Here is a 71,022-nt window from a genome sequence, read left to right on the forward strand (position 1 = left end):
ATTAATTGAAGTGAAAAATGTGCCTTGGCCTTGTTGAGTCTTGATTGATGGCACTTGCTTTTAATTAGAATTTATTGCGGCATACTTTCCATCCACTTCAAATTAAATTTGAAATTTTTCTGAAAAACCCCAGAAAGGGGAAAATCCCCGCCTCGGGGCCAAAGATATCGAGCGTAACAAGAGTTTCCTTTTCCGCCTTTTGTTTGCCATTTGCAATTTAGTTAAATGTTTTTCCGGCTTTGCCTTTCGGGCGTGTGTACGCCTTACTCGATTTTCATTTCGTTGGGCATTATTCTAAAAGCTTTTTTCGACCGAGGTCGGTCAGGAGGGGATTTTCTTTTGCATATGGCCGGGCAGGGCCGGCAAGTCATTCGTTCATTCACTCATTCAGTGACTCGTTCAATTGCAATGACAATGAGCTTTCCTGGCCGTTGCATTGTTGCCGCTTTTCTGGCAAATGTTACGCTGTCAAGCGCCTGTCGGCAGGCCATGGTTTTCCAGCCAGCCCCGCCCATTTTCCACCTGCCACATATCTCGGAGGCATCACCATCACCATCGGCATCGACATCGCCATCGCCAGCGGCCTCAGCTCATTCATGCCCATTATACACACATTCCGAATGGAGGAGCAGTGGCGGGCTGACAGCTCTGCACTTTTCCTTTATTTTCCCTCGACGCTTTCTTTTTTCCATTCACCCGCCTGACAATCACATTAAGATTCAACCACACGGGAGAAAAAATATTGAATAATATTCAAAAGGTTATTGGTTGTTATTAAGGGTGAAGAATGTAAGAAAAATAAAATATTTCCACACATCATAATACTTTTTGATATAAGAATTTTGAAAGACACAGACAAGATTCATCCAGACGAGAGAAAAAATATTAAATATTTTCCAAACATTGTACTCTTTAAGGGTAGGTACCTGATGTAAGAAAAAAACGAAATAATTTCACACATCATAACTCAATATTAAGGTCTTGAAAGGAGATAGATTTAAACACACGTTAGTAAAAGATATGAAATCTTTCCCAATGGGTATTGGTACTTTTATGAGGTATCGTATGGGTAAAAAAACTAAATGAGTCCAATATTGTGCAATACCTATGGGAATAACTTAAGGATATCTAATGTTAAAAACAATTAAGTAACTCCGCACTTTATACGATAGAATTTGAAATAATAATGGGCAATATGAATGGTATGCATAATAACTGATCCAGTATATTTTTCCGTGTAGAGTGGACCCGGCAGAGGACTCAACTAACCATGATTGCAACGACTGTGGGCAGGATCCGCCGCAGTCAAACTGTGGCACTAACCGTAATTGTTGACTACGAGTGCGACGTCTCCTGCTGTCGTCCTTTGTGCCCGCTGTCATTTGTACAATTGACAATTGTGATTGCATATGCTATAATGCAGTGGCTGAAGGTGCGGCGGGAATGGATGGGGTTCTGCAAGGATATGGATTGACATTGAGCTGGTGCGTAGTTGGTGCATTTCTATATCTGCTGATTACGGACTGCATCAAACGATGAACTGCGGATGAATGGGAATGTCAATCTAATGAACACGCGCGCTGATTTCAAGTTATTGCACACTGGGATTAATTTTCTCATTTATACACAAACTGTTTTTATATTAATCACGAATTGGTTGTCTTCCTGTTATTATCTGTTAATGGCGTTCGTCGTGGCCTTCTTGATATATCATCAAAATATCATATGACATGTGGAATTTATAACTGAAATCTAATCCCTCTGTATACTTTTTTTGGACACAACCGACAGTCAGTTCATTGAATTTCCTTTCACTATTGTAGAAGAGTATTAAGCATGTTATTGATTTATTCTCCGATATTCATTTCATTTTTAATAGTTAGAAAACATAGAAAGCTTACTACAGCCATACAAGTTTTTTAGTTACAACACTAAAATATTTTCCGTCCCTTTTTAAATAATCAAGTGGTTATTTCTAAGAACAAAATCAACTCAAATTAACCAATATAAAATTCCTTAAACTTTCCCTGAATTTGCATAGCTTTCCTAGCTTAAATTTAGTTTCCATTTTCTGGCCAATCCCTGGAGATGGCCATTGCACGTATTCCAGTTGCTGATTTTTCATTTTGGCAATATTCCGCTGCAATCCTTCGACTAGTTGTGAATGCGTTTGGCGTTCAGAGACCGGACTTTTCCAGAGCGGCCGCGCCCAGAAAACGGATTTTCCGAATTGGCTGAAATGGGCAAAAGCAAGGACCAAGCTGGAATCAGCAGGACGAAGTGGCCAAACTGCCGGTCCCTGTGAAAGGACGAGACACATGGAGGCCATAAACCAACTGCATTGTTTGCATACTTTTCGGCAGAACCGAACTTCTCCTCAAAGTGCAATTGGGTCCCCTGCGGACGAAAGCTCAATTTTAACCCATCGAAAATTGTCGTCGTCCTGTGTGCCCCATAAAGAGTCCCAGTGTGTAGCCACGTTTTCCAATCAGCCCGTTCACACTTTCAGGCGCAATTATGCGCAAAACTTTCGCTCGAATCGAAAGCGCTAACTAAGCGCATTCAAGTGGCCCAAAACTGGGCAATTGATTTTCTTTGTTTGGCTTTGATCTCGGTCATGTCATTGTTGCGATTGAGTTTCGTTTGAGCCACGTCCTGTTAGCCAAGCAGAGCTCTCAAATTATGAAAGTTCTTTAAAGAATCGTGACCAGAAGCCAAAAACATTAATATTATTAGGTGTACACTTAAAAAGTGAAGGTTCTGCAGAAAGGTGACTTTAATGGAACTACCAAAATAAAATCTAGCTAATAGGCAGAAATTTATTGTTTAAAAGGTTATTTTCAAACAAGGATTGTTTTTTTAATATCTCAAATTAGAGCTGTACAAAATACAAGCTGATTAAAAAAAAGGATTTTTTGAATGGTCTTATACATCATACTTTATAATGTAATTTAATGTTTTAAAGATTTTTAAATGGCTAAATGTTAAAATGTAAATATCTCATATTAGAGCTCTACTAAATAAAATATAATCGGATAAAACCCAATCTTTTAAAAAGTCTTATAGATATATCATATTTATTTATGTAATTGTTACTTCGAGATTTCCGATAAAAAAATAAATAAATGGAAATTGCGGAATAAAGTTAAATGAAATATAAATAGTTCTTGAAACTTTTAATCGCAATGCAAGCCCATAGTCAGTACCTTCATAGCCCACAAGCTAGTTTAGTTTATTTGTTCTGTCCTTAGTTTGGCCCCCGTCCCTTGCCCCTCTTATTATCCAGCCGGCCACCAGCAATTGAGCACAGAATTCTTGACACATTTTTGTTATGGTCATGTAAAAGTCAACGGCTATGGCCGAATAAAGGACGACACGCCGTCCCCCGCTCCCCAAATCCCTATCATGAGCTGGTGTCCGTAACAAGTGGGCCACACTGTGGCACAAATGCGATTACGTATACGCAACGTGTGAGCCTGACGCCGGCCATTTGCTGGATGAGAACGAATGGGACGCAGCAAAGGGCAAACTAAACGCCGCAGAAAGCTGAGGAGAATACGGAATGATGTGTGCGTGGAAATAAAGTATACGCCCCGTTTCCCAACATGGTTTTTTTGCGGGACACGCAGCGCATGTGAGCTGTCCTGTCTGCTCCAAGTTCGAGGATTCAAGGACGCGTGCCTTGCCGCGGGCAAGACTGCGGCGGACGACACGTGTTCGCCTTAAATATTTATTTGTGCGGCAGCAGGTTCGCCTCAACAACTGAGGCATAGTTGGCCAAAGATTTGCCAAACTTTTACCGCACTCAAAAATTCGTCAGCGGCTCAATCTTCTCTCTCTAAGCATATCGCATTACCGTCAGATGGCCACAATTCGAGTCTTAAATATCGCCGGAGTAGTACAAGTTATTTAAGTTAACAAAGAATGAAAAAGCCGGATTAAAGACGACTATTAAATCAATAGTGTGGCGAGGGAAAACAGACTGCGGAAGTCAGTAGATTGTAACAATTGCCGGCACTTTACTTAAAAGCAATCTATGGAATACGCAAACTCTATTGCCCTGCCTTTCTCTTTCTCGTTCGCCTTTAATCGGAACGGTCTTAAATTGTTGAACAAGTGGAGAGGTTATAATAGATACATGAATAGACTTGTAGGGAAGTTTTTGGATTCAAGTTCCCTAAATAATATAAATAGAAAAATTACCACACGAAATCCTTTAAGAAGTTTGGGAGTTTTCCGATACCCAAGTAACCCATCTATAGTCTGCCCTTAACCTCCGCGTAATCCCTTTGAATGCCCCACATACTTTCGCCTTATTCCGAAGATTCCCTCACCTTGGCATTAACTTTAAATCGCCGCCCATCAACCAATTTCTTATCGAGGGCACAAAAGAAAGCTGGCAATCCGGCTAGCACACACATTCGCAGGTAACCCATTGAACACATATGCCAAAATCAGGATGTGACGGAGAGGCGGCAAAGGATGTGGAAGCGAAAGGGAGCATAAATCGCCCTGAAATCTGTGTCAGCTCTGGGAGAGCGAGCCTCGAACGCAAAACGATTCCAAGCATTCGCACCCAGAACCGTGGGAATCCGGATTCCAACTGCCACGCCCTGTTTCTGGGTTCCACCTGCCGTAACCCCCCCGCAAAAGCCGTCAACTGCTTGTCAGTTTGACGTCTTGCAGCTGCTTTTGGCATATTCAAATGTGTCGGGGACACTCAAAAAACGCTGCATACCTTACAGCGCTCTTTGTGAGCTACAGGTGCGGGAAGTTGACACCAAAAACGGGGAATAATAGACTGACCGAAGTCAAAGCAGTCGTCGAACACGAAAATACCTATAATATCAGTTGCGGGTGCTCAGCAAAAATAATAGGGTTTCAAAAGCACCTAAAAAAGTGTCTAAAAGTATGCTATAATACAGGACCAAAACAATTTGTATTGCATACTTTTAGACACCATTAAAGGTACGATTCAAATTTATTTTGAGCCCAAATGTTAAATTCAGTTGCTCCTCAGTATTACTTTTGTTAAATTTTCTATTCTTTTAAATTATAACTAAACTAAAATTTGTATAGGGTCGCACTGAAATAATCTCTCTCTATTTTTGATATCCTTAATATTTGCAATTAAAGTCATAATACCCTTTGGTACCCTCTATGGTAATGCAGCTCACACACTCAGGTTCAGCCTCATGATGACGATGATGACAAAGCTCTGTAAAGCAGGCGAAGCGAAAGAAGAACCTATCTATATCGCAGATGCATTTCACGTGGGTGTTATGTTAAGTGAAATGGAAGGCTATGAAAATGGAATGGGGGATCAATTTTACATGGGGAGAAATCCAGTTGGATATCTAATAAAGGCGATATATTCCGTTCTGATGCTGACATAATATTGGCAGCTTGAGCATACCTCCACCACCAACCCACACAATTTGGGGCCCACTCATTTCACAGTTGAATGACACCAGACATTCCACGGCACCATTACAGTTTAATGTGGCTCATATGCGTTAAACTCGAGCTGGAGAAAGTGACAGTAGGTTAAGCCTTTAACATCTTAAATGGGTGTTACATTGGCCAACGGCTTACTAAATTAATAATAATACAAATTAGTATCAGATATGGTATTTTAAATTGATTACGAATGATTTTTTACCCTAAAAATAAGAAAATCAACGCGTTTCACAAAGTTTTGGTCGTAAAAATCTCGTTCCGTTTACTGCACAACTTGGTTAACCCGAACGGAAGGAGAATTGAATTAAAGTTTAAAATTTCATGGACGACGTTGAGTGGCGCATTTGAGTGCTGGCAAACGGCTGGCAATTTGCACGGGGAAAGTGAAGCCATTAATTGTCCCTCGACCCACTCCGATTCCCCAACCTCTGGCAATCAAGGTTACGCAGTGTATTTGAATGACTCCGCCCCTTTGCCAACACACCCATCGCCCATTGCCCACCGATGAAACTGCCAATTGGCGACGACATTGAGGATTGACCAGGACACGGACAACAACAGCAACAAGATGGGGGCAGGGACGACAACTACATCAAGGATCCGGATGTGGGGGCCTTGGCGTTCCATTTAATTGTTTTGCAGGACGCACGTGTTTTGCATGCCAAAGGGATTGTGGAGCAAAGCTTCTAATTTCTGTTTGTGGTTCCGTTTTCGGCATTGCATCCACGTCGACGCGACCGCCTTTTAATTAGCCGACTCAGTCCAATGAACTAGAACTAGCCATCGACACCGCTGTCGCCGTCGCCTCACTTAATTAGCCAGGTCCAGGTGTTCAGCTATGGGCGAAAATTGTGGCTTATACCGCTGCGCGGGGCGGCAATACAATTTGGGCCGCTGAACATGTCGAAAAACATGCGAAACTATGGCCTCCGGTTAGAGTGCACGTTGAACGGTAATTGTGCTGCTAGCTAAATGCAAACGAGGTACAGTCACGCCAAAATGCTAGCAGCGGCGGGGGGTGTGGAATACTTTTTCGAGGAAAAGCTTTCTGCATCACTTTCAGACCCAGCATAGTACAATAATATATCATGAGCAGACACATACCCTGAATTTTCTCTAAGACTCTTTATAAAATGAAAAAATAATACGCATACAAAATATATATATCTCCTTCTTCCAAAACTGCTTCATTTGCATTAAATGCATTTGGTCTAGCAAAAAGTCAGATCTTCCAGAATAACAAGAAAAATAATGGTCACACTATGACCTACTTCGTTGAACCAGTAATAAAATTCCCAAAAGATTGCCTTTTACACCTGGAAATTGGCATTCTACTACCATTTCAGCAAACTAAATAATTTTGGGACTTGTTTACTTTAAAGTTTCTAGAAAAATGAAGATGCTTTAATGTTTACTTGTATCTCATATCACACTGCTTATCAAAGCAGTGCAAGTTACAGAACAGCAGAGTGTGCCGACCAGAAAACTACAATGGGAGCAAAGTACAGTCCCGGCAAAAAATGGGCTTAAAACAAAGCAAAATAAATAAATTTGGGATTTTTAGCCTTAAAGTTTACAAAAATAACCATGTTTTTAGTGCCTATTTTTATTTCATATCACACCGTTTATCAAAGCAGTGCAAGTTACCTTCGCTTTCCAACTGGGTGTGCCGACCAGAAAACTACAATGGGAGCAAAGTACAGTCCCGGCAAAGAGTGGGCTTAAAACAAAGCCGTGTGGCAAGGGGCAGCCCTGCTTTTCGGGGGAGTGCTGGCTGGCAAATTGCATGCGCTTGACCTCGACGCGACTCTAGATGCTGTGAGGTGCTGCACCCTGGGTCGCGACCCCCCTATATTCTCTATTTTTTGGGGGCTGGAGCCAAGATGGCAGCGAGGGCAGGCCGAGCGGAGGAGCTGCGCTTGAAGGCATCTTTTGTGGCATGTGTACTCAAAACTGCGTGAAAAATTAGCTTCATTGCCAGTTGTGCAGCAACTGTTTCTGTGTGTGTGGCAGGCTGTTTGCCTCTCGCTCCGCTCCTGTCCCGAAAGTTTTTCACTTTTCCTGCAGTTTTTTCTATTCCTCTATTTTTTTGGCTGCGCTTTTGTCATGACTGCATGCAGCAGCTGGGAAAGCACTGGCAAAGCCTGGCAGTTGCCTCACATTTTGTGGCTTCGGCATTGCACGACAATGTGCTGCCTCCCAGCGGCTGAGTGGCTAATAAAATGCCCCAAATTGCAAGTGCGTGCTGTTTTTCAAGTTTTCCCTGATGGTGGTGAAGGCTGCAATTTCACTCGCACTTTTTTATGGTATTGAGAAGTTTCCTTCGGCACGAAAGCACACATCTTACGGTCACTGCCTGCATTTTTGGAACATATTCGTTATGACCATTAAAGCGATTCAGGCATTTAAAATTTCTCAGTTTTAATGGCTGCATAAAACGAAGTATGCAATCCAACCAACAATTACAAATAAAAATTCTTGTTAAAAAGTATTTATATTATTTGTACCTTTCAGCTTTTTTGAGATTTATTGCAACCCTTGTAAATAAATATCTCAAAACTTTATTGTATTGTCTCAGCAATTTAAAAACAGAGAACAGCACCAGAAACTTTTTCTGGATTTTGTAAATCCCACACACGCAAACGAGGAGAAAACGTACAAAAAATCAAGAAAATCGTCAAGAAAAATTTCACCGTCTTTCGTTAGAGTTCATCCCTTTTGCTAACCTCCTTGGCAGAATTTCCTTGCCAAAGAAGAAGATTTAGCAGGAAACCCTCGGTTCCTTCTCCCAAGAATCTAAAGAATTTCCCGTGAAATCTGTTATCTGTCTGAGTGTGCAATGCACCCTCTGAGTGTGTGTGTGTGTGCGTGTGTTGTTTTTGCATTTGTCATCGCAAACTGCTTTACTGCTTACGAAGCAGCCAATTTGAAAGTACCACACCCCACCCTCCCCCATTTTCCACGCCCCATTCCCGACAGAGTTTCCCGTCTACAATGTGCGTACACTGTGAAAAACCTATTTATTTGCTTATAAAATCAGTATTTTAGAGTAGGTATCAATACTTTTTTATCGATCATATTACTTATTGTTTATTTATTTTTACAGACCAAAATTCATATATCATATGCGAAACGCATACGAAAGTATATGCTTTTTTAAATCCTAAATATTTCATAAGAGATAGATTAAAACCATTTTAAAACTGAATTTATTTTCCACAAATTTATTTGTTTAGGTATTTTTTCCTTTTTTGTGAGTATCGCTGTCAATAGAAATAACGCCTAGAAAAAAATAGCAGTGGCAAAAACACGGAATCGTAACTGAAAATTTATTGTAAGCCACGTGCGATTTGAAAATGGCAAACAAAGTGCACCCGGCATCAGTGTGTGCGGTTGTTGAATGAGGTTGGGGGCATTTTAGGAAGGTAAAGGACAGGTGAGCCAGGGGAAAACCATGAAAGAGCGTTTTTGGTAGAGAGTACAGACAGAGAGAGTGGGAGGGACATCTTTCCCTTGGGTAAATCCAATTAAATTGTACTGAAACAAAATTTCGGACACCAACATTGTGTTTGTTTGGGCACAAAACCCAAAAAACTTAAGCTCTTGAAATGTGGTTTTAAAATAAAGGCAACTTTTGATATTAAGCCCTCAAAGGTAAGAAATGTGTTTTAATTGCAAGTTATTAAATCCAAACTCAAATGAAAATATTATATTTTATTTTGGAATTTATTTTCATTTTCTTATATTTTTAAAGCCATTTTCTGTCTATCCTGTGAATGTCCTTGTTTCCACCGTCCTTATTGCCATAATTTTTCCCATTTTGTACAAAGCTCCTCTAATGTCAATGGCTTTTTTGCGAGACATAAAATGGATTGCTAAATTTGAAACAAAACCTGCAAAAAATTGCTCTTGCTCTTGCTCTTCACTTTAGTTCCTGGCCCTTTGTCCCAGTTCGATTTGGTGTTCAAATTGGAAACGGTGTTATGTGAACTAGATGGGGCATAGACGGTGTCCAGGAGGGGTCAGGGGGAACAGGAGGGCCAACAGACACATGGCCAAGTGAGACAGAAAGCCGCCGTAGGCACAAATACAAACACACACACAGGACGAACGAGAAGGACATGGCAGTCAGTCAAGTGTAAGAACAAAGTACTCGAGGGCATATCCCAGGCCGAGCTTAAAGAGGGCCAAAATGGTTCTGGCACCTGGTTTGGGCCCGAATGGTTGGGTTTTGGGTTGGGCTAGGGGTATAAGGCCCATCAAACAGCATCCCCCCTTCCCTTACCCTTCCGTATTGACACACATAAAGTAGCTTAGTGATTGACAAATAACAAATAGACACGTAACTAAGCTAAGCTGGCTGGCAGGGCAGCAAACATTGATTTGATTAACTTTTGACAATGGACCTGAGAGGCCCGAAAAGGATTGTCCGGGCTGAAATTAGATTAAAATAGGTTACGAATCAGGCTGCATATCTTGATATGTTGTGTTCAGGTGAGGCGCAATCGATTTACGAATCAAGTAGTATATCTTGCCAGATGATGTTCGGGGGAGGCCTAATCGATTTTGATTTTAACACATATGATTTCGATTTTTGGCAACCATTTCTGAGGATATCATTTAATAATCTAATAAAAAAGTGTCATGTATTTGGATCATACATGAAAAAATTCATGGATTTTCGAAAATATATATGTAGGGAAGATACCTCAATTGATTTGATTAACTTTTGACAATAGACCTGAATGGCCCAAAAACCATTGTCCGGCCTGAAATTAAATTAAAATAGGTAACGAAACAGCCAGCACACCTTGGTGTACGATGTTTCCGGAAAACCAAATCGATCTTAGCGGAGGTGCCCATTTTAACAGTACTTGTTAGAATATGGATATCGATATTTGGAAACTATTTTCAAATCTAAGATACTTTTCTATTGATTCTTATTAAGAAACCCATAGAAAAGAGTCAAGGATTCCGGCCATCTTTCAATGCGGACTAACAAAATTACCAAAAATATTCCTGTATGATAGATAGTATCTACTAGAATCCTTACTCCATTCAGGATTTTCTAATCTTACACTTTCCCATCACGCACAATGGAAAGTTTCTGCTTGTGAAAATTTGCAATTTTCGTTATTGTTTTGCTTTTGTGTTTTTCTTTTTATTCAGTTGTATGGTGAGGGGGAATCCCTGCGGCGGAGTGAAGAACGTGCGTGAGTGTGTGTAAGTCCGGTTCTGATTTCAATTCCGAGTGAGTGTGTGTGCCTCCTTGATTGTGTTTGTATGCCGGGGTGTGTGTTTACTTGGTATTGGCCACTTGGGTATAAATATAATTAAAAGCGGGATTTCATTTTGGATTTTCTTGCCGGTCTCTCCGTTGAAAGGGGTAAAAAAGATGATTGGCAAGAGGCGTGGCGAGGGGGCCCCGAAAAGTAAGGGGAAATCCTCTGTGTGTGTGTGTGTTTGTGAGTGTCTGCAGGGGCATGCGATAGAGCCAAGGATAAGCATCTTATGAGCGTGGGTCCCAGTGTGACTCGAATCTGCCCTGAATGGCTTCCGCAGTAATAAAGTGGCAGCAGTTGAGGCAGTTCAGCACAAGCAGTTCGCCTGAAAAGTTCCGCCCAGCCAGAAGAGAGAGATAAAACCGAAAGGGGAATTGGACGGATGAAAGAGCTCAAAGATTGAAATCGCTTCAGAGTGAAATTATCAACTCTAGCACTCCAGACTACTTTAAAACACAGTCGTCAAAGAAAAAATTGAATAAAGTTAAACCTTGGGGGACGCGTTTATGATTTTAATAAATTTATTCCCACTGAACCATTTTTATCAAGCTTAAAGTGTTTAAAATGTGATTTCTAGACTACATAGATTTTTATTTTTATTCCCAGTTTAATTTGTTTCAAATAGGATTCATATGCTGTAGAATGCACAGACTAAATTTAATTAGTAACTCCTCAATACTTTACCATACTTTCCACATAGCACAGTCCTTTCCTTAATCAGAGTTCATAAATCCCTCTAGCCTATAACTTAAGTTTTACCAATTTTTTCATTTGATTCATCAGCATTTTCATTTAACCAAATATCTGAGAAAACTTGGGATATCGTACATTGTCCTACGGCTGCAAAAAAATCCGGGTCAACTGGTCTAATCTGGAACAGCTCGCTTCCGTAGAAATGTCAGACATAAATCATTGAAACGCACATTGAAACTCCTGCAGCTCAGCTCCTCGCCCACAAAATCAGAAAGCGAAGTGGAAATTGAAATTCAAAGAGCATTCCACATATTTAATGTTTTGCACACGCCATTCAAATGCTAGCCAGGACGTTAAAGAGGCCCAGGACGCAGAGGTGGCCGAGGATGAGGACGAGGACGAGGACGAGAACGAGGACTTTCAGGACCAGGCCCAAAAACCGAACTGAACTAACAATTTATGCGCTCAGTGTGCGTTATTTATGATGCGAGCAATTTTAAGGGGGCGCTGCAAGATTCGAATTTCGGGCGATGAGCGGTGCTGGCACACAAAAAATGGCACAAACTTGCTATAAAATAAATTAATCTGCCGCACAACACTTGTCAAGTGGGCGTGTCCCGCCCCTACTTTCCCGCCCCCTTTTGTACAGTCTGGCTCATTTGGAGCGCCGTCATCATCATCATCCGGAGCATCTGGCGGGGCATTGTCGTCCTTGGTCCCTGTTTGTCCGCTCTTCTTCCATCCGTCCTCGCATCCTCTCTGTTTTTGGATCCGTTGGTACTATTTCCTTGTTTTTGCAGAAGGTATGCTGTATGTAATCTCTACCAACATGGATTTCGATAACGTTTAAAGAACTTTAAATAACGAGCTTCAACTTTTACAAGATATATTCTTGGCGTACCAAAGGACTTCGAGTTCCTTTAAAGGAACTATAAGTTAGGAACATTATTTTGATATGATTCTGTACTACAACTTATTATAGCGACTTGGAATCTTAAATATAAAACCAATGAAAAAAATAGCAATTCCAGAAACGTCATTTTTTATTTAATCAAGAACCTTTTGTTCTTAAATTAAGTCCAAATTTTCCTTAAAATGTCTTTATTCGATCGATAACCAATCCTAAGGAACGAAGCTTTCATGAATTGTCCCCATATGAACGTTTCGAATGCCTTACAATTTATATCTTTACTACAATCACAGGGTACTTAACAGTTTTGAAAAACATTACAGATCTTTGCTTCCCGGGTTTCTTCTTCAAGGGGACTTTCCTTCAGTGTCAATGCGACCATTGTTTCGCTTGTTTCGACTGCTGCTCGTGATTTTTCTTGGCTTTCCCTGGCGACTCCGCTTTCCCCACTTTCCCTATTTCTCCGCTTTCCGCAACTCTTCACACCAAATGTGTTTACTTCTGCGCCATTTATCTTGCTTTGGCGCCTTGCTACTACAATATCCAAATGGAAGCGAGAGGGAAGCGGTGTCGGATAGAGACGGCTTGAGGCCTGGCCTTGCCGGAGCTTTCTTTCCGTTTCCTTTCTGCCGGGCTCTGTGAATGGAAAAGTCAGCGAGGAAATTCCAAAATGCCGCCATTGCTGTCCCTGTCTTTCCCGTCTTGGTAACAATTTCATTTTCCCCGCATAGTTTTCCCAGCGCTGGCTGCGTTTAATGGCAGCCAAGTGTTCAGCAGACGGATTATACTTTTTGGCCTGGCGAATTAAATATGCAAACGAGACAAGATTTCTGCTGATTACTGGAGCGAATTTGGGTGGCCTACTTTTTGGGAAAGTTATGTAATCGCAGGAAGAGCAAGAAAAACTTCTGCGTGGCTTTACTCCAATGTTCTTCATTAATAATTCATTATTTAAGTGATCAGAGTCACGTGGACCACGTGTAATCCCCTTCCTCTGGTCGAAAGTTTACCGCTGAAATCCTCCGGCACACAACTTGATGGCTGAGCAAAGACTTTGCTTGTTTAATAGCTGCCACTAAATCGCTAGTTAAACACAACACAGCAAACTGGCGATTACTTCGACACAAGGCCAGCGGCAAAATGGATCAACCAGAAGCCACTGAACGGCCAGCACTCGCGGCATTGTCGCTGAGTCCACACAATAAATACCAAAGTGCACCGGAAGAAATAGGGATGATGTTTAAGATTTACTACATACTACCGGCAAAATCAGTTCTAAGAAAAGACCATACAAAATAATTTGAGTATTGAGAACAAATGTGGTTGCTGTAGCTTTAGAATGGTTCGCTCAACTTCTCAAGCGAGTTATTTTTATAGATTTTATAGTATAACATTGTTAATATCGTGTCTGAAAAGCCATCCTAAAAGAAGAGTATGAATTAAATAAAATATTTATCTTGCAGACATAACATACATCAAAATATAATTTTGGTGTGGCTGTGTAAATTCCGAATATCGATACAAAGAACTAATATAGACCTTTTAATCATGTTTTACCAATAAAATTCCAATAACCATTAGCCGCACTATTCTGTTTTTACTGCGAGTGTAATCAATACATGTTAGTTATTGAACTGTACACATTGCCGAATAGGAATTGATTCTGTACCCTGAGCTGTATTGATTCACATTCTGACCTTTCCATAACTAATCTATTTCCAGTGTAGGTTGCAGAAACAATTGGAGTTTTACTCAAGGCTTTTGTTAGGAACCCCTTACAGAAACCCATTGACAGTCGGCCATCGAAAGACCATTACTGAGCCGAGTTCAGCGCATACCCTTTTATTTTTCCATCAATCAGGTTGGGGCAAAACAATTTGTTAGCCAATCAGACCCCCTACCATTTTTCTAAAAATCTGTGTAAAATTTGGAAGCGCAAAATTCGGAAAATTCAGCAAAGTGGTTGATATAATGTTTTTGGCCGCTGTACGGCACGGGCAGCTGGCGCTGACAGTGATGCACTGTCTATGAAGTCGGCGGAAAAAGTGCTGGCGAAAATTCTGCACCTAATGGCGGGGGCCGCATTCATATTTATTAACTTGGCCAGCGCAGAGACCCTGACCCGTGGCGTATGGGGCAAGTCAGCAACTAGGGCTGACCTTGCTGACAAATCTCACTTCAATCAACTGGGCGGGGCCGAGGGACCTCCGAGGATTCGGACCAAATGCGGAACGGGTATCAATCAATAGCCATTGATTCGAACCAGTGGGCGGGACTTGGTCTCGTTGGCGCCAATTAAGTGCCCATAAAAAACGAGCTCCATGCGCTGCCAGTTTGCCGCTTGTTGCCCGATTGTCTCAAAAGGCAGTGCACGTGTATGTGGGGATTAGTGCTTTTTCCATCATTTTCCTTCTCTTGAATTTGTTGGGTCTCCAAGTGGCCTTTAGGGCGATTCAAGCCTTGCAGATTCAGAGGGGACACTCTCAATTTCCGATTCCCATTGATTTTAACTCAAAAGTGGTGTTTTTGTAGAGTCCCTTAGTCAAGACATATGAAAAGCTTGAGAGGAAAGTAATTGTCCATTCCATCTTAAACTTAATGCGATGGTTATACATTTATATTTATTTGGGATAGTTATAGGTTGTTTAAATAAAGTTAAATGAACGATTATTATTCGAAACCCTGACTTCTCTTCGAAATATTATTGGAATCGTTGTTTTTAATATATCTGAAGTTTTCTTAAAAATAACTGGATACTACAAAATGTCCTCGATAAGTAGTATTGTAAACTAAAAAGGTTTTACTTTTTTAAAGTAAGAAAAGGATTCTAGTTGAGCAAAGTTAAAGTTAGCATTTACTGTTAAAGCTACTAGGGTTGACTTTCATGAAATTCCCCACTTTCATGGTTTTGTATTTTGTATCAGGTCTTGTAGGTTACATCAAAAACTTACAAAAACTCACTATACAGTGTAAACGTCTTGTTGTTATATGAAGTTAGCGAAACCTAATATGTTTCCTGTTCAGCAACTGAAAAGTTGTTCCTTTATCAGAGAAGTCATCTCTGGGAACATCCGCAGATTAACAGTACCCATCGCTCCCTAGCAGTGTAGTGCAAAATGTTTGCCCAAGGAGCCAGCCACTCGCAAGTACTTCACATGCCCCACAATTCTGCGAGAAGGGGAAGGAAAAGTACTGGGAAAAGTGGGGGAAAGGAGAAAGTAGAAAGCCGAAGGGACGAGGATAGTGTTGGGGAAGTGTGTCAACTGAACCCACGGCAGTCAACATGGACTCATGTTGTGTAGTGTTGCATACTTTTTGGCGCCTCAAATGTTTGCTCGGTTTGGGCGGGGCGGGGGCGTGGCCTGTCGGGGTGAACAGTCCTACATTAAAGCTATTTTGCATATCTGTTGCACTTTCCCTCCGAGCTGCGGCAGCCAGGCCAAAACCCAAATGTAATTAGCAAATGGATGTGCCAGTTCGTTCTTGGAAAACCAAGATTAATTAACTGGTTGTGGACTTTGGAGGCAACTCCAGCATTTTTAATTATTAAATGTTCTGCAGGCTAGAGTTTTTTACAAGATTGCACCTTGGGGAGACATTGCGAAAATATTTGCCAAATTTTCTTTACAGTGGCAATATTTTCCGTCTGTTTTTGCGGAAATGATTTACCTTTCTCATTAAACCAATTAAATTACTGTAGATTATACCAGTATGCATATAATGAGGCAGTGCCTTACTATTTTTGGCTCTATTATTGGTAATCACATAGATGTGTAGGAACAACGTATATTTTTACTGAGAAAAGCTCAGATAAAATCGTTAAGTACTAAATCCAAGTATGAATATGCCATAAATCAAAGGTACTTGAAAGCTGAATACATTAGGTGTCTGTTTATAATTGATTAAATTTAATTAAATATTTCGTAGGATCATTTATATGTTTTGTTTATTCGCAATAAAGATAATCACAATCAAGAGTTTTAGAAATACAATTTAAACGCTTTGCATCGCTTAAGTTATAATCGTTAAATATATTTTGCCTTAAAAAACAGAGAATAACAGAAATGAAAATGGCCAATAATCTAATTCAACAATGCCAAGGATTTCTACCCTCTACCTTGTGCAATTTCCCTTTTTGTCTGTTTAGAGAAAAATCAAAAAAGGTATGGCCACTTCGATTATGTACGTTTATTTTTAGATTCCGTCTTAAGCCTGCCCCAAGGGTCCTGAGGCTCGTTTCCCTCCTGGCACATTGACCTTTTCCGCAAACAGGAGAAAGCTCTTCTTACACGGTTAGTGGGGAAGGGAAAGTAGGCAGGAAATGGACAGAAACAGGACGGGATGGTCAAGAGTTGCCCTTGGGCAGACGTAATTCGCAAATTGACTGACAATCATGGGGCATGAAACACCTACTGGAGCTCTCGAGCGGTTTGCATTTTGATTGGGTCGAGTGGAAATTCGGAGCTTCCTAAGCAGATTTGACTGTTTGTTAGGTTGCTCAGGGCGTTTGGCTTCCCTCCAGGTTACGATTCTCGTTATCTTTCCATCCGGGAGCCCGTTTTTATGTCTGTAATTTTGAGTTCTTTTTTATTTTTCGCACCGCCTTTCCTGCATTTGTCTTACTGCCTCGTTCTGAATTGCACACTTTATGGCTGACTCTAAAAAAAAGGGGACCAGCTCGCTTATTACTTTAAGTAGCTTCTAAGCTAACAAAAACGAGCGAATGGAAGGCTAGACAACAAAGAAGCTGCGGGGAGAAAGCAGAGAAAGCGGGGAGCGGAATTCAGAAAACAGAGAACATTTAAAGCCGCCGCTAAGTCGCCCGGAAAAGCAGAGGAAAAACGTGCCCGGATTTAACATTTTTATGGCAGAGAGAGCTCTGTTTGCCGCGCTCTGCAGGCTCTCTCATATTTTGATTTTGCTCTGTTACCCGGTAATTTCTTGGCCTCACCTTGTTATGATACAATAATAAATAAACAAATAGGAGCCTCCGTTAAAATAAACCCAATTACAACAACCTTAATCATGAAAACACGATTGGAGTTAAAAAGTAATAAATATGGTTGAGTTAGAGTGTTTTTAAGGACCTTAACAGTGCCTAACGGTTTCTGTTAGTTAACATTAGCAAAGACACTTACCATGAGATAACTAAAAATTCGCATGAGAGAAAAAAAATGAAGAACTTACATACAATATGAACATATCACATGACTTTTTAAAATTATAAATAATTTTATGTGTAAAATATACTTTAAAGTAATTCATAGCTAGAAAAAAAAAACGCCGGATAACTGGCATTTCGTTCTTTTTTGGATGCCTTTTGCCCCATTTAAATAATATCATATTATTAATGCCGTTCTGTTTTGGATGCCTTTTTCCCCATTTAAATAATATCATATTATTAATACCGCTCAACCTCGTTTTTCAAGGCAGCTACAATTTGCAGCCACCATCAAGGGGAGGAAATATTCAAAACGCCGGTCCCAAAATGTAATTTCCTCCTACATAATAATTATAAATATTATTCCAATTTTTCAAGCCCCCGTTCCGCACTCGAGCGGTTCTCGGGGAAAAGTTATCCACTCATCTCGCATGTCTAACGAGCATAAACGAGCCACCAACTCAGGCAGACAAGGCCAAGGAAAGTGGCTAATGCGTGTTGCTGAAAGGAGGATGGGTGGAGAAGGTGGGAAACAGGGCGTATGAGTGATATGAATTCGCATGTGGGCGTGGGGGCGGAGTTCAACCCATCAGCTGACAGCTGTTGCTGCCACCCAACCACCAAATCTGAGGAGTCATTCGGGTGGCTGATTGCGCCATCTTCTGGTTTATATTTTTACGGTATTTTAATTTAATGCCTGTTGACATTTTGGTTACACCACCGACAACAATGGCCTGGTCGGCACCTTGCTCCCGTCCCAATTACGAAACTTCCAGGCATTTCGTTTGCCTCGACAGATGTTGCGCCAAATTTACTTGCAGATAAATTGTTTGGTTTCCTTTTCCCAGCGCTCATGACTAGCTGTTGGGACACTTGTGGTCGAGTGGAGCGGTGGTTCGGTCCTTCAGTGGCTCAGTGCTTTCGGGGGACCCTACTCTTAATAATGTTTTTCGTATGCATGACAACGTTTGTGAACTGAGTTGTGCAGGGAAGGAGGGTGGCCAAGAGTTTGCTCATTAGTACCATTTTTTTAGACCGTCACGCAAATTGTTTTGATATGAAGGTAACCAAATGGAAACACTTGTCCGGTCTAATTAACGGCTGGAGATGCGAAACATTTATTTGCAGGCTAATCTCTAATGATGAAGTGGAAGATAGTAACATAACTTAAGGAAACTTTGGTAAAATACTTTAAACAGGTTACTGTTTTTGAACGTTTCCTGCACAAAAAGCATTATATGTTCATCATTTTAAGTCGGCTTAAAAAATATTCAAAATTGAATATCGAATTTTAAAAGTATCTCAGATGTTGAACGCTCTGCCTTACACCCACATTTCAATGGATTGAAAATTTACCCTTTATTCTGTCAGCGCCAAGATTGTGCAACAAAATCCATTCACCTAAATCTGCTGCACTTCCTGGCATTAAAACTCAATTTGCATTTTGAGAACGAATTTTTAGGTTTATCTGAAAGGAGCACAAGTCAAGCAAATGTAAATTTTCAGAACGACCATGATGGCGCTGCTGGCAGGGAAAATTGCATTATTGTTTGGCCAGGTCAAAGGTCGAAATGGTCGTAATTAATCACTTTAGGGGCGGAGAATGCCTTCGGCCCTGCGGTCACACCCACACACATGGCCGAGGTAAGTCTTAAGCTTAATGCCTTTTGGCCATAAAAATCATAAGCCAGGTTATGGCTGGAATGCGGCAATGGGCAACGGTGTGTTGCACATGAAAGTTAAGCTCATAATCCATTTAATTGATTTATACACGTTTTAATGAAGCTGCAAAACAGGAAACCAGTTTAGTCACGTCCCTGCGCCCCAAAGCGTGTAAAATGCATTAGTTGCGCTTAATTAATACCAAAATGATTGCCTTAAGGACAATTCTCACCTCACCGTCGAGGGAAACGCTCTGCTAAAATCTAATCCCCGACAATTATGCACCGAAATTTGGGAAATTTCGCCACAGTTTTAATTAATATTTCCGCTACACTTACAGCCCCACTACGAAATACACAAAATGCCGGTATGCTATAATTACAGTCGTAACAAGGAAATAAATTAGCTTCTGACCACGGGAAACCGACCGAATTATGTTGATTTGTTTGCCATTTTGCGAAATATTTCAAATATGCCATCGGTTTTGTGGGTGGCAGGGAAAGTTGATGGGGATTTGTGTCGGTTGTGGCATGCAATGTCCTGATAACGTTGTTGCTTTTACTCATTAACATGCCAAATGGGACGGGATATGGAAATGAGTTAGTTGGATTAAACTGATCCTGAACAGGGGATTAAAAGATGCACAAGTCGACAAACTTTAGTCTGCAACAACAATGTAGATGGAAAACAAACATAGCTACTAAGTTTATTTCTTGTATGTAACGCTTAATATTTCAGCAACAGTTTACATTATATTACTTTACACGTACATTAGTTTGTGCCCAAATGGAAATCTATTTTATTATAACCCTTTCATGACAGGTAAAATTTGTATAGGAGTAAATCGAAAAATCCTTTTTATATGCATGCAACATTGATAGAATCAACGACGAAGGCAAAAACCACAATGACAAAATCAGAAACCACAGAATTTGCATATCAATATGGCAAGCCCATCCCAAAAATAAGTTAAGCTAAAAAGCCCACAAACTCGTACAGAGCAAAAAAAAAGATACACAGACGTCGGCACTGCCAAAAAAGGGAAAATAACTGAGGAATTTGTATTTATACAGTTGCCAGGTTTTGGGTGTAAAAAGACAAACAACAGCGGAGATGGTAGGGAAAAAAGAACAACAAGACAACAAGTTCCAGGAGCCCAAAGAAACGCAAACAACAAACTGGCAAACTAAAAGCGCATTTCGAAAATCGAAAAGACCCCAAAGAGCCACAAATATGCAACCGCAACAAACCAGCTCAAAAGCCACGCCCACTATGTGTGTGTGTGTGGGTAGGTGTGTGTGTGTGTATGGGTACATGTGCGAGTGTGTGTGTGCGTGTGGCAAGCGAGATAAATGCATGGAACGCGCACAATTAAATATTCAGAGCGAATATTTTTTGTCGGTTTTCGCCAGTTGCATTTCAGTTGAGTACCAACCACGCAACCAACTAACCAAAGATAAATAAGAACAGCAAATGGAGCTTTAGATACTCTTCTATTAAAAAAAAAATCTACTTTCCCTGGGTAAGCCTACTGTATAACTCAATTTTCAGATTGTCAATATAATTCCGCCAAGAAAAGATTTTTAAATATTTCCATTAATACCTTTTTAGAGGTATGCCTGCTTTATAACTTACTTCTTTAAAGTTTAATTTATATTTCATCATAAATATATTAATATAAATATTAATAATAATATTTAAATATATCTATCCTTTTTTACTCTTTTGAGGTATCAACGCATTCGTATTGAACGAATCTGGTTGAATGTAAAATCCCCGAAGTAAAAAGTTTCTTTTCAGAATGTTGTTTAAACACGTCGGGAAGAATATGCTCTCACCAGAAGCAATGCAGCCGTTTCATCAGTATTTTGGATGTGTTACAAAAAGGTCTGCCATTATTTATTCAGCAAGCGAAAGTTCAGGTACTTTTAAAACTTAAACTCTGAATTTAACAAGTGGTTATCAACAAGAATAACTGGTATCTGCGTTATCTGAACTAAGCAATACTATGCACTATGCTTTAAGGATCCCTGTTTGTGCAACACCAATTACTTCTTTGTAAACGATTTTCAATCCCAAAAGCTTAAAAAGACTTGCAATGAATATCCTTTTCGCGGGCTTTGTGGCCAATCGACTGCGAGAGGGGAAAAAAGGGACCAACAAAGCTGCTTGCGGTGCATGTGAAAAGAGTTGGAAAAGCGGAAAAGCAAGCAGGCCCAGCTGTCAAAGGAACAGGTATGCCCGTGTGCGTCCGGGATCTGCATATAGGAAAAGGACTCCGAGCTGCTGTCAGAGGAAGGGCCTATCCCATGTCGATGGCGACAATGATGGCGGTGATGATGATGACAGCGATGGCGTGGCGGATGCGGTTTCCGCTTCCGGTTTGCGGTCCAAGGCTGGAGAAACGGACTTCTCCAGTCTAAGCTGTGTCCATTTGCCCTTATCAGTTGTTAGCATACACATTTCGGGTACATTTCTGGTATTTGTGTATCCATTTTGTGTGCTGAAGTTTTCCCATTTAAATGGTACAACTTCCTGGCCCTTGAATTGACACTGGCCCACCAGTTCCGCACAGCCCCCTCAGCTGCAAAAGGGAAAAGTTACTCGGCTGCATTTCCTGCTGCAAAATGTTGCATTTCCTGCGCTTCTCTGGACACTGGGCAAAGTTTTGGGGCTAAACTTATTTTCATGATTAAGTGGGCCAGACAGGGGCGTAAAGCCAATGAATCGACTTCGCAGCAAACAGGTTTAGCTGAAGGTCCTATGAGCGCACATGGATATGCAATTATCTTCCACACTACTTAATGTTTTAATTGCGTTTTGCTAAGAATCCTTGAACCGGCATCTCCATATCCACCTAGCCAGCTCAAAAGAGACTCATATTTTCATTATTATTACTTTTCCAGCTCTGACAATGAAAGAGGGTCAAAAATATGCACGCACACATGGGCACAAACAGAAATAACCGGGGGGGGTACGGCGGTGCCGGGAGGTTCGTCCAGTTTGCAGTTGCACCAGGGCGTATACGTAATTTGCATTACAATGAACTCAACAGACCCCCCTTCCCCCGCCGCCCGTCGTTCATTGCTGCAAGGTGTATAATTTTGATAGCAATTCTACAAAGGCCACAGGACTGCGGTTGGAAGGGGGCTGGAGATGGTAGATTGGGGGGGGCAGATGGAAAGTTGAGGGGCTTGGTGAACGCTGCATTTCAATTGGAATAACAATAATTGTTTGCAGCAGCCACAGCAACAGAAACGCCCCCTCTCCCCGTCCCAAAAATGCTTTGTTTTGTGGCCTGGCAATTCTTGCTCTTCTGGCGCTTTCTCCTCCTCAATTTCTCCAACCCCCCCATACCACTTTCCCCGGGCATTCACATGGAAATGGCAAGAGCGGATGTTGAGTGTCAGTGACTGCCACGCCCCCTCGAATGGCGCCTCCCCAGACGGGCTATCTAACCTTTTTTTGCTGGGAAAACCACTTGGATCCAGTCCAACTCATACGATTGCACAGAAAACTCTATGAGCAATTAAATACAAAACAAAACAAATACATTTAAGTAGCTAAGAGAAAGCATCTATTTAATTTAATATTTTAGAGATGCAAACAATATGGTTTAAGCCTCTGCACAAAATGTATTTTTTGGGGAAAAAGATTTCAGCCCCTTAATTTCACACAAACTAAATTGCAAAAATCAAATGAAGTACGAGTTTTCTACACGTAAATATTGTATACCAAACAAACCACCTATTTCCAACTCGCTTAAACTTTTCAACACATTGAGCTCAATAATTTAGTAGCTTTAAAAGAGATGTTAGGTTTCTTAAAAATGTCACTTAATCTTGGTTAAGCAGTTTATCGCTGCTCATCCCAAAAAGTTTTTCCAGTTCCTAACCCCTTTCGTACCTCTGGCTGAGAAAATGTTTTTCCCCACTTCACGCTCTAAGTGATTTTCAATTATGAAGCGCGACAGTTGAAGGTTGAAATGGGGGCTCGGTGGGTGGGACAACAATAGCAGCTGAATTTTCAAGGTATGGGGATAAAGTTTTACCTGGCGAAGGGGAATGTAAAAAATGTATTGCATAAAAAGTTTTTAATTGCCACGTGCTCTTAGCCAAAAAAAATCTACGACGAGAAAAAGGGGGAGTTTGTTGCAGTAATTAGTTGGGCCTGCTTCAAGCTGCAAATTAAGCCATAATTATGCACAGCCAGCGACACTTTGAAGAAGTTGACTGAGCCATCAAGGGGCCCAGTGCCACTGGTACTCCCCCCTAAACCCCCAACCAACAAAACCCCAACCCCAGGCATCGCAAAGTCTAACCACAACAATTGGCCAACAAGTTGTCGCTGGTCAACAGTTCATGCAACTTCAACACCAAAAAAAAAAGGATACAAAATATTTGCTTAAAACATAAAGTTGGTCCCCGGCGAGGAATTGAGCTGAAACGCGTGGGAAAGCAACGAGTTGAGTGAAATGCAACATGGGAACGAGTGGAACACTCCGACTTTCTCCCTGCAAAAAGGACTCGTCGAGGAGCAACAAGATGGAAAGGCGCCGACAATTGCAGCTGCCTTGTATTCTCGGATTCCTGGATTCCTGTATTCTGGTCATAGACCATTTTCCAGCATTGTTATGCCAGATTGCTGGTGATGGGTGGAGGGGGTCGGGTTGAATGGGTGACAAGTGGGCTGGATGGGGCGGACATGACTGATAAGCGTGGCAGCGACGCTGTCAAAGGTTGTGATTGATGCACACAGGTTGTAGCTGCTGTCAGGACAGTGGACATTAAGTGCGAAAAACGATCAACTGCAATTGAGCTGTGTCCTGGAAGTCAAAAAACAATGCAAGCAGGTTAATACTAAAAACCAGCCATTTGCTCGAATTTTTTAAAACATGCTATTGCATACATATCAATTTGATAAACTGCAAATCAGTCAATATGTGTATACCTTAACTTAAATTCATTTTCTCCATTGAAAGAAACCAAGAACAATAATGAATGGAGTCCATGAATGGAGTCCATAACAAGAAATAATTCAACTTATATGTTCTCGAGTGAAAAATAATTATATTTTTATGTTAAATTCCAGGTATATAAATGTAACTTTTTTTTATATTTAGGTACGGTTTGATTAAAGTTAAACACTAAAGCAACGTGAATAGGCAGCTAAAGCTACTTAAGCTTTGGGATGGCTTAAATATTAAATGTAAGTAAATAATATGTTATATAACATCATTAGTTAGCATACACTTTTTAAAAAGTAAAAATATCTTCTTAAAAAAAATTTTTAATATTAAAATAGGAGAAATAATTTTAAATGGCTTGTCATTTTGAAATTTTACGTAAAATTCATTTTCTAAAATATAACTATTGACATTTAAAAGATATAATTTAATCATAAAAGATTAGTTGTTATGGTACATACATACTTAAGTATGAGTTCCTTCAATTCTATCATAGAAGTTCTATGGTTCATTTTTCATGACTGAGTTGACAAGGCTCCACTGTACCATAATTGCTGTTGGTCTTTCACCTTTGCCACTGTCGGCGCACTAACTGTAAACGATGTTTTCTCGATGAAGCTCAACTGCAGGCAGTCACACATGCACACGTGCACGCGCACAGGTGCAAGGACACTCACCTGGACACATACCAGCGCACCCAAGGAAGTGTGCGTGTGTGGGACCTCGTTTCTCAGCAGGAGGTTTGTTTTCCACCTAGCCACTAATGTCTTTTTCTTGCTCTTTTTTTGCCGACCGCCCACTTGGCCTTTGGCACTTTGTCAATGCGCAAACAAAAACGAATTGCACACAGGATTATCGAGGAACACACATACGCACAGGTGCGCCCACTGTCCCACTCACCTTTTGCTTTGCATTTCATGGCTGCCCATGGCTTTTATTCCTTAATCAAACAGCAGGAGGCCCAACAAAGAGTGACTTCAAGGAAATAAAAGAAATCATTTTTGTGGTGCTATAAAAAACACCATAATAGTTTTTCAGAACACAAGTTACATCGCTGTTGTTGATTTACGGTCGATTTGTATTCTTAGAACTTAATGGAGTGGTTCCTGTGTATGTCTATAAAGTCAAACAATTTTTTATGACAGGCCTAAACTTCCTATAGTAAAAAGTAACTATTTGTGTAGAACTGTCTGGCGGCAATAGTATATATTTTCTAGTCCAAAATGGAAGAGGATCATGTGGTTAACATTGCGGTTCCGGAGAAGAAGCCATGTGGCGGAATCCAACCGCCGCCCATTTACCAGAAACTGATGGTGGAGAACCTGACCATGATCCGACCGCCCATCCTGAAGATCTACTACTGGGAGAGCTTTGACATCGCTGGGTGAGATAGATATTAAGTAGACTCGAAGCTATATCCTCACTACTTCTTTTTCCGCTTTATAGCCTGAATAGAAAGCTGCGCTCCAACCGCGTAGAGCACGAGCACACATTTTCGGTCCCCATCCGCCAGATCCACAGTCACCCCTTGAAAATGGTCTTTTGGCTGCGTAACCTCTCTCCAAAGAATGCCACTTTGACCCTTAAACGAATCCAGAACTGCCACTGCCAGCCTCTCCAGACCCAAGTTGGATTTAATCAGTTCCGCCAGCTATTCCACTGCCCGCATCGCAGACTGCTCCACATCAATCAGGAGATCCTAGCCATCAAGCCAGACGAGGTGGTAGCCTTAACAGTCACCGCCTTTTTCTTCCTCTATGGCGAACATCTGCTTACCTACGAAGTTCAGTAAGTCATCACAGATGAATAAAGATACATAATATTTCTAGTAACTAACTAACTAATTTTTTAATTCATTTCAGTACCGAAGACAAACGCAAGTTTCTTTGGCACTTTCACCTGGAGATCTCATCCTTCGACCCCGAGAAGTGTCTGCTTTCCAAAGAGCTGGTGCCAGTAAACATAAAAAACTATTACCATACAACGCAGCCTTTGTGGGTCCAGAATATCACGATGTCCCACTTGTCGTTCTCGTTCGCTTCAAGGGATCGGGGCCTCAAACTGCTCAATATGAATCTCACCGTTCCACGACAGAGTGTGTGGCCCCTCCTGGTGGACTATCGACCACTGGACTACGAAAATGAGGTATACTTTAGAATTTGTTATTTGTTAAATTGTGGTATTATGTCTTATGCATTTTTAACAGGCAGAAATTATCATGTCCTTTGATAATGTCAAGGCTCGCTACAAGATCAAGGCTCGAGGTGTCCTGGCAGACGAAAAGGAGCAAACGGATATGCCTTTGAAAGAACGCGAATGTGCGGACTTCCTTAATGTAATCTATCCCAATAGGTTGAGTTTTGAGGTCTGCCTGCGGGAAGATCGGACGCAACTGGTCAATGTCCACAACTACGGACAGAAGTGCATGGAGTTCCGCTGGCAGAGGTAAGATATACTTGAATTCATCAACTTAGTTAGGTTTAACTTATATCCGTTTCAGTTACATAATCAACGAGTTCTTCTCGGTAGTGTTCAATCCACCCATTTTCCGGCTCAAGGGCCATCACTCCAAGCTGTGCGAGATCAAGGTGTCCGTGTTCGAGCGACTGGTGCACTTCCGGCGCATTCCCATCGTGTTGGAGGTGCACCGCATCCTCGACCGCGCCACCCTCATCGCCAAGCAGGAACTAGAGGAGGTCGAATCCATCGACGACCCAAAGTGGAAGGAGGACAGCTATGTGGAGCACGTATATCTGCACCTGAACATCCGCAGCACTTTGAAGCCCGCTCTGGACACCTCCGAGGAACTGGAGCCCGGAGATAGAATTGATCCCACGGCAGGTCCTGAGCCATGCTCACAATTTGGTGCTGGAGCAGGCGGGGGAATAGGGTCGGGAGACGGTCCTGCGCCACCAGCTCCGCAATCCGAAGAGCAACGAAAGGAGGCCGAACGCAAGGAGCTGATCTCCCGACTGGTGGCCAAGAGCAAGCTCAACTCCAACGAGGTCATCGAACTGAGCATGGCCATCGACCAACGGATCACCATTTTCGAGAAGCTCTTCTGGAAGTATCTCAGCAAGTCCAAGTTCATGCGCATCAGCGCGGAACGCAAGCGGCAGAAGTTGGTGAAGACCTACGAGCAAGTAATAGCGCCCAATGACACAATTCCTCCGGAGACAACCACGGAAATTGATAGAAAGTAAGTAAATGGTTGGACCCTTTATAACCAACTGTACAGGCCAAATAACAAAGTATTTTATAAATAGTTTGGAATATGACTTAAGATTACTGTAAACTACGGTTAAAGTGCCCAAATTTACATTAACTATTTGTAATTTTATAAAATGAAGATGTATATATTTAGTCAACATTTTATCCAACAAGTTACCTAGCACATTACAAATTTACTAATGTCTTCCCTATTTTGCAGCCATATAATCGATATAATGTCCAGACTGATGCAGGAGGCCATCAACGACTTGGCCAAGAACTGGGTCTTCATCCCGTCCCAGTACTACGAACGCAACCATTAAGTGCTCACGCCTTTAACTAAACGCATTTTCCCACCACCGATTCGAATGCAATCCATACCCTTTCCCTTGGTTTTTCTGGTCGGTTAATGCGTTGCATTCCATTTTGGGTTGTCTGCACCGCAAAATTTATGTAAGATTTCGCATGAGTTGAGAGCCAACGCCTTTGCCTTCCGTTACAAACACGGCCCAATTTATGTGTCTGCATGCAGCCTTTTAAGGTTTTCCACGTAGACAGAGGGCGTGACAGGGGGTCATTTTATGCGAGAATGTGTTTTCGGCCCTTACTTTTAGTTTGTCAGGGTAGTTTTCCAAGTGGTCAAATGTTTACCTTTTTAGTTTCATATGCTCTTATGATGCCTTGAAATATTCGTAGGAATTCATTCTAGTTCCTGGGTTAGTTCTTTTAAAATTGATTGATCAATTAATCACTGAAAGCTGGGCTCAATACAATTGTTTCAATTTAAAATTATTAAACCATACTATTTTTGTTTGCACTCGTTACCTAAGGTTCTTTTGATCTCGCAATGACCCTCAAAATTAGCCTCGCAATGACCCCCGCAATTAGCCTGGCAAAGAGCTTTAAAGAAAGCTGTCAAAAGGCCTGGCAAAAGTGATCGCAGTAAGACTTAAATGATCTCAATTATCCCAGCAATTAGTCTGGCTAAAAGCATCGTAATAAGCCTACGAAAAGCATCGAAATAAGCCTGACATTAATGTACCTTATAATAAGCCCGGTAGTACGCCTGGCTATAAGTCTGGTAATAGTCCTGGAAACAAGCCTGACATTAAGCCCAGCGAAGCCAGTTAAAAACCGAGCAGTGTTCCAAGTAAACACATAAGTTTAAGGCTAGCAGATAAGCAAAACCAAATAACCAGTTTGATATATATATATATATACTCTGGATCAGGATCACTGAGGATCAGCCGAGTCGAACAAGCCAAGCCGTATAAACTATGCGATCTCGGAAAATAGAAAGGCTACCGGCACGACAAAAAGTTTTTAATATCATGATTAAATTTTTTACGCACGTATCTAGTATGCAGTAGATAAAATTGACAAGTGTAACATGTAAAAATGTAAAGTATTTTTAATTTGAAGTTGGATAGCTGAGTAACGGTATCTGCTAGTCGAGGGGCTCTCTATAGCATTCTCTCTTCTTTCGAGTTGTATTATTTTTACTTAGTTCTTTGCAAAATTAACCTTTCCTCGGCGTTAAATATGTTTAATGTTGCAATCAGTAACCGGTACCGGCCACTTTTATCCGCTTTTCTTATTGGTATTTATCCGATACACACTCGCCAGTTAGCGCAGTAACCTTTTTACCATAGCGGTGACAGCATCCTGAAAGCCGATACACGTACCTGACATTTCAGGGTGACCGTTTTGAATAGTTTTGGTATATTTGAAAATACGAAGTTGGTATGAAAAGTATATTTATTGGAGCCGGACGGCATAATTTATCGATAATTCCGCTGTCCATCTCTAACCGCGTCACTTTTTATTTTAAAAATTGCAAACCAAACGTAAATTTGAGCATTCAAACGTAACCCAATTGTGATAAAAACCAAGAAGCGCAGGCCAAAGAAGCATTTGCAGAGATTATCAAGAGAGCAGCATTCGTTGGCAATTGGAAGTTTCGAGATTCGAGGAAGCCGCCTTCGCCGGTCCAAAAAAGAGACGCCGAATTCCGCAGCGCGCACTCTACATTCGCAACCGCATTCCTGAGCAATTCCAGGAAACACCAGGTGCCGGCACGATGAGCAAGGATATTTACTACTCGGACAAGTACTACGACGAGCAGTTCGAGTACAGGTTAGTAGTGCCCTGGTAATTGGGTCAAGCGCGGCAACTGTAAATTACCCTCCTCCTCCCCACCCCGCAGACATGTGGTTTTGCCCAAGGAACTGGTCAAAATGGTGCCCAAGACCCATCTGATGACGGAGGCCGAGTGGCGATCCATTGGCGTACAGCAGTCGCGCGGCTGGATCCACTACATGATCCACAAACCGGAGCCCCACATCCTGCTCTTTCGGCGCCCCAAAACGGATTAGCCGCAGCAGATACTACGCATACACACTTCTATAGCACATAGCACATACCTATATATCCGGCAGCTGCTGCCGATATTTTGTATTTTGTATTGGCGGCGGTGGTGGTTGCTGCGGAACAACCAACTGTTGCACAAACATCAACAACAACAACATCATTATCATCATAGGTACTCATTACGTACGAATCCCTCTAGAAACTACTACTACTTCTTATGCCGTGTGCTTTGTAATACTCTTATTTTACCATGTTTGCCCCGCTATCAACATCCTTACCTCCTACCTATAGATATAGCACCTAGAGCTAAAGCTAAGATTGCCATTTTCATACACCTCAGGCCTGGGAGATAACACTGAGGTGGTATTCCTGAACCATTCCCTGAACTCCCACACATTTTACCATATTTTATGTTGCCATTTCGAAACGGAAGCGAAAATAAGAATTTTGCTCACTTTTTATAAGTTTTAATGAAATCTGATTTGTGATCTTGAAATTCTTAATCAATAATACATATGTTTACACATAATATAATGAACTTAAAATAAATATGTTTAATGTATGGAGAAGCTTGAGGCGTTGATTGCTTGAAGTTTTCCCAAATCGATCAAAATTACCTGTTTCACTTATTGAGTTGGGTACAGATGGTTTAAGCAAAATCGTCACAGAACTTGAGATGTACCATCGAAAACTACATGAATGGACTTATTTTATAGAGGAGTAAGTTGATTGTATGGTTTTAATCATCAGTAAGCTTTATACTTCATTTAATTTTAGGAAATCAATGAACCCGGTCTAAACACAGGTATCTGATAAATCGTTGGCGATTTAAGACCAGGCTACAATTTGTTATAACATTATAGGTAAGTAAGAAATGGAATTTCCTTATCAAAGTGGCCAAATTTTAAAAATATTACTGTGAAGCTATATTTTGTTAGTTTTTGTATATATACATATTTATCAACAGTTGTATCCTAGTTGCACAAGATGTTATTTTTGACATATAGCTCTAATTCCCAAGATGGAAGATGCCTGTATTTCTTCCTACTAAACTATAAACTTAAAACCCTACAGCTGATTTCAACTCGATTGTTTCTTAGGCCCCCTGGCAAAGGCTCATCCTCATTACAAGATACTTTCTGACTTAACTTGGGACCACAAACACCGACGAGTATCTAATTATTTAGTTATTTATATACCACAACATAGCAACACGATTGGCGTGCAATTTCCAACCACAACTTTGTGGGCTGGTGTGTGATTTCTGAAATTTCCAGTGTCAAAAATGAAGATCGACAGTTCCGGTCCGAATGTGTGTGTCGTGCCCAGGGCAGCACCTCACCTCTCCACATGAGAAAGCGGTGACCCATCCGAAGGGGCCGATCAAGTGGGCCGGGGAGACCGCATCCCCGGCTGCCACGTTTAGGGACTACGGCAATCGCTGTCAACTGAGGCCCGCCACTTAGCAGCATCCCATCCTCCGGCCTGCTCTTCCGCAGTTAGAGCATACCACACTCATTTCCCACCAGCATGGAACTGGCCCCCAAGGCAAATCGAATTGAAGCAGATCAAAGGCAGCTGCAGCTGTGATGATGCTGCTGCTGATTTTTATTGCTTTATTTCTGCTGCTGATATTTATTGTGGTACGAATATGAAACCGGAAACGCTCGACTAACATTCTTTCGGTCAGCCTAGGACCCGGACCCACTTTCTTGCTGGTTCCCTTGGATTCCTGGCCATTGTATTGCCGGCACACTCAATCAGGTTCAAGTAGTCCATGGTTATGGCCATTGTTCCCGCTTTTTCGGGGTGGTTTGTCACGATCATTTCAGCATTTATGAGGTGTAATCATAGCTGGGATTGGGTAATGCACAAACTTGACCCACTTATAGGGCGAGCATGTTGTGACATAATAACAAACCAGATCTAAACAGAATCTTGCTTTCTTTTATCCACCACAGAGCAAGACCTTGAAGCGGCCGGAAAATCCCCTGATTGCCATTCAACACAATGCGAGGATGATCATTGCAGTTACCGCACAATGCTGCAACTAATGGGAAGGAAGTAATCGAAAGTGGGTACGCCAAGATACTGAACTACTGTAATGAGTTCCTTTCACTGCACTCCTTGTAGCAAGGGAAAGCGAAACAAGGCGCTACAAATTACGCGGCCAACGCTGCGTATGCGTTACGTGGAATGCGATGAGCCGAAAGCAGCGCAGTCGGCAGAAGCAGCAGCTTTTGATGAATGAAAGTCAACCCTCGAGCACACACACCCGCAACTGTGATGCCAACGCCGACGTCGCTGCCACCGAGCAATTTGCGCGGTAGCTGGCTATATTTCGAATTTGATTTCGATTTAGTTTCTAGTACTGTTTTACAAACCGACGAGTCAGGTTCTACTGCCGCTGCTAGCAGAGCCGACCAGACCAGATCGGGATAAGAATCGGAATCGGTGTGTGGGATCATTGCCTGATCAGTAGTCAGTGTCTATACCGCCGCGTGCTCGGGACAACGCGCTCCTCCGATCCTCCGCCACTCGACTCGGGCTCGTGCCTGAAGGGTTCTTCAATCCGTCGGGAGTTTTACCCAGCCAGCGGCTCATGTGAATGCTTTTGATTGTAAGTGCTCGGATTATTGCTAGCAGATGAATACTATTAAACTATATATCCGCAATTGGAAAGAAAATAGACATGACAGACATTTTATCTGAAACAGAAACGTCCGAGCTTTAAATATTATATTGTGAAATCCTTCAATAGACTAATGGTCTTACATTTATGGTTCTTTTTTCAACATTTGCATTTGTTTCTAAGTGAGTGTCAAGCGGGAACAATTTGTTGACCGCATACAATGATGCAGCTGATTTACTACCCTGTAACTAGTAAATTGATGGTTTGATGGGACACTTACTAATTTTGAAAATAATATTGTGTTGAATGATGTTTGTTAGAAAACTACGACATTCAATTGATTTTTTTAAGCACTTGAATGTAAAACATGGTCAACATTAATAACATATTATTTCGGCCATTAAAATTCTAAATTTAAAGAGACATGTTGCCAATATTCTTACAAAGGATAAGATGCCTTCTGTTCATCCATCCATGTTATTTACATGTCATCGTATCGATTAACTCTTCTTAAGAGCCGAGAGAGAAGCGTGAATAATTTCCGATTTATAATGCTGATAAGACTCTTAATAACCTCGCAACCTTGGTAGACATCCCACCCAATTTGCATAGGCGGAGGCGTGTCAGACGGTTTTTGTATTTTTCGCTTTCTTTTTCTTATTTTTAGCGCACAATGAATATTTGCTCGATGCACCGAAAATAGTTTTATCTGTCCTCTCGCGATAATGATGAGAAAAGACTGCGACTAGTAAACACATAAGTTTAAGGAGATGCATTATTATTAAGCCGTAATATGGCCAAAATTTATGATCTTTCTTTGCGCCTCGCCAATTTTCTCACCTAAATAAAGCACGATTAAAAACTGGCTCGTGAAAAATAACTCAAAAAGTTCGCAAGAAATGAACATTCGAATAGTGAATGAATCAGTTTGATCTTAACTGTAGTTTATGATAACCCACGTGCTGCTTGCGCTTTTAACTCTTCGTTTTGCGGAACCATAGTCATTTTGATAAGGTAAAAATTGATGGAAATGCCGACCTACAGTTTTGAGATAGTCAGACATTCAGTCTATAGATTATGGCAACAATGACAGACGGATGAGTCGAGATTATAGCGTCATGTACCAATGCATATTTATGTATGAAGGTATGCATATACTATTTATAATATAATACATATAAATGTGTCGAAGTACATTTCTAATCATCTTAAACCAACTGAAGGTATTTGTTTATAAAGTAACAGATTTTGATTTCGCAATTCAGAATATTTTTCTTCCAGTTGGGCTTCCTTAAGAAACCGCATTAGAATTTGTTAGTTCATAATTTAAACTTTCCATTAACGTTTACTTCTGATTTTTGGTTGCCCAACGTTCAAAATCGAACAGTCATAAAATTGTTCTCATGTCATTTTGGTTTAGAAATAAATTAGTTGGAGTTAATTTCAGTTTTTACATTTTTCCACGGAAATGCATATAAATCCATAAAAACAAGCGTTGTCTGAACATCAACCCAATAAATAGTGATAATAGCTTTTATAACACAAATATATTAATGATTTTTAGTTGGGTTAAGATCAGCTTAAACTGGTTTTGCTCAGTCACTTTTTAATAAATTTCCTCACATCGAAGACAAGTGGGTGGGTGTATTTGTCTGACCCAACCCCCGCGAGATGCAAATCAATTTGCATATACAATGAATTTGCTGCCCTCTGAATTAAGTTTGCATTGCATTAATTAGCTGGCTAGTAAAAGTACTCCTATGTTATATAAGTCACAGTCTTGCGCGTTAATTAGTATTCATCTCTGGATATATATTTGTGTTTGACTATCAACAATAATAAACTTGTAGGTACGGAATTTGTGATCATGTAAACGGTCTGCCAATCAAATATGGCAAAAAAAATGGTTTCCGTAAATACCAAGAACAAATTTTGAAATAGAAAACAAAATGATTTATTCGAATCTCTGTATAATAGTTATAGTTAACGATCACAGGTCCAGTCATTTAGAGCTTCACGCTTTGGAACATCGCTAATAAAGACAAGTTCAAGTTCACCAAGGAGCACGCTAGGGTTAATGCTAAATTGGGTTTTAAATTTCCATTTAATTATGATGTTTATCAATCGACGGTCTAGTTTCCGTTTGGTGTGAAACCCATCCTTTTGTCAATGAACTTGAATGATCAATAAAACTTCCGCTGCAATTAAAATGCAAAGCAACTGCGACACCAATTTCTGCCTACGGCTATATGTAAACAGTCTCACTCACGGTCAAGTTCAAAATAGAAAAATGTGAATAAATAACTATACATAAATGTGCACAAAGACAATTCAATTAAAGTCAAACGCGGCTTAGTAAATAAATTAGTGCACGAGTGCAACTGCATTCCAAGTGAATTCCACTCAAGTTCCGCTATATCTGTTAAATTGAATTCTTATCTGTACAACCATCTTCTCACCCGATTCAATTACAAGTGGCGAAATTAAACGGTCCGCGAACTAAACGATTGAGATAAACACCTTTTAGTTTAAATGCTTTGATACAGTCCACTGCACCCACTAAATACAACCAAAAGTATCCCCATCAATGGAGAGCCCAACCACCTGTTCCACGATATCACACAACATACGACCTGGGCACATGCCAATCATCCATTCAGAATCGGTTTCAGTTTCGGTTTCTGGACTGTTCTGTAGTTACATCAATTAGGCGAACCGCAGATACAGATACCGACCACCGACCGAACAGAGAACGTCGGACACATAATGGTATTATCATCGCTTCGGTCTGCCAAAGGGTGTGGAGCACCCAGACAATTGTGATCGGTGATCTCATTGCCGAGGGTGAAGCTGCAAGAGCTCAAAAGCAGTCGATACGGGAAATACCCTACATACATTTTAAAAATGTGTTAAACCACAATATCCATAATATGTATTAAGGATAAGAAGGGCAATTTATTTCTTTATTTCGGAAATCTAGTATTTTTTAATAACATTTAAATTTTTTCAGTTATTAGTTAGTTTGAAGCTATTTTTAAGACTGTTGATTTTTTTTTAATTACCTGAACAAATTTATTCTTAAAATTGTAATGCCATCGCATGCCAATTGGTCAAATATTATAAAGTTGTAATTTAACAGATGTTAGTTAAACATGTACATAAGTGAATCACAAAGCAATGATAACTAAAGAATTTCGTTGAAATTATTTTGTCTTCCGACCCAAACCCTAGACCTTAATTCCATTAAAAGTAACTAAGTGATCACAGTCACTTTTTTAGTCACCTCTCCAATTTATTCCTACTAAACCTAAGTGTTTGTTGCCATCTCAATCTCTCACTGTCTCCTCTTCAATTGTTATACAATTGGCTGAACAATTTTGAAGTGCAAAGATTTCTTGATTAATCCCGAATCGCAAGTGGCAAATACCAATTGAGAGGATATTCTAACGACCATGATGTAAGCGGTTTCAACTTGGGGCAGTTTTTAAAGTCGAGATCGGAATCTATCGGATCTGTCTAGAATCCAGATCATTGATCGCCGTCTCCTCGCTTGTTACCCTTGCACCCAGTTAAGACATTAAATTTGTTTTCATTATTCGATCGTTTATGTAAATTTATTAGTTTGACACGTTTCCCAGCCACAATGCTTCGATTAATTGAGCTGCAGTCTTTTAGGAATCTGCTTCTGTTTATCTCTTATTGTTGTTGTCGCTTCTAGCACATTTGTGCATAATGGGAAAACGTGTCAATGCTAAATGAGTGCTAATAGCCAGCGCTAAATTCTTAATTGCTCTGCAATGTTTGAGTTTCGTTTGTTAGAACTACTGGCATCAAGCTGTCGCTTCCGCCCTTTACTCTCGCAAAGTGTTCTGAAAAATATTCCGAAATAAGTCCAACACTGAACAACATCAGTCCGGCTTCGCGTCAAAAGTAACACCCCTCGGAGAACAGAGGTCAGAGGTAGGGGGTGAGCATAAATCACAAAAGCCCAGCTGCCTGACTTCTCGTTTTGGGGTTGTAATATCAGTCGTCGATCGCTGGTCGTCCGGTGAAGAGGAAGCGCTACTGTTCAACCCCTTGTAGACATCTGTTCAGGCTGGAACTAGTTTCATATAGAAAACTTGAAATAATAAGCAGGGACAATCGCCTGGTCCACGTACTCTTTTAGGTAACATTTTCTAAGAAACTTTTCGAAAACCAAAATATATCCCAAAATATTAATGAAAGCATACGAATGATATAATATGGATTGTTATTTATGGAAATGTATTTTTATCTTCAGGACACCCCTTACTATCTGATCGGATATTTTGGAGGCAGAGGATCGGCTTGGGCGACGAATCGACTGGTAATCGCACGCGAAAGTGCGTGAGGAGGGTTTCCGGCAGGATCCAGGGTTCTCCAGACCCTAACCGTCACCATGACGCGACCCAAGCAGGATGGCGGCAAGTTTAAGTCGTTCATGCAGGAGAATGTCCTTACCATGGCCACCGTTATTGGTGTGTTCGTGGGAGGACTCGTCGGCTTCATCATCAAAAACAGCACGGGCGAGTGGTCCAAACGAGAGATCATGTACATTTCTTTCCCCGGAGAGATTTTCTTGCGGTGAGTTATAGAAAACTGCGAGATTTGGCGAAGAAAAGGTGTAAAAGTCAGCCACTGGGAAGATCTTAATGATTATTGTCAACCTCTTATATATAAAATATACTTTCAGAATGCTGAAATGTTTGATTGTCCCTCTTTTGGTGTCGTCAATCACCAGCGCCATTGGTGGCCTCGATCTTAGCATGTCCAGCAAGATTGCTACCAGGTGAGTTCGCAAAACCATAGCTACCACTGAAAACCTGATTATATTACCCATTACCCTTTAGAGCCATAACATACTACTTTGTGACCACCTTATCGGCCGTAATTCTGGGCATTTGTCTGGTGACCACACTGCGTCCCGGCCAGGGAGCCAAGATTGTGGAGACCCAGACGGAGACCATCGATAAGGCATCCAAGGTGCTCACCCCAGACACGCTGATGGATCTGGTGCGGTATGTGGCAATCTGCCGATAACCGAAACCGCAATATGATTCATTTTATTTCTCCCAATAGAAACATGTTTACGGACAACATCATTCGGTCCACCATGTTCCAGGTAAGTCTCTCACATAAGGCGCATCGGCCATACGCACTGTTGAACAGCGATTTAAGGGAGTACCAACAACGGTAGCAATTATTCAATTCTTTGCGGTTTGCCCGGACTTTGATTGAAATAAAGCGCGACACATAATCAAAACTGACATGATAGGGATACCACAATTTCAATTACAATCCAGATTCAAGTAGGGGGATTTCACACAAGTGTTCGCGGTGTGAGTGAGTGTCAGTGCTTAAATTTCAATTATCGCATGTGCGGCGAGAATCGGCAAAGAGTGAGAGGGAAACGGTCCTATCAACACGGTTTAGGAGGCCCCAGACGCAAATTGAATCAAAGTACTTAGCCCGGGCAGATCTGTGGACATTGTACCTTCATAATTATATGCACGTACATATATGTACGTGTGTATGTTGATGTAGGTAGGCAGCCGAGTGAATATTCATGCGCCCAATTAGATTATTGTTGACTCAATGAGGGAAAATAACAGACAAAACAAATTTTCAGTAATCCAGATTCCACTTTTTATGATGCTAGCATGGAGAAACACAACAAAGTGTCAACGGATGTGCAGAAACATGATTCCGAATATCCCATTATTAAAAGAATTTAAGCGCTATATTGATATAAGATTTTTGAAGAGGATATTTATTTATAATCTGGGTTTGAGTATATTAATAATAACTATTGAATTATTATTAAATGTGACGTAAATGAGTTAAATATTTGTAAATGTAATTTTAAAACAGTATTTAATCCTCTTACACCTACTCTATTTTAGGACCGCACAGAGATCTATGAGAACACTAGCATTAGCCCAGCCCGTAAGTTTTTCTATTGAAAACTCATTACAAAACTTATTTCCATGTTTGCTTAAACAGAACCCATGGAGAACTGGGAGTTCAAGTCTGCTCAGCGGGAGGGCTCCAATGTTCTGGGCCTTGTGATGTTCAGTGTGATCCTAGGTACCACCATTGGCAGAATGCGTGAGAAGGGACAATTGCTGCAGGACTTCTTCACCACTCTGAGCGAGGCAATGATGACCATCACATCGTGGGTTATTTGGTAAGTGTAGGTTAATTTACATGAAAATCAGAATCTATGAGTGTAATTATTTAGGATTTCTCCGCTGGGAGTGGCCTTCCTAATAGCCGCCAAGATCATTGAGATGGATTCGATAGCAGCGACCATTCAATCGTTGGGATGGTATTTCATAACAGTTATGATAGGTTTATTCTTGCACGGTTTTGGTAAGTATCCCTTACCGTCAGTACATTATTCTTAATAAAGTTTCTAGGCATTATTATAACCTAACTCTTTTCCTTCAGGTACCATTGCTGTGATCTTCTTCTTGGGCACGCGACGTCTTCCGTACCGGTATATCGCGAAGCTTAGTCAGGTCCTGGCCACTGCTTTTGGAACGGGTTCTAGCTCAGCCACCATGCCACTGACTATCAAATGTCTGGACAACATGGGCATCGATCCGCGAGTCACTCGCTTTGTCATCCCCGTGGGCGCCACCATCAACATGGACGGAACGGCTCTCTATGAGGCTGTGGCTGCTCTGTTCATCGCCCAATATCGTGAGATGAGCTACTCCTTCGGCACCATTGTGGCCGTAAGCATAACGGCTACGGCAGCCTCGATCGGAGCTGCTGGAATCCCACAGGCCGGACTCGTCACCATGGTCATGGTGCTGGACACTGTAGGCTTGGAACCGAAGGATGTGTCCCTCATCATAGCCGTCGATTGGCTACTGTAAGACGACGGCAAACAAGTCATGAGATATTATTAAAGAATATACTTACTTCTAGGGATCGCTTCCGCACCACCATCAATGTGATGTGTGATGCCCTGGGCACTATTTTGGTTAATCATCTGTCGAAGAACGATCTGGCCAGCGTGGATAGGGTGAGTGGTCTTTTAACTTTACTTAATCCCACAATTTCTTATAAATTTATTTATCCTCCAGCTGAATGCCGAGCCCCATGAGCTTCTCGAGCTGGGACCCAATGGCCACGAGATGAAGGAATGAAGGCAGTCTTCGCTTGGCGCCTATAACCGCAAACGATGAGTGGACATGTCCCGGCTGTGGGCCTGCTTCCACATCCTCCCCAGCAACGATAGCGATAGCGATGACTACGACGACGATGAGGACTTTTAAGGATCGTCGCTGGGTGTTATCGCATCGATGCTAAGGCGGAGTCATCACGTTTGTTTGCGGATTATTTTGGGTGACCAAGTCGCTTCCAATTTCCAGATTGATCATTTTGATGCAGCTCCTCCGGCAGAGGCTAGAGTTCTGCCAGAGTACAAGTACTAAGCCAGCAACGAATTTAAGTGACACATTCGTTAACTAGTTTGTTTTTCCCAAAAATTTAAGATCAAAAAGCGAGAACATAAATAAGATTTAAGATGAAAACAAAACAACATTTATCGTCTAAATTAGGGATACTTTCAAGGTGTAAATAATTTTTAAATATAATTATATTAAATTGAGTTCAAATTTGCATTACATTCTCCCTTATGGATAGTATTACAATCGAAGAGTAAAAATTAGTTCATTGCCAAAAAACACAATCCCAACTTAAAGCAATTGCATTTGATTAGGTCGCAAATTGTTGAGATTCGTATCTAGTATTTGTTAAACATTATTCTACAACTTTTTGACATAGCAAAGCAAAACAAAATAATTTAAGAAGACAATTTAAAAATAGAAAAAAGATTAATTACCACACTAACAATTAATAACCAAGACCAATTCAAATCGAATCAGAATTTCAAATGTCGTTACAAGTTCGTGTTCATAGTTGAGCTTTGTAAATACTTAATAGCTTAAGTATACATACATAAAACTTTATGAAAATATTTATATTTAAAGCGTGGAAATCGAATTCTTGAATGACAATAATAGAGTGCTACAATCACACATACAGTCAATTTATACAAGTAACAAATTATTTATAACATACTATTAAATTACAAGTAAATTAGGTCACACCTTTCCAAAAATCCACAAAACAATCAATAAAATGGATTAAAAAACATTTGCCATGCTTTCCGCCAAAAAGGAGATTTTTTTAGGTTACGAATCATTAAAATGTTTGTAGTTGTGCGTAGTCTAAATATATGTTTACTAATAAAACTTTATGAATATTAAATAAACTTGTCAAGTATTTTATTTGAATGCCTTGTTGGTATTTAGAGAATGGGTTTTTTTTCATTTCATTTTTTTTGATTTTCAATCCAGTTAAAGGGTACTAAATGTCTTTAAGAGGTATTGATTCCTAGACAATTCAACTCGAAGGAAACACTTTAAAACTGTCAAAAAGGTTTGAAATGCATTGTATCGATGGTTCTTAAATAAGTTAAAGCTTTTGAAGCTTACAATTATTTAAAATAGAGCTTTTAGTAGGATAAAGGATTTAAAGGGTGCTAAAAAATATATAAAAATAGGGAAATAAGAAACTAAATAAATATAAATAAAATTAAGCGCGAGAAGCATTGAATCTAGTTTTGGAAAGCCAATTTTTTAATACCTTTTAGATTTAACGACCTATTTCACGTTTTAATATGCGTACAATTTTCAGACCAATATTATAATAAAATTTACTATGTCTCATCTTTACTTATTTTAATTTCTAGGAAAAAGTATGCTGAATGTGAAGTCCAAATGTTCCGGCAGTCAAAAAAGTACTTGTAAGAAACAAGACTTAATAGGAAATAATAGCCATTAAAGGTAATCAATGAATATTTATAAATATATGGTTACCCTTCAATCCACTTCGGAATAAATTTGCTTAGAAGGAGAAACTCTATAATTTATTGAGGATTAATTATTATTAAAATTAAGAATATTTAAAATGTTGATTTTCTTATTAACCTACCCAAAAGGAGCTCACCCTTCCTTTTTTCATTTTTGTACCATTGCAGAGTGTAAGGCAGACCCCATAAACACTAGACGAGTTTCTACGCCAACAAGTCTCTCATTTTTAAAGCTATCGGGATAAATCCTTCTCAAAAGTTTTTTTTCTATTGCAGGTAATATACATATAAGTCGGAACGAGCCGGATGATAAAAAAATAATGAACAACATTTCAAAAAAAGGTGTTTTTTGTCACATAATCTTCGGCTCATGGAAATATCATTTTTTAATATTTCAGAATATAAAATTTAATTTTTATAATATAGCTGCCATAGGCTTTCCGAAATTAACTTATTTTCTTGTTTACAATGTTTTTAGATTTTGTAATTTTAAAAATTGGTTGGCAATAGTTTTGCATTGTTTTAAATTAGTAAAAATTTGCGGACTTCCGTTGTTCTTTAAATTTGTTGCCCCTTTGATCTATTTAGGGCCCCATCTGCATGTACTTCTGTTTCCCTGCCATTTTGAAACCCTTCTCCAAAAAGTAACTGCCCCTAAAAAGGCAACAACCCAACACAAAGCTCACCATATATAAAATTGGGGACCATTGAAAGGGGACAGAATGCCAGTAGAGCAAGGAAATGCAGGCAGGTCGTCAAAACAAGCAAATATAATAAAATAAAACAAAGAAACAAATGAAAAGTATATTTCGATGACTTTTCAACTTTTTCTTTACTCAGCTTCACTAGCTTCCAGCAAAAAGTTATGATTTATTGTATTTTGCATATGAAATGTGGGAAATTGAGTTTTCTTCAAAAGTTAAGCTCAGCATACTTTCTGAGCCTTCACCAACCAAAATTCTCAACTTCACTTTTTTGACAGCACTAACGATTGGAAAAACAAACATTTAGGAAAAAGGCTTGAATATTTGAATTTAGCAAGATAAGCCCCCTAAATTCTCCGTTAGTATATTGCCAAAACTATGTACCAAAGCTAAGCCACTTTAGACCATCGTCAGCCATGCTTGAGAATGCTGTCAATAAGGAACGTCCCATTTATAAGGATATACAGTGCCTCACAGACGCCCAGCTGTCCCTCATGTGCCGGAGCCATCAGATCTTCCCAGGTCCAATAACCTTTCGAAATCGGCGATTCGCGGAGCGCCAACTCCATATAGCGATTATTGAAGAGCGGGCCAAGTACCGGGCCCATCAGCAGTTCGCCCGGGAGTGCAATTTGCAAAACTCCAGAAACAACCAGCAAGTACGGCCGCCCCAAGAGCACTACGGTTTAGTGAACGCACTTCCCCAAAACACCCAGCTGAACCACGTGCCACGGACTTACTGGCCAACACCTGGTTTATTCAATTTGCACGGACCTGTGCCGTCAAGCAGTAATTTCCAAAATCGTGGAAACCGTCCGGATCCGATTCTTGAGCCACGTCGGTACATCACTTGGCGGCAGCAATATAGTTGGCCCAACCATCCCAGAACTGAAACCAAAACCAAGATCCTGGGCTTCAACATGCCCTTCTCGCTGGAGGCGGCCTTGGATTTCAGTTCAAGGTTAAGCAGCACCATCAAGCGTTTTCGAGGTGGCGGCGAGGAGGAGATGTTTCAGAAAGAGTCAGCTGAAAAAGAGCATGAGAGAAATAAGATAGTTGAGCGGTATCAAGAAGGGGATGAAAAAATATTTCATGATAATTATCAGGATGAATATCAGGAAGATTACGAAGAGCAGACCCAAGAGGATTATAGCGAAGAAGCGCTTATAGCATCACAGGAAGACCTTGAACGGGACACGCTCTCCGAAAGTTCAGAGGACGAAGGCCAGCAGCGGGATGGTAGGAAGAAGGACCTCCTATCCCAGGACCCCTATGTCCTCCCCATTCCCTATAACTTCCGTGAACTGCAGAGGTCGGTCGACGGGGCGGATGCGGAATCTCACAGCGAACTATGCGATTACCTGAGTTTCATCAGCATGTCGAGTGTTTACCACGAGTTCACCAGCCAAGTGCCGATGATCAAGACGCAACCAGCTGTGGATTCCAAGCCCCGTTTTCGCTGGTGGTGGCCGCTCAGGGCGACGGCGGGGGACGAGCGGATTCCCGAGGCGGAGCGGACCACGGAGCAGGATCTCTTGCAGGAGCGCGAGCTGAAGACCATCAACTATCTGAGCGATGCTTCGGCGCGGGTGGATGACGGGATGCTGGAACTGATGGGTAGGGTGGAGCTGCGCGACGACAGCGATGAGGAGGGAGTGGTGGAGGACCAACAAGGATCGCAGAGATCCCGATCCTCCGCCGGATTCCTCCGTCACATCTTCCGCCTGCTGTGCTGCGATCGTCAAGGAAAACTTGACGCGGAAAAGCTGCGCTGCACCTTCTTCTGCTGCTGCATGGCCTTCGGTGTCTACGTGGCCTTTAAAATGTTACGATAGTGATACAGTGATTTTCTAATTGCAGACTCGAATGTTTTGTATTTGTCCATCAGTATTCTGAAAATAATGCTTATCTCAGTTGGTAGAAAGATGCACGTAGAGTTTGAAGTAGTGTTCCTCAAGTCTTCGTAAGCATCTGCCTTTGTTCTCTTACGTCGAGATACGCACTATGTTCTGAATACATAATTAAGTGCAATTATCTCTATACTTTCAGTTCTTATAAAGTTGGCTTTTTCTTGGTATTTTACATAGATCCTAAGAATTCATTTATTTTATTATTTATCATTTCTCGTCTTCCACATTTTAAGTTGACTGCCCCAGTAACTAGGACATTTATGACATACTATTACATCTAGAGTGGCTTCAATTTGCAAGCAGATGGCCCCTCGTTGAAGAACGAGAAATTACGTGGCCTCTTGCGCCACGTGTTTCCATCTAGCCAAGTCGTCGCTTGCTGGCCAAAATCCCATTTTCGAGCTGAAACGGAAATGAAACTGTAATTATATTTATGGCGCCCTCAGAAGGAGCTAAGCGCTCAGTTGCTTCTTTGAGGAGTCATTTTTAAAATTGCATGCATAAATCTGAGGTCTTAAAGTTTACAAATTATTAAATAATATATATTTGCATATTTAGTGGGTTGCACTTCGATAATTTAAGCTGAAAACAAATAATTTAAAAAGCGATTTTAAATATATATCATATCAATACGGTAGTATGTAAGTTTACATTTATTTGTAATTTCTAATTTGTTTTTGAATAAAAAACTACATGACTTTTGGCTACCAAAGGTATGGTAATTTTCCAAAATGTAAACCAATTTGTTTGGCCCAATTGCAAGTGAGGAAATCTCATTGCCCTTGCACCCGAGCGCAAACTTAATGACTTTCGGCCATTTGCCAGACTCAAATCTCCTTGCTGGACCCCGTTGCCATTGCAGTTTGCTTTCAAGCTCCTGGGTCGTGATGCCATTTGCTGGCGGAGAGTGGTCATAAATCTTCTTAAATGTCGCAAATCAACACAGCAGGCCAAATCTCAGAACCAACTGCAATATCTAATTTACACAGGTAAATGCGGACGGTCATCCCCCACCCAATTCCCTCAGTTTGTCCCTGTAAATAGCAAGTCTACACCGAAGAAAATTTCACTCAATTAAAAGCTCATTGAACTTAAGTTCCTTAAGTAGCTTTACTTTTGCAATAAATTTGTCATTAATAAGGGAAATAAACCGCATTACTCAAGTTTGCCCACTCAGTTGGGAAACTCTTCTTCGGCGCCCAACTAAGCAAACCAAATGTAATCAAATGCAATTGGCGTGACCGAAAACCCAAGCCGGGGGAGGCTATAAATAAAAGTTTGGCCATAAAACCACAAAGATACATAAAATGGGCATAACAAATTTAAATGGCATAAACAATTGGCAACAAAGTAACCTCCCCTGCCAATTTCTCCAAAGTGAACTATAATACAGATCGTACGGTTTTTGACTTTGGCCAAATCGCAGACTCACATCGAGTATAAATCTGTGGCTATAAAACGAGACAAGACTCGATTGGCGGGTTGGGCCATACAAATTGAGACACTCAGTGGATTGGGCAGAACTCTCAGTTGTCAGTTTGTCTTTATGCCAATTCAATTTACCGGCAAATCGTTGCGCTGCAAAGCCCCCCAAATTTCGGTGGGGTCTCCAGGAAATAAACATAAAACGCCAACAAAATGCGGCCATTTAATTTATACGCTGGCAGCATTAAATGGTATTTTAATTTCTATGGAAGTCGTAAAAAGTCCTGAAAAGTAATTCTCCTCTCCCCCGTTTTCATATTTATGTCTATAAATTTATTTTGCACTTTTCCATTTCTCAATTGCGTGCAAAAGATTTTTACATTTAATTCAATTTGGCATCTAATGGATGGGGCGGTTGGCTGAAAGTGGGTGCTTTCCCCGAGGGGGTGTAGTGGGCCATGGCTTACCAACTGGGCGTGGCCATGTCTGTTTTGCAGTCGTTGCGTGAAATATGGACCTGACTACTTAGCACTGAAATCCGGTGGATGCCCGGGCTAAATTACCGTTACAAATTTGCGCTACTTTGATGGCAGTCACCTCCTTGTCCACCTCGTTTTCCCGAGGAGTCAAGGATTCAAGGTTTCCGAATGCCCGGCCATGTCATACAAAATTTATTCGCCCTACGTGCCTCAGCCGCAAATCTTCGCTTCGTCCAGAGGGTCAAGTAATTTCGTCCCATTGGTGTGCAGATCTGGGCTAGTTTGGGTCACTCCAAGTGGAAGCTGCTAATGGTTTCCATAAGGAAAAGGGGGTCCAACTCATGGTTCGTTGAGTGGGCTTTGGCCAAACTCCCAAAGATGGAGTTTGAATTCGAACCCCATTCAGATAAAAATCACTGCCTTAATAAAGTATCGTATGGGTAATCCTGAATTGATGTATTTTAGTGGATAAAATGTAATAACAAAAGATTATATCCCATAGCTAACATGGAAACAATCTAGTGAAATCCAATTTATTTACCACTATAACATGAGTTTGTTAAATATTTTAGTTTTGCTGTAATGGCCTGAAGGCTCTCGAAGAATATTTTAAAAATGAATTAATTATTCAAAAGGCGTTCCCCTATTGTTTCGAAATGCTAAATACATATGTAAAGTTAACTCAATTTTTCCGCCGCAAACTTTTGCAACTGAGAACGATAAAAGCTGCTACACATTCGCAGCCATTTTGAAAGCCACTTTAACCAGAAAAAGTTGCCAGCATCTTTGGCCTAATGAACGAAACTCCAAACAAGCAAAACTAAACTGCGCGACTGCCAGAGGAAAATGTTGTTTCCAACATTGGCTGTACCGCTGGTTGGGGTAGGGAAAACTAGGGATTTTCCTAACCCTTTGGGGCGAAAATGCAATTTTGTAATTGACTCACAATCAGTCGTGCGGAAGTTGTTTAGCTATGCAATATGGCTGCCAAATGCGACAAACGGATGCAATTTGTGAAATATGCACGAAATAAGACGATAAAGACGCTCAAGTAGGTGGGGCATGCACCAGTCTCGCCCAGACAACCCCATTCCCACAGAGATTGAAATGTCAATCCGTTTATGGGAGTGAGACATGTCCCTGTCCGTGTTTCTGCTCCTGTCTCTCCGCTCGAGTGGAACATGTTTGTCAGCTAGTTTTCGATGCGATTTTTTCTACCGACTGGTAATGGGATTTAGGGGTATATTACTTTTTCCACGTTCTAAAAAATTAACATGAAAATAATGATTAAACAAAATATTTATAAATATACCATTTAAATGTTTATTGGTGGGGTTAGGGCCGGTTTCTCGAGCGAGAGTTAAAGTTAGAGTTGGTTATCTGTTTGAAAAACTAACAAAAATTTAAGCCTGTCGTAAAACGTTTCTTAATGACGGTAATTTATTTAAACGGGAAACATTAACATAAACTTAGTTTGAAATCAGGTTAACCGGGAGTTAACACTTATATGGACGCTTAAATTTCCTTAAGAAAGACTGTATTGGTAATGGGATGTCGGGGTATATTACTTTTTGTCAAGTACTAAAAAATTAACAAAAAAATAAAGATTAAGCAAAATATTTATAAGCATAGCAGTAAAAAGGGTTTTCGTGGGGTAAGGGCCGGTTTATCGAGTTTCAGTTAAAGTTAGAATTAGCTACCTTTTTGAAAAACTAACGACAATATAAGCCTGTCGTAAAACCAAATCCGTTTTCTCAATGACAGTAATTTATTTAAACGGGAAACATAAACAACAACTTAGTTTGAAATTAGGTTAACCGGAAGTTAACTCTTATATAGACGCTTAAGAAAATCAAATTTCCTTAACAGAAACTGTATCTGTCGGAAAAATGTTAGCAGGCACTGTTTACTAATTAGAAACCGACTTTTAGTTAACTTTCAGAACCTTTTCTGTACAAATATTTTATAACTGACAATTCATAATAACTTGTAGATGTTAGCCTTATCTTCATTTAGATATTTTTTATACACGTACGTCTAATTTTAAGCATCATCACCATTTCTTTATCACTTGCCAAAAGTACAGTGATAGGTATCTTGTCGGATGGTATTAGGAAATCGGCATTTCGCTTTCAGCCTGCAGTTGTGCCACAGAATGTTGCCGAAATGTCCGTTTGTCGCCCACATGTCTCGCGCCCGAGTGCCGCTGACAGATGTTCCACCTTTGGACAGGAAGCGGGCTGCGGAGACAAACTGTTTGGCTTCGCCGGGAACCTGGAGGCCGACCTACGTAATAGTTTTTATATGCGGTTTTCGCTTGAATCCCTGCCTCTACCCTGCCATAAACGAACAATTTGTGTAATGCATTTGGTGAATGATGAGGTGGGCAGGAGCGTTTGCAGAACGGGTTTGCTGACTAGGGGCGACGGGTTTTTGTGGCTCCATGTCCGGGAAGGAAGTCGTTCTATGCAGCTTCATTTTTTATGCTCACAGTTTTCCGAAAGTTGTGGAAAACTTTGCTTATAAAATGTTTACATATCGATATTTGTGGCGGCTTTGCCGACCATACAAGGGCAGGTATGTTGGCAAACAGTCCGGTTCATAGCCGTGTAACGCATTTTCTGAATTCTAACTCATATAAGTGCCAAGATCTTTTGGATGTTTTGCGGTTTGCGTTTTGACTACAGCTATTTGGTTATGACACGGTCTGTACGTTGGACCTGCGGCCAGAAATATCTTAACTGATATGCACCTCCTTGTGGCTTTGATTGCCTATTTTCTACAATGTTTCGACCCTATCTGTTATTGATGGAATGTTTAACAAAGGAAACATATATTAGAAATGCTAATATTTCCCGATAATTTATATTTCTTTTAAGGTTTTTAAACTTAAGCTTTGTTAACTACAAAGCGAACAGATTTTGGTCGAATCAAAGTCGGCATAAAGAGGGCTTAATTTGTAGCTCAATCTGTTCACAATAATTTATTCAACCTTTTCATCCGCCAATCAAGTTGAACAAACGTTTACTAAGCCAACTGGCTACAAACAAAACAAATAACATTTCTTACAGCATTTTTCTAATTAATAAAAAAGGGCCAAATAAAGATCGACTTTTGTAATACCCTAAAAAGATTAAAGGACCGAGCGACTATAGTAACTATAGTTATCGGTTAACCCAAAACTTTCCATACCTCTAAAGCCTGTTTTTTCTGCAACTCCAAAATTAGACCATCATGAATTAGGGTATATAATGAATTCTTTAACCCGTCTACAGGCCCGCAGGAACAAATGTTTTCTTTTTCTTATTTTTTGATGCAAATATCAACAATTAATTTGGAGGCGAAATATGCGCAGCCTCGCAGAAAAATAAATAAACGCCCAGAAACAGAGGCTCAGGCTAAAAGTTGAGGAGGAAAATTGCAAAAAGCAAAGTAAACAACAGGGGGCAAGGTGGAAAAATGTGGGAGAAGTCCTGGCAATTAAAGTTGAGACTTGCGAGGCGGATCCAAAACCAGATGAGCAGGTGGCGGAATCTAAGACCTCCATTCTGAGGGAGCAGGTGGCATAATGAAGTCGATTGGAAGTTGAGTTCCCTTGAGCTGGAATAATTTGTTTTAATGTTTATGTTGACGCCCTAGGCAAATGCAAAGTAGCTAGAAAATTAACGATAACATTATTATGTTTGCTACTAAATTTGAAATTCAAACAGCTAGAATTCATGCCACGTCACACATGGCGTATACTTGACATGGAATTTAGAAGCCCCTCAAAGAGCGGGAAAATAATTAAGAGCACTTAGGGCCTTTTAATATTTGGGGTTCAAAGAAAGATTGAAGGTTCCGGGTTGAGCCTGAATATTTTATTGGGCCTTCTTCTGCTTAGTCATCCTGAGAACTTTAAACTTTGATCAGGGCCCAAATAATCGAACCGCATCATTGGCCATCATGTTCGGCCATCGGCGTTGCCTGCTTCATTCAACAAGCCACTTTAATGGCAACCCAGAGCCCTTCGTTTTCATCTTGCTTTCATTTACATGTCCTGTGGAGCATCCGAACTTCTCCCCGACTCCTCTAGCATCTGTCAGATGTATTTGATTGATTTGTTGGGCAATTTGCCACCGCCTGTTGTTCGCTGGCGTTTGTCTTCGCTCCCAGACCACTTGAATCAGTTTTCTGCCACATTCATGCATGATTTATGTTTGAACATATAAAGCTGCCACTTACGTAGTTGGGGAAAATAAACTTGGACAGAAAGTTGGGTCTGCCATCCCGAACCTGTTCTCCCATTAAGTCGCCCTTTGAACTGGGTCTTTGGCCAAAATATCTGTCGCGGATCTAGGGTTAAATCAATCAATGACTTAATGGCTTGTTGTGAATATATTTCCAAGGCCAATCTATCAAGTGTCACTTCTGGCGATAATTGGATTAATAAATTACTCGCGAACTGCTTAATAACGCTGCAAATCAAAACAAATCTAATTATTGTTTTTCTCATATTCTGGCTCAGAGATGTATTCGAATAAAATGTCATTTCAGCTGTATGTCTTCCCTTAAGGACACCTTTGAATTTTTATACAATTAGAATAAGTTAGCTCCTAAAGATGTGCTAATAGATTTTATTTTAGATTTAAAAATATCTTTTACTTACTTTTTTTAGTAATCTAAGACGTATAGGTAGTCAAAAGTTCCAAGGTGAAAGGATATATATCTGCCAATTGATGGTTCGTAATTATGGCCAGCTGAATAACTAGTAGTATGCGTAATAACAGCATTAATTAATTCTGGAAAGCCGACTCCAGTTTATGGCAGACAATTGGGTAAACACAGCTGGGCTAATTGATGGTGGGCGACATTTTCCTTTGATCTGATTGACCATTTTCCTGGTTTTCCTTCCTTATTTTTCCCACTTTGTATATGTGTGGACAAACAAAGACTGGGCAACCAAGTCCTGATTGATTGAGTTTCTGTTTCTGTGGCAAGAAGGCCTTCAGTTAATGGATCAATGGTTCTGTTTAGTTCACTGCCATGCTCATGCTCGTGTACCCTCTATAGTATGTTGTAATAAAGTCAATCCGGTCAGTGGAAAACAAATTGGATTCTCAGATTGCGGTTAATGCAGTTAACTTTTTCTTTACTGGGAAATTCAACTGCTTTTTAATGAAATGATTTTATGAGGAGGATAGCTAAGGGACAACATGTTACAGTTGATTTTGTATAATGCTGAATAAATAATATAAAGGTAATTATTTCCAGGTCTAGTAAGCAATGACTTTTTGGGAAGTTAAACCCCTTAACTTTTGCCAGCACATAACTCATTTAACGACTCGATCATACACAATAAACATCTAATACACTACTTTCAAAAATTTCCTTTTTTTCAAGTAACGATCGAACAATCCTGGTATCAACATGCACATCCCAGAGGTGGACATGTGGAAAGTTTCCCAGAGTAGCCGGATACACCGACTCTCAATCTTCAATTGCGACAAGCCCGGCTTAAAAGTTCTGGACTATGCGGCCGTGCGAGGAGTCGACTCGTTCTACTTGGACTGCCAGAACTACAGGGATTACTTCAAAGATCCGTACTGCCGGGTCCACAAGCCTCCGAGGTTTAGTTCATATGGGGGCAGGTGCGGTGTGAAGTTGGACACCGACGTTGAGCTCCTTAGCATGCCGACCTCGTGGGGCATCGATCGCCAGCCCATCGTCTATCCGATTGATTACCACTCCGATATGGCCCTTGGCAGACGGGACTGCGATCACATAAAGGCCTTCTGTTCCCGTGCCGAGAGTCTAAGCTTCAAGCGATAGGATCATCCAAAAGTCCTATTGTTGATACCTCTTTACCAGTTTAAATACAGTTTTCAGCACTGCAAAATGAAGAGCTTCGTTTGATTTTTGGATAATCAGCTTTATTAATAGGTTGTGCATTGATTTATTTATATAAACTTTTTCTTGGCACCAATTAAGATTGATAAAATTATTAAAAATATAGGCATAACTATATAATTATGTTTGCTCATCAAGGCTTTCCTCACGTTTCTCCTGAATCAATTGAAATCGCCTCTGATGTTTGTTTCGACCGTCTGTCAGTCTGAATCTGTCTATCTGTCACTATATATCATATATCCACCTGCATCTGTTGGTTTCCATCAGTTCGGTTGCACTTTTCACCCGCCTGCTGGCGTGCAAATTGATAATGAATTTAATTCCCCTGCACACACACTCGCACACAATGGCGGGGAAAGCGGAAAATGGAAGGGGAAAAGCCGGGGAAGGCGGAAAAAGGAAACATGGCGACAGCACTGCCAACATGTGATGTACGCGACAAGTGAACTTTGTCTGTTGTCGGAAAATCTAATAACCGACAGCGAGCAAACATACAATAACACGCTTTTCCAGCTACTGTGGCAGTCGCTGTGTATTGCCGGGTTTTAATTTGTGTCGGGACCTGCATACTAAGTGGTGGCCAGCCGCAGTGGTATCGAAGGATACCAGCGTAGGACTGATTGAATTGAGGGGGCGGATCGGGGCGTGGCAATTCCAGTTTATCCAACATGGAGTCATTGCCCTCTCATCCGGCTGGCTGATTAAGCATACGCCGTGTGTGCGAGCCCGTGAGAAATACACCAAATGCATTTTAGCGGGTGCCAGATTTGAAGCCTATTATCATTGGCAAGGCCAACTATATAATATTGTTTTTGGCAACTCAATTTCCATCAGCATAAATCACAACTCGGCTGCAGTTCATTTGCATAGTCCCGGGCTCAACAAAACGAAAATATCCACAAAATTTGTTCAAAAATCTATTTCAACTTTGCAGACAAATCAAATCTTCGGCTAGAAATTTTACGGCAGCCTGGAAAGTTTTATTTTGTGGAGTACAATAGATGGCCGTCCACAGAGGGCATTAGATTGTTATCCAAATAACCATTATTAAAAGTGCTATTAATGAAGGATGTAATTTATACAAGCTGCTGCGCAATCCGTACGTGAATTAAAATAGTTTGGAGTCTTATCACACCCTCCATAGGTAAAGCTAACACATTTTCCGCCCTTGAAGGTCCAGGCGGGAAAAGCGGCCCTGCACATCCCGGTGACAGAAGGAGGAGCGTTACACTTTTCTACAAAGGTAAAGATTGAGATGCAATGCTAATTCAAAGGTTTAAGATTTGTACCTGTGTGTGGACCAATACGAACGGAAAGGGTCAATGTAGAAAGAATCACAAGTGCGAGGGCACTCAAAAATATTTTGTAGTTCATGTTGTACCGTTTTGTTCTGATTGCTGCGAGCTACTAAATAATCGAGTTGTTGTGGCTTAAGTTAACACAAACATACAATTCATGAGAACAAGTAATTTAGTTAAAATGTTAAATGTGAAACAATTTGAAAGGGTTATAAAATAGTTTCAGATTTTTGTCAATTAGGTTAAAGTAAAACAAGGAAGATCGCTATAGTGCCTCGACTATCAGATACCCTTTACTCAGCACACTACGTACGGGTGCAGTCCCCGAGTGATAGCTGCTATAGAATGAATCGAAACATTTTTTTCAAAATAAAACAAAAATCGTTATATTTAGTTTTGGGCAAAATATGCGATAGCAAATTGAGATATAACATTATTATAATATTTCTGTGATTACTATTATATTTTCTAAAAACCGGTAAGCCCTTTATATATAATGCTCCCATAGGAACGACATGCAAGGGTATATAAACTTCGGCTTTCCGAAGTTAGCTTCCTATCTTGTTTCATCACATTTTGCGCGAGAATGGAAATTGTCAGAAACTTTACGGCAGCTCGAAAGTTTTATTTTGTGGAATACAAAAGACGTCCGGCCTTGGTGGGCATTAAAGGGTTATCCATATAAAATTTGACCTTAGCTCAGACATTGCTCTTTGCACTCCGACTCCAGTTCGAATATATTTTGAGAGCTGTAACATCCTCCGTAGGTGAAGGACTCGCATTTTAGCCGCTCCTTGATGAAGTGCCACATTTGAAACGATGCCTTGCAGGGTCCAGTTTGACTGGGTACATCATCGCAATTCCCTTGGAAATTGTGTACGAAGTCATCCAACAGTTCCCGCAATTATCAAACATTTCAACTTACGCGCATTGTACGCCCAGATCCCAGCCACAAACAAAAACGAAACAAAGATCAACCCATACAGAAATTTCATTGTAGATTCTTTCAAATTTCGCCTTGATTACTTTTGATTACTTTGGCAGGGCTGAAGTCGGACGTCCGAATTACTCGGTGTACTTAACCTCGCCCAAACCCATGCACAGTGTTTCGCAATCGCCTCCATTATCGAAGAAATTCTCCGTTCTGTTGCAACCACCCCAGTGGAACATGATGCACTCCTTGAGGCTGCTGGAGTAGAACCACCTAGCTTTGTAACGCTTACAGGGTCCCGTCAGCGTAGGCCTCTTGTCACACTTTGCTTGGGGGAAGCTTGAGAATATTAAATGAATTCCAAGTATTATCAAATGGTTCTAACCCTTCAGACCGGCCGAGAATCCAAGAGACAGCAATGCGATCGCTATGGCAAGCCAAAGTATTTTTTGACCCATTATGCTCTATAGGTGAGGGAAAAAGATTTGCCAAAATGTCAAGATAATAAAGATGTTTATCTTCGCTTGGATAAGCGAAGCAAATTACCAAGTAATTTCAAATTTAACGCGAGCGGAAGAGATTCGTTTTTATTATTATATATATTATAAACGACCGCTACTCGTATAAATAAAAAATATTTTTTTTCATATCTCCAAACTGATCGAATTACATTATTATATTATTTTATGAATACGAAAATTTTAATTATATTATTTTAAAACATGCTACACGGATCCTTGTTTTGAGCAAAACATGTTCGCTGACATTAGTGCAACATATCACTTTAGCAATGTTGAAAAAAGAAAATCTGGAGTTTTCCTTTGGTTTTTTATTAATTTTTATTTAATTATTTTTTCTTTATTTGAATATATTAAATACATTTTTTATTTTAGGCAAGCGGCTTCGCATTCCTTTATTGATTCAAAATAGTTTGGAGTTGCGCCACACCCTCCATAGATGAAGTTAGTACATTTTTTGTCCTTGAAGGTCACGACGGAAAAAGCGGCCCTGCACATCCCGGTTTCAGAAGGAAGAGCGTCACACTTTTCTACAAAAGTAAAAATAAATATGCAATGCTAATTTAAAGTTCCACGATTTATACCTTTGTTGTAAGCCAGAGCAAAAGTGAAAAGAGTCACAAGTGAGAAGGCAGTCAAAACTATTTTGTAGTTCATCTTGTACCGTTTTCTTCCAGTGGCTGCGTGCTACTAAATAATACAGTTGATGTGGCAAAAGTTAAGACTTACTTACTTCACGAAAACAAGTAATTCAATTAAAGTGTTAAGTTTAAGGTTATACAATATTTTCGGATGGATGTAAGTTAGGTCCATGAAAAACTTGGCATATAAAATAAACTCAAAAATACTCTTTGTATTCAATCCATGTTGTTTTTGGACAACATGTTTGACTTATAACATATCTTCATGTCCAACTTTGGCATGATCCATATACATGAGTGCTCCCCATAAGGATGATTTGGTAATTTCGGAACATCGCACGCTACTTCGCATTGGTACTTAAACAAAAATAAATTCGGAGTGCCTCCACATCCACCATATAAGATTTGCTGACACTTTTTGTCCTTAAAAACCCACCTCGGAAGATCTGCCATGCAATACCCCGATTCGCTAGGTGGGGCATCACACTTGTCTGAAAACAAATTATTATTCTTGGAATATAGGACTTATTGACTGTTTGTAGATTCTCACGTTTATTGTAGGCAAGCGATAAAGTACAAAAGCCTACGAAATCTAGGACAATGATTATTAATTTGTAGTTCATTTTGTAGAACTTTTTTCAAGTGACTTTCAGTCACGGATTAATCGCTGTATTTAAGATTTCAGAAGCCCAGGTCTAACAGTTAAGCCCGATATTTGAATTATACTGTAACTAAACTGATTGCTATTGTAAAAATTATAATAATTTTTTCTATCAATAGTGAATAAGGGTTTGACGAATGGCAACATCAATATTACACTTCAAACATTTTTAACTCTTTTATTGATCACGTTTTAGATGTTGTTTTGGATGTGGATGTGGTTGCTTTGGATGTTTTGGATGCTGTTGAAGTTTTGTGTTTATGTTTCCTTGTAGTATGATTGTTTTTGTGTTTGTGATCTGTATGTTTATGCTTTGATTTTTTACTTAAACAATCTCTTTTGCATTTATATCTAAATAAAAATATGTTTGGAGTGGCTCCACATCCACCATAGATAATTCGCTGACATTTTTTATCCTTGAAGACCCACCTCTGAAGATGAGCCTTGCAGTTCCCTTTACCGCTGGGTTTAGCATCGCATCGCTCTTAACATAAATAAGTTTTGTAAATTATTGCAATAAGTTGTCGATTTTAGATTCGTACCTTTAATGTAGGCCATGGTTAAAGTGAAAAAGGCCACGCAAACTAGGACAATGATAATTAATTTAGAGGCCATTTCGTGGCGTCGTATTTTAATTGTTGCGAGCTACTATTAAACTGCAATAGTATAGCTTGAGAAAGCCAAAACTTACGGTTAATAATATTCGAATTAAAGTGTAACTAATTCAATTTTAAATGCCCTAGTAAAGGGTAATATATATATTTTTTAATTGCATTAAATAAATAATTTTCTACTCTACAAAGCATTGCATCACTAGCAATGGCGTGCTCGTCCTAGCATCTTTCTAAAAATATACTATATGATTTAAGATATTTAAATTAATTTATAGAAAAGTAACTTTGTCGGAGGCATTTGTTGTAGAGCAAAATGACACAAGAACTAGGGCAATTATAAATAATTTAAAGTTCACTTTGTAATTTTAAGCTGGTGGCATCTAGCTACCGAGTAATAAAAGAAAAGTCGAAATAACCCTTTTTCTGACTTGAAAACAAAAATCTGTAATTTTAACAATAGGATTTTGCAATATAACTAACTAAGATCTTTTGTGAGTTTTATTTATAAAAGTTAAAGCAGCGCTCCTTGATAGCAAGCTAAAGATATTTTGATATGATATTCTGTGGACTGGTATGGTCTAATACATCAAGCATCAGACATCGCTAAAGCATTTTTGATGGCTATAAGATTGAATGGATCGTTTTTTAAAATACCAGCAGTTACAAGAGTAGCAGTACTACGTATCGTATACCTGAAAACGAAAAATCAGTTGGCATATGACCACTAACACTCGGCGCCTGACCACATTCACCAACACATTGACCCATAAACCGGCCGACCCATACCGACATGGCTGGGACTTTATTGATTCGCCATTATGTTTTTACATTTTGGCAGCCGAAACAGATTTTTAATGGCCCCTAAATCCATTTTGTTGGCCTCAATGGGCCAGCCAGCGGGGCATATTCGCAATTTGTATGTCCCCGTACGTTAAGCGCGACTCTATTTACACTGGTTACTGTGGTCAGTTTGGGTTGATATGTACTTTTGTGGGGTTACACTGTGTTGGGCTAGTAATAGTATACTAAATTTGGGATACTTTAAGCGGTTTTTAGATATGCAAATATGTTGTTCACTGATGACGGGAGTACCAAGTAGAGAAAACGGCACCGGAAGTCCATGGAAGGCGACTCATATAAGAAGAATATTAAATCTATTTAGTAATTACTTGAATATTAAAAGTTTTTAAAAATTTAACATTTTAGAAAAGCATATTATCAATTCTAATAATGGTTTTTATTATTATTTTCCTTGTTACCGATAACTTATAAGCACCTCCTTAATCCATGCTTTATTCCGGTGATATTACTTATTAATTATATAGTTAAATCCGTAAGGAATCCCAACATACAAGGCACAGCGAAGAGACAGATTCGTAAAGCCATTCAATAGGCGGGCACTGTATTTCAATTTGAACAGGTACTCAAACCCAAACAAAAAAACGGCTAGGGAGACATTTGTGGGGAGAGTTATTTATATGGGGATATATGTAGTCGAGTTGCCTGTTCTTCCAATAAGCCATTGATACGTTAATGTATATCCTGAACCCACTCCCATTCTCTGTGTATGCTTACGTGTGCATGTGCAAGTGTGTTTGTGTCAGCTTAAGTTGGCTTTTGAAGGATTTGTAGGAGTGAGCGCCGTGCCATGTTTATTTCCTGCCGGGAGTAGCTGGATTGCATTTATGAGGGTATTACGCATACGCACGGTTGGCTGTAAGCGGTTTTTCGCGTTTTATGACTGCAGCAAAGTCAAAAACAGTTATTTATGAGCCTGTTGTGAAAATCAATAATTAGCTGGGCCAAAAAAGGGTTAATCTTTGGGGATTATTAGATTTGGGAATCCCAAAAATAAATATTTATTATTATTGCACGACTGAGCAGGACCTTTGTGATTACAATAATAATACGGGGGTAAATAGTGCACTTAAAGACCTCTTTTAATTCCTATGCCACTCATTAATTAAACAAACATAGTCCAATCCAATGCACAAGAAGCAGAAACTATTGAGCGTAAACTTTGACCCCAAAAGACTATTGTTCTGTGTCCTTTGTGAATCGAGTAGGCTTATCAAGCTCAAGACCCCTATCAATGGCCATCCCCCACAAGCACATACAGTTCATTAACTAGACAAAGAAGGACACATACATGGACGCCCACCCTAAATTGAAATCTATTGACAATGTAATTAATGGAAACTGAAAACAATTCGGGGCCAAAGTGCAAACATCAGCAACAGGATCAGCATCTACAAGCAGGCAACACAAAGGTCCTGTTGTCTCAATGCAAATACCCACAAAAGTGACACGCCCCCAGCACCTCGATTTATCGTGGCAATTTCTACTCGCAATGTTTATTAGAAGCCCGAAATCGAAATACAAACATGAACCAAGCAAATATTTATATTTGACATTTTAGACAAATGCGCGACACAGCTGGGGAGAGGCCGGAATTCGATTTCACCGCGAGCTAATCCCCCCGAGAGGTGTCACCAGTTGGATCAATCAAATCAGGCAATGAGCCATATGGAGCACAGTCACCCACAAAAGTGTGGGGCACGCATCTGTGTGGCATCGGATTTCAGCAAAACTGTCAGAGTAAAATCCACATCCAAACGAAAAGGGACCATTGTTCCATGCGGTGACTGGCATGTGTGTGCATAATGAGTGAAATCCCATCCGCATGCAAATGTGATTAATTACAGGTGCAGGCAGTGAGGAGAGTATGCCCATGGGTGAACCAGCAATACGATATGATATTGCCACTCTAAATCGATATACTATATATTAGCCAAAGCCCAAAGCCACAACGTAAACAAGCAGAGACAGGACAACCACAACAAGTCAACATCAAGTTTTCAGTCAAAAGAAAACTCTTCAAGTCTTTGTGGATATTTCTGTTTTGCCAGGCGAAATCAAAAGACAAAAGTTCTTCAAAAACCGCGCTCGAAACTTCTTCAACTTTGGCCGCAGGACGAAAAGCAGCAACAACCACAACAAGGAGCAACATTAACGGCAGCCAAGTGAAATGACAACAGCAATCGGCGCTCATAAAGTTCAGAAAGTTATGTTGTTATATTATACAGATATCGGTTGTTGGTTAAGGCCATCCCCACCCCACCCCACTCAGTTCTTCGACCATCCTCATTCATAGGAGAAAGTTTTATGTTTCGTTTCGAGAATTGATGTTGAAGGCTGTCAGCCGAGGGCGAAGGCCATTGACTGCGGTTTTTAAAGTCAAAGCCAGCGAAAGGGAAAATATCCCCCAAGTTGACAATGGAAATGGGATAAGAATCGAAGCGACAGACGGGGGCGGGCTGAAAAGAAAGTGAGTTTCGCAGGTGTTTCCATTGTTATATAATATCATTACCGCTTCTTGGAAATTATTGAGAATGAAAAGTATCAGGAATTTGAAGGTAAGGAAATGGAAAACGAGTAAAATATACACAATTTATCGTATTAGTCGACAGGTTCTCCCAAGTATATGCAGAAAGCTAAAATTATTTTCTATTTAATGGAATTTTTCTATCAAAACAGAAGTTATCACATTATAAATTATGTTCTATATATCAAATTATTATTTAATTTATGCTGTTGAAAAAAATAACATTTTTACTGATAGACTCTTTTTTTTATACAGCAAACAGAACAGAAAAAATGGATATTACCGTGAAATTACTGAGCACCGCCAATGAAAAAATCAATGCTGCTAAAATAGTTTAGGGAAACATTCCAGTTTAAACGAGAAGTCAACCAACATTCGTTTATAAAAGCTAATATGCGGGATACGAGCATACCAAATATTGGACTGTTTCTGAGAAATAGCTAAGTGGTAATATCCATTCCCATTCAGTTGCCATTAACCACAACCAACACTCGGGACCTCGACCATAAATATTTCATATATCGCTGCTTTTCGCCAGCAATTAGATTGCCGCAGTGCCAAATTTCGAGGAAAGTGAAGCGGAAGAGAAAGCGAAAACGGAAAACTGAACCCCACCCAGTCCGGAAAAATAATTTTCAATTTCATTTATGAAAGCAAATAAATTTTTCAATTGGTTTTATTCGGCCATTTTTAACCCCTTTCAGCCGCCCACTCTGCTTTCACTTTCGTTTTGGGGCCTGTGAAACAAATAGACATTCCGAAGGGCCAGAAACAGACAAAATCAACTTCTTATAAAGCTGCTTTCTTTTGGGAATCCTTTTTACTTTCCGTATGTTTTCCCCTCTCGCTCAATGCCCAATAAAAACCTGCTCAATGCCCGGCCCACGTAGAGGCCGTAAAATGGGGCGTGGCCAAGGTGTTTTCCTGCCCGCCCACCTTATTTCTGCCAGGGACATTTAATAAGCAGCCTAAGCGAAGGCTCAACACCGAAACTCTCTAAGGAAACTCAACTTGGCGGCCAGAGAAGCTGCGCTTGTGGTCTATGCATATTTCATACCTCAACGGCAGCTAATACCCGAAAACTCTGGCTAAAGTCTGTCGTTTGTTGGACCAACTTTAAAGACACGCACTGTTTAGGCAGGTCGAGAATCGACTCGGTTGTTATGGCCTTGGGAATAGAGAGCAACAGCTTTTCCGAACCTCATTTCGGAGGAATGCTTCCGGTTAAATGCTTGTCGTTTACCATACTATTGAAGACCATAAATACAGAAACAAGATAAGGAAAGCTTGAAGTTATATTAAATTTAATATTAATATGGAATATTGTATTTTTAAGAACCCATTGATTTTATGAAATATTTTATTTATTTTGTTGTATTTTTTGAAAAGAAAGTACCTACATTAAATCATTTAATTCTGTTCAAAAGAAATGAGACCATTAAAAAACAAGGAAGAACGCTATAGTCGAGTACCTCGACTATCAGATACCCGTTACTCAGCTATATGGAGATATGCAAGCAGCAAAGCGAGATTAAAATGCGCCACCTACCGGCGGTAGACAGATTTAAGCGTTATGGGCGTTAGAGTGGGCGTGGCAAATTTTTTGGATCAATCGATAGGTATCGACGAGACCAATACATTTCAGTTAAAATTTTTTATCTAGCATGAAAATTGTGGGCGTCACAGGTTTTCGCGGTTTGTGGGCGTTAAAGTGGGCGTGGCAAACTTTTTTTTGGGTCAATCGATAGGTATTGATGAGAACAATAAATTTCAGTTAAAATTTTTATTCTAGCATCAAAACTGTAGGAGCCACAGTTTTGGGCGGTTTGTGGGCGTTAGAGTGGGCGTGGCACTGTGCCGAAACAAACTTGCGCTGCGTAAGAAGCTCAGGAATCTGCACGCCAAATCTCAATAGCCTAGCTCCCATAGTTTCCGAGATCTCAGCGTTCATCCGGACGGACAGACAGACGGACATGGCTAGATCGACTCGGCTAGTGATCCTGATCAAGAATATATATACTTTATGGGGTCGGAAACGCTTCCTTCTGCCTGTTACATACTTTCCGACGAATCTAGTATACCCTTTTACTCTACGAGTAACGGGTATAATAAACATTGTGTATCAAGAACATTGTTTTTGACGTCTGAAACCCCGAAACCGATTAGTGTCATGACGAAAATAAATTATTTAGAAGAGGTATCTTAAAGCCGGCTATCGCCCATATATCTCTGAGAAGCGTTTGGCCGTGTGTGCTGAATTCGAAATTAGTTTCGCTCGGATGCGGAATTATGCCGACTCACCATTCATTTTCCCCCAGAAAGCTTAATCGACAAACGAATTTTTTCCTCTGCGAAATGCTCAACTCAATCTCGTTCTGTCGTTCCTTTTGCGTTTGAAGTGCGCGGGCTTTCAATAAAAAATAAAAATATTTCATTTTGCATTAGCTTGACAGAGGGCAGAAGACAAAGAGCCAACAGAGGAATATCGAAGCTGGACTCGGGGCGCTTTCAGGTTAAATAAGGCCAAGAGAATGTGTGCACAAATTGGCTGTCCATTTGCGTCTCCTTTGTTCATAATTAGATTTCCGTTTCTCTAACTCTAAACAATATTACCATTTTCTCAACTTTTTCATTGCTGCCCAGGGCAGTTCCTATTTAATTGGCCCAATACTCTTGCTATTCTCTTGAAAGTTCGCCAATGGAATTTTGAATAATAACTCACAAACAATTTAAATGTGCCCTACAGAACCCTTGACTTTGGCATTTTAAGGTGGACCCAAGAATGTTGTTTAAGGTCTTCATTGCGTTTCACATTAAAGGGATACATTTCCTTGTTTTATACTGCCTGTTTATCTGCTAAACCCGAGATGTGATCATTAAAACCAAATGAAATTCATGAGACGGCCTCAACTTTGAAATTATTGCCCAACATTAATTTTTTCCTAGGGACTGCTTCCTGAGACAAAACTTTTCGATGTGGCAAAAGAGAAAAAAACGAATAGCACAAGACAGCCAAACAATTTCTAATTGCTCTCCAAGGATTCTCTGGTGTCCCCCAGGATTCTGGTTATTTACATAAAAAATGATTTGCAACAAATTAAAAATTGCTCAGCTGGGAGGCCTTCACATCGAAAGTCGCTGCAAACAAACGACATTTCAAACCTTTTAATTAGGAACATTTCTCAAGGAATTGATAGAGGATAAACAAATGGAAACACATTTTGCAGAGTGTCAGTTGACAGTGGAAAACGGAATGATAATAGTAAATTTTGGGCCATTTCAAGTTGTCTTCACTGTGGCCAGAACTTTACAATCTTGACAGGGCTTTCCTAATTGTTCCTCTGAGCAGCTAGGCCCCCTAGTTGGCCACCTCCTGTTGCTGTCAATAATTAGAGCTGGGAATTTCCTCCGTTTCCTTGGGTTTTCCCAAATAGATTCCGGTCTCCAGGCTGGCACGCGGATTACTCGGAACGTGGCTGCTAAGCGCCTCTAATGCCACTCGACTGCCAGGAATGGGGCAAAAAGGAGCTCACTTCCGGCCGGTTGGAGTGTAGGTTGGTCCTTTGTTTTGTTTTTGGGACCAGTTAGCAGTCGCTGGCCATTTCTTTTCATTATTTTCCCCGGCATTCGAGTTGACTTATGTACGTTGCTGGCCATTGACTTCGCACACGCTCCTAGTGGAAAATCACACAGGCATTCAATTTCTGTGTTTTTGGTGAAAAAGTATTTATTGAATCGAATTATTTTCGTGGGTCTTAACTATTTGGGCCATCATTATTTGATTGCAACGAAACTTTTTTAATTAGCTGAAAATGTAATTAGTTCACATATATATAATTGTTTTACAGAAATCCAATTACAATACATTCCTATTGAACTCTTTAAAGCAGGAAGTACTAATGCCAAACTAGTTTCGTTGATGTGAACTCCCTTTAATTATATGACCCATTATCATATTAATTGCATTTCCACCAATCATAAATAATAATTTCATTCGATGCATAATTTATTGAAAAATCTCTTCGCTGTGAATCGCATAAATTAAAGTCAAACAATTGACAGCCAAGGTAAAAGCGTGAAGCGAAAGGGAAATTTCATAAATAACACGTCCGATGACAATCTATGCTAATTTAAATTAATACGAAGTGAATTTACGGCAATGAATATTAAAGGGTAATAACATTTAAGGTACTAATCAGTGGGTGTATAAATTGTATTATAAAACGAAATAATAATCGAGAAAACCAGGTCCTCGCTTAATTAGAAGTGAAATGAAATTATCTAATAATATGCAAATGATGCTACCCAACAATTAGGAACAAAAGGAGCAACAAAATCAACATTTACAATGTGTGAATAAAGAGCAATACTGATAAATTTATGTATGCCACATTCTTGCACACGCAATTATTGCGCCAACTTGAATGGTTGTGGCAGAAAAATCTTGGAAATTGCCACACATAATTATGTAAATGAGTTTTCCACCCCAGCTCCACTCGATTGTTGGTTTCGAATGGGCGAGGGGTGCTGTAAAGACACATTTTAATTACCAAGAAAATGTAAATTAACCAACAAGAGACGGCAAACAGACAAACAGGCAGCGGCAACATGCCGCGGCTAACAGCAAAAGGCCATAAAACCCGAATCTCATACGCAGGACACGTGTGTGTGTCTGTTTTCCTGTCCCCATGTGTGTGTAAAAGTTTGTCGCCCCCTGCAAATGGCTGCGCATCTGTGATAACTCCATCCCCAGGCTCCCAATCCTAACTTCCCCCAGCATCCCCATGAAAGGGACACAAAAAAGCATTTATGATAATAAAAATGAAATTTAAAGCATATTTAGGGATGTAGGGTCACGGCCCGGACTAAGCAGCTTTAATGCATCTGTTCCCCGTCAATGGCCCCCCATAATTATGGGCAAATATATAGGGGGAATATCTGGAAAACTGTCACATCCACAGCTTTACACGCCCCATTAGAACTTTGACAGTTTGACAATTTGCAAACTTTTTCTTCTCACACATGCTTAATTGATTGACTTATAACTTATATAATGTGTCATGTGTTTATTAGAGTAATTGAAGTTCAAATACGCATTTTTTTAATGAAAACAAAAACAATAAGGCTTTGATTGCGTATTATCATAACATTTAATTACTTCAGCAACATATGTGCCATATTTTTTAATGGAATATGGCATATTAAATTGTTAATTAAGCTACTTGAATTTTTTTGCTTTCGCAGAAATATTTTCAATTTATCTGCAACCATCGCTTCCGATTCCAATTGCAAATAGTTGAGTGCTTCGTCTGTTTCAGTAGCACACAGAAAAAAACCGCCAACCGCTAAATAATTTAAATCAATTAACAGTGCAAAAACAACTGCAACACCAGTGGCTGGAGCAGGGCTTAACAGAAACAATTAAATAATTTAAACTAAAACCGTTTAAGTCATTAAATCAGTTGGCAGTAGAGCAGGGCGAAAAGGGCGAAGCGAACTGGGCCACCAAAGCACTTTTATCAGCATGAAAATTGTAAAAATATGCAAAATAGTGTGCAGAAAAAACTGCATCGCAGTTAGGGAAAAACTTGGGGTAAATGGCAAAAAAGGACATTAGATATCGGGAGGCAGCAGGATGAGTAATAGCTGGAAAATTAGTTCAACTTAAGGCTTAATTGGTCATCGGGGGTGGCCAGCAAAATGCCATCTAATTTGGCCGGCTCAAGGGTCAAGCTGTCAAGTGAAAATCGAACCCCGAATTCGGGGCCCTACGTTCTGGTTCGTTGTCAAAGGACCGACCTCTTTTTTCCCCCTCAATGCCAAAACCGACCAGCAGCTGGGGAAACATCCTCTGTGTGTGTGTGCGACTCCATATAACAATAACCATTCTCGGCCCACACAGCCAAACGCACAGAAAACCAGGACTTTGTGCGCTTATGCTGCATGCCAGGACATAGATAATGTATACGCAGTGTGGTACGAGTGAGTCTCACTCGGCACCACTGGCATGTCAATCAACAACTGTGCAACTTGTTCGGTCTGTTGTTCTTGCACTGCCTGAACTGTGAGGTGGGCCAGTCGGGCAATGGGAAATTGAGTTTGCAGTCCCTCGCAAAAAAAAAAAGGGAAAAAATACAAAAGGCAAGAGCGTTATGTCCTTAAAGTTGTATCACCCGGCAGGGCACTCTCCATTCACTTTTCCCTTCCCGAATTATTTTGTTGTTTCATTTCTCCTCTGCGTCACGCATCTCTGGCAATTGGCAGGCACACAAAAATCAATTGATAACAGGTGGTGTTGGCACAGGAAACGGCCCCCTTTTGGAAGGAGGCAAAGAGTCAACGGCCCAACCTGAGATGGGCATAAAAATCGTTATGAAAACACATAAAAATTTAAAAATTCTCCGGCCCTGTGTGTATATTTTCTTCGCAGGAAAATGCTCGGGGCGGCATCACTTGTGTGTTGATATTAAGCTAAAAGGCCCATTAGCTATAAAAATACTTAAGATGGAAATATGCGCAATGCCGCGGGGCATTCGAGTGGCAGAAAAAAAGAAGAAGGCATAAGTCGCTTCGGATGGAACAGAAATGCTGGGGAGCCAAACGACTCGGCAAACTGTCACCGAAGTTGTCAACAGCAGAGGCAGTGAGATTGGATTGCGAGTGTCGGCAGGTGGGCACAGGTACAGGCACAGGTAATGTAGTGAAATGTGCATATATAGTTTACTTATATTTTATCTGGCAATGGCATTAACATCTTGGCACCACTGCGTATGCGTAATGTGTGCGGCAGGGCTTGTGTTAACCACCAGATTTTAGAAGCAATGGACCATATGTTATTAGTAAAAGGGTGAGGTTTCCATTGATATCATTTAATTGTCAAAACCATTTCAATTACTTGAGAGTAGTGTCTGTTGTGGTCGGCAGGTCAAATGTGTAATAGCAACTTTACTATACACCAAACTGGCGAGGGAAGAAAACAATTTAAATGTTAAATACATTTATGCAAATTTGGCCGCAGACCAAAATCGCTAAATTGCCTTCAATTGCGCGCATTTAAGGACATTCAATTTACTTTTAAAAGCCAGAATGCTGTTCCTTCGAAAAATTCCCTCGGGTTCAGCGGCAGCGTTTTCAATTAAACTTTTCGCATAGCATTTAATAAGTCCGCATAGTTTAAAAGCCGGGTTGGTTTAACATTCTGGGTGTTGGTGCAGGCTCTTTTCTGAGGCGCCCACATGTTTGCCTTACCCTAGTTCACTTGGGTCTGCCCAGAATGAGGAAGCTTTTCCGACTGCAGCTTCTGAGAGGCAAGTGATTTTCCGAGGTGAGCATGCGCCTTGCAGAAAGGGAAATTAAATTTAAAAAGATGCTCAGAGCCGACAGAGTTGGACCAACTCCAGTTTTTATTTCCTGTTTACACTACCCAAAAATGTTAGGAATTTAAAATACTTTAACTTGAATGTTCAATGCCTGGATTCGTTTTTTTGACTAGGTTAGTGTTTAACATGATCCGTAGGGCGGTCCAAAAAATGAAATCTTGTTCTCACCCCTTCACATGGTTGATTAAAGTGTGCCAAAAATGTATTCAAAAACTATTTTTTTTTTGTTTGATCTTTAGACTTTGCGAAACGTCCTAAAAAGTTTGTTTACAAAATACTCATTCGACATCGAACATTTTTGGTATCTTTATTATTGCTTTTTATTATGTGTATAAAAATGCAAAATCTTTACTAGTCTGAACCTTTTCTCACCCTAGAAAATAATAACTAAAATTTAAAGGATTATAATATCATACAAAAAGTTTTATGTCAATAATAAGTATGCAAAAAATTGGGGATTTAATGTTTAATTTTATAAAAATCACCGCATTCTTTAAACGATATTTATAAACAACATTTATTAACGATGGGATCGAGACTTTCGTTAGATAGTTTGTCGAAAAGCGGTTTAATTATCTTTGCAGTAATATTTACACATCATAATTTCAATAGATAATATTATCGTAATACGGTTATAAGCCTTAAGGTATTAGCTTATTTTATCCTGCTATTAACCTAAAAATGCCACCATCAATTAACTTGAACTTTCAAAACACTTGATTGGTTATTAGGCCACTTGAACCTGCAATAAGGTAAAACTAACTGAAAGTGCCGCCGGACTGACAATCAATTTGGCAATTCCGGCACATTAAATGCCGGTCAGGTAATCCCCGATGCACTATCCGCTGCTCCTGGTGGCCACAAACACTCCGTGATGTCAGCAATTAACAGAGTCTAATCAGGGTAAACCCAGTTACCTGTGGCACAAATGATTCACTAATTGTCATTAGGGCAACGGCTCCAGACCCTGGATGCAGTGCGGTCCAGGCCGCTCCAGAGCAGGACAGTCGGATACGTTTTGTTCGGTTCGGTCATTAAAAGAGAAAACAAACTTAATGCCTGACTAATGCCCAAGCAGGAAAGCAGAAAGCCGGAGGAGGAACAGGAAAAGGAGCAGTCACGGTGGCAAAGTCGAGCAAATAACCAACAAGCGTCGCCATAATGATAACAATGTGGAGTGCTCCCCCGACTGCAGGTGCTGTTCCACACAAAGCCATTAACACTTAGAGAAATAAGTAGGGAGAGAAATAAATAAACAATATATTTTTAATATACCCCATTTACTCTACAACCAATCTTGATCACAATGCGATATTATCACCTTGATCACAATTTCCTTATAGCTTGTTAAGATACGATTTTTTCTAAGAGTGTCTCAAGTAGTTGTACAACCAATAAAACCATTACAAATGACAGAAATTGCATTGGAGCTGGCATTTTAAGGGGCCAAAGCGGATTTACACACGCGGAGCTGCAGGCAGTGAATCGCACTTGGGCTTATCCTGCCCGGCAATGTCCTGTTTCCTGCTCCTCCTGGCCACCAGGTGTCCCCCAGTTATGTGACCTGCTGCGTGCCGAAGTGCGCTCGTGTGCTGGTGACTTGTTATCCCGGGCATTAAATTGTTTGTACATGCAACAGACAAGACAACACGACACAAAAGGAACAGGAGGCGGGCTATAAGTCAGCCTATTTGCTTGATAACAATAACAAAAGCTCTAACAAGGCATGTGAGTTCAGGAGGAGAAGGAGATGCCATGCCATGAATGATGGTAGCTCTACACTGGGTCTGGAGTCCTGCCAGAGCTTTAAAGTAGCTTTTGTACATAAGGGATTATGGAGTTGTCTCTCGAGAGTATGCTTAAATCAATATTCCATTAAAACAAATAAAGACTGTCAAAGTTTAGTCTCAAAACTTAACAAAATATATCAGATTTAATAATACAAAAGATACCTAAAGATAAAAGACTTAAATTTTAGATTTCAGTGACCACTATCAGTAAATTAATATTTGAATACTCTGTCTTTAATTTATTATTTTATTTTAATACATAATTGTCAGAATTTTAATCATTCTTAAAGATTAATGACGGATACTTATCTCACAGAAGTTGTTATTGCTCCTTAGCACCTTTAAATTCAAACAAAAGACCAACTTCTCCAATTAGCCACACCCCAGGTAACACTAATAGTCACCCCATTAGCCATGCTTTGAGCTTATCCAAGGCTCTTTAAGTGTCTGCCACAGGAATTCGTATTGGCATGACAAATTATCTGCACTCCTTTGATAAAGCCACATCTCCGAGAACATTCCTCAAAAACGAGACAAGTTCGGGGGAGTTGCCTCCGGAATCCTGAGAGTCCTGTGAATCCTGGCTGCCAGGTACTGCCACGCCCACTTATGGAGGTGTGCTCTTAGTTGAGTTTCACTGGAGCGTGAAATATTTTATTGCCGATATAAATCTTGTTTATGCTCGGAAAGAATAAGAATGAAACTTGGCCAGAGGCAAGGATGCCAGACACTCCCGCTCCTTTATTTTCCTTCCTTGTTTTTTTTTTGGTCTTGACTGAGTTGATGTTTTTATCGGCAAAACCAAAACCAAAACCAAAAAATTCGATTTAACTTAATCGAATCTGAGGCCCCGTAGAGTGTGATTCAATTCCTGGCTTGCCTAGACACTTTTCCCCAATATGTCGCCATTGTCAGACAAGTAGGTCGGAAAATCAAGGGAAAAGGAGAAAAAGTGGGGGGGGGGGGGGTGTATGAGAGGCGAACTCAACTGGTAGAGAGCAGCAGAGGCAATAGCAGTGCAAAATTGGAAAGTAAATGTGAAAATCGTGTTTTAAATGCTTTCAACGTCAGGCCAATGCGATGGCAAAACACTTTCGACACTTTGGCATTTATCAAGTTTGGATCCGGCTGACAAAACAATTTAAAATTTGTTGCCTCGGCAATGCCGAACTAATTGAAATGTTTGCCCGGGTCAAAGTAACACATGAGGACAGGATACCTCGAGAGTCCTAGAGAACAAAGTTTTGCCTGTCGTTAAGGAAGGCCGAGAGTGCTCAGGCGGCCTATTGTGCGATTGTTGTTTCAAGTGCCGGAGAAAGGTGAAAGTTTTCAAGTGACTGTTCTATTTATATATATTGTTGTCCAAAGCAATCAGGAGATGATGCTTCTAAATTAGAAATAAATTAACTCTCTTATAATAATGTCACAGGTTAGTTCTTTCTTGAAAGTTTTAAAGTGCCTATTCCATTTTTATTGTGGAGAGCAATCAGATGAAAGTAAAATAAAAATTAATTTATATTGATATGAAATTCTTTCTTTTTTCTATCCTTAATCACTTCCTTTGGTTAAATAATATCCACGCTGGCTTGCTTATCCCTTTTTAATCAACATCTAATAACAGTCCCCCACATCTGTTGCAAGAATTAATTTTCCTGATGCTTTAAATTAACTCGGCTAAAGACCACGACTAACCAGCTTAAAATGCGCTCATTAAGAGTCGCTCGACCGCAGGCCAGATGGAAATGAAGTCCTTTTCCCATCCTTGATTCCAGATTTTTCCTCTTTTTTTGCGCAATGTCATTTGCTGCTCATGAGCGTGTTGAAACTGCGTGGAAATGCAAATGTCGCAGGCCATGAGGCAGCTCAGTTTTTCCGCTTTTCCTTCTCTAATCCAGAGCTTGCAGCAAATGGAAATGCTTATAAATTATGCAAGGTGTTTTTCGTTTGTGGGTGGGAGGACATCTGGCGGACAGAGGACATCGGACGGCGGACAGCAGACACTGTCATTGTGTTCATCCTTCATTTGGCAGGACTTGCTGCACTCCCCTTGGGGGGACGGGGGGAAGGAGAAACGGGAGAAAGTGACGAGGGGCCGTGTTGATTCTGGCAGTGTTGTTGTTCTCCTAATAGCTGCGAGCATTGAC

The 71,022-nt window shown here is 40.3% G+C and overlaps 6 protein-coding genes and 1 long non-coding RNA gene across 7 annotated transcripts; 5 read left to right on the forward strand and 2 right to left on the reverse strand.

The window, feature by feature from the left end:
* Window positions 1-24,953: 24,953 nt before the first annotated feature.
* On the forward strand, window positions 24,954-27,907 carry LOC108021716 (uncharacterized). The gene is made up of 6 exons (XM_017090553.4): window positions 24,954-25,518; window positions 25,581-25,922; window positions 25,997-26,279; window positions 26,341-26,579; window positions 26,635-27,333; window positions 27,565-27,907. The coding sequence occupies exons 1-6, from the start codon at window positions 25,358-25,360 to the stop codon at window positions 27,665-27,667; spliced, it is 1,827 nt and encodes a 608-aa protein (XP_016946042.3). The 5' UTR covers window positions 24,954-25,357; the 3' UTR covers window positions 27,668-27,907.
* A 1,222-nt stretch (window positions 27,908-29,129) lies between these two features.
* Window positions 29,130-30,327, forward strand: Cks30A (Cyclin-dependent kinase subunit 30A). The gene is made up of 2 exons (XM_017090554.4): window positions 29,130-29,480; window positions 29,551-30,327. Exons 1-2 carry the CDS (start codon window positions 29,425-29,427, stop codon window positions 29,717-29,719), a joined length of 225 nt encoding a protein of 74 aa, XP_016946043.1. The 5' UTR covers window positions 29,130-29,424; the 3' UTR covers window positions 29,720-30,327.
* A 1,755-nt stretch (window positions 30,328-32,082) lies between these two features.
* On the forward strand, window positions 32,083-40,654 carry Eaat1 (Excitatory amino acid transporter 1). The gene is made up of 11 exons (XM_017089740.4): window positions 32,083-32,334; window positions 36,629-36,951; window positions 37,061-37,156; window positions 37,218-37,385; window positions 37,447-37,489; window positions 38,271-38,313; window positions 38,371-38,554; window positions 38,609-38,739; window positions 38,818-39,247; window positions 39,304-39,400; window positions 39,462-40,654. Exons 2-11 carry the CDS (start codon window positions 36,767-36,769, stop codon window positions 39,522-39,524), a joined length of 1,440 nt encoding a protein of 479 aa, XP_016945229.1. The 5' UTR covers window positions 32,083-32,334; window positions 36,629-36,766; the 3' UTR covers window positions 39,525-40,654.
* Window positions 40,655-42,201: 1,547 nt separating this feature from the next.
* On the forward strand, window positions 42,202-43,832 carry LOC108008969 (uncharacterized). Its single transcript, XM_017072908.4, has one exon. The coding sequence runs from the start codon at window positions 42,375-42,377 to the stop codon at window positions 43,791-43,793; it is 1,419 nt and encodes a 472-aa protein (XP_016928397.3). The 5' UTR covers window positions 42,202-42,374; the 3' UTR covers window positions 43,794-43,832.
* Window positions 43,833-51,074: 7,242 nt separating this feature from the next.
* LOC108012406 (uncharacterized) lies at window positions 51,075-51,618 on the forward strand. The gene has a single exon (XM_017077770.4). The coding sequence runs from the start codon at window positions 51,182-51,184 to the stop codon at window positions 51,581-51,583; it is 402 nt and encodes a 133-aa protein (XP_016933259.3). The 5' UTR covers window positions 51,075-51,181; the 3' UTR covers window positions 51,584-51,618.
* A 2,314-nt stretch (window positions 51,619-53,932) lies between these two features.
* LOC108012447 (trypsin inhibitor-like) lies at window positions 53,933-54,372 on the reverse strand. Its single transcript, XM_017077820.4, has 2 exons — window positions 54,276-54,372; window positions 53,933-54,218 (listed from the first exon to the last, which is right to left on the reverse strand). Exons 1-2 carry the CDS (start codon window positions 54,346-54,348, stop codon window positions 54,025-54,027), a joined length of 267 nt encoding a protein of 88 aa, XP_016933309.3. The 5' UTR covers window positions 54,349-54,372; the 3' UTR covers window positions 53,933-54,024.
* A 799-nt stretch (window positions 54,373-55,171) lies between these two features.
* Window positions 55,172-56,370, reverse strand: LOC108016434 (uncharacterized). The gene is made up of 3 exons (XR_010655397.2): window positions 56,253-56,370; window positions 55,600-56,194; window positions 55,172-55,540 (listed from the first exon to the last, which is right to left on the reverse strand). It is a non-coding gene; the product is annotated as an uncharacterized lncRNA (long non-coding RNA).
* Between the last annotated feature and the right edge of the window lie 14,652 nt (window positions 56,371-71,022).

This window comes from Drosophila suzukii, chromosome 2L, assembly GCF_043229965.1.
Source record: "Drosophila suzukii chromosome 2L, CBGP_Dsuzu_IsoJpt1.0, whole genome shotgun sequence".
Taxonomy (NCBI): Eukaryota; Metazoa; Arthropoda; class Insecta; order Diptera; family Drosophilidae; genus Drosophila; species Drosophila suzukii.

Excerpts from the sequence above, each read along its gene's own strand:
- LOC108021716 (XM_017090553.4), top strand. The coding sequence starts at position 25,358 with ATGGAAGAGGATCATGTGGTTAACATTGCGGTTCCGGAGAAGAAGCCA. Across the intron at positions 26,280-26,340 it reads CACTGGACTACGAAAATGAG|GCAGAAATTATCATGTCCTT; the intron begins GTATACTTTAGA and ends CATTTTTAACAG. Across the intron at positions 27,334-27,564 it reads ACCACGGAAATTGATAGAAA|CCATATAATCGATATAATGT; the intron begins GTAAGTAAATGG and ends CCTATTTTGCAG.
- Cks30A (XM_017090554.4), top strand. The coding sequence starts at position 29,425 with ATGAGCAAGGATATTTACTACTCGGACAAGTACTACGACGAGCAGTTC. Across the intron at positions 29,481-29,550 it reads GACGAGCAGTTCGAGTACAG|ACATGTGGTTTTGCCCAAGG; the intron begins GTTAGTAGTGCC and ends CCCACCCCGCAG.
- Eaat1 (XM_017089740.4), top strand. The coding sequence starts at position 36,767 with ATGACGCGACCCAAGCAGGATGGCGGCAAGTTTAAGTCGTTCATGCAG. Across the intron at positions 37,157-37,217 it reads TCCAGCAAGATTGCTACCAG|AGCCATAACATACTACTTTG; the intron begins GTGAGTTCGCAA and ends ATTACCCTTTAG. Across the intron at positions 38,555-38,608 it reads ATCACATCGTGGGTTATTTG|GATTTCTCCGCTGGGAGTGG; the intron begins GTAAGTGTAGGT and ends GTAATTATTTAG.
- LOC108008969 (XM_017072908.4), top strand. The coding sequence starts at position 42,375 with ATGCTTGAGAATGCTGTCAATAAGGAACGTCCCATTTATAAGGATATA.
- LOC108012406 (XM_017077770.4), top strand. The coding sequence starts at position 51,182 with ATGCACATCCCAGAGGTGGACATGTGGAAAGTTTCCCAGAGTAGCCGG.
- LOC108012447 (XM_017077820.4), bottom strand. The coding sequence starts at position 54,348 with ATGGGTCAAAAAATACTTTGGCTTGCCATAGCGATCGCATTGCTGTCT. Across the intron at positions 54,219-54,275 it reads ATTCTCGGCCGGTCTGAAGG|CAAAGTGTGACAAGAGGCCT; the intron begins GTTAGAACCATT and ends GCTTCCCCCAAG.